The sequence below is a fragment of the Enhydra lutris genome, unplaced genomic scaffold (genome assembly GCF_002288905.1).
Source record: "Enhydra lutris kenyoni isolate GAN:26980312 unplaced genomic scaffold, ASM228890v2 scaffoldscaffold52, whole genome shotgun sequence".
In the NCBI taxonomy this organism is placed as follows: domain Eukaryota; kingdom Metazoa; phylum Chordata; class Mammalia; order Carnivora; family Mustelidae; genus Enhydra; species Enhydra lutris.
Window position 1 is genome coordinate 5494063 of NW_019154136.1, and position 72089 is coordinate 5566151.

General features: G+C 42.3%; 1 protein-coding gene and 1 long non-coding RNA gene across 5 annotated transcripts; one reads left to right on the forward strand and one right to left on the reverse strand.

The window, feature by feature from the left end:
• Positions 1-16573: 16573 nt before the first annotated feature.
• Positions 16574-21743, forward strand: LOC111157175. The gene is made up of 3 exons (XR_002641279.1): positions 16574-16715; positions 19607-19703; positions 20607-21743. It is a non-coding gene; the product is annotated as an uncharacterized LOC111157175 (long non-coding RNA).
• Positions 21744-24126: 2383 nt separating this feature from the next.
• LOC111157135 (MSL complex subunit 3) lies at positions 24127-40919 on the reverse strand. Of its 4 annotated transcripts, XM_022518383.1 has the most exons (13): positions 40769-40919; positions 39351-39433; positions 38858-38953; positions 38425-38525; positions 37566-37651; positions 36861-36983; positions 35900-36060; positions 34938-35096; positions 32986-33248; positions 32191-32300; positions 28425-28524; positions 27878-27962; positions 24127-24944 (listed from the first exon to the last, which is right to left on the reverse strand). In XM_022518383.1, exons 1-13 carry the CDS (start codon positions 40868-40870, stop codon positions 24845-24847), a joined length of 1569 nt encoding a protein of 522 aa, XP_022374091.1. In that variant the 5' UTR covers positions 40871-40919; the 3' UTR covers positions 24127-24844. The 4 variants fall into 4 exon arrangements, with proteins under 4 accessions (XP_022374091.1, XP_022374093.1, XP_022374094.1 ...); XM_022518385.1 differs by lacking the exon at positions 40769-40919 and having other exon boundaries at positions 38425-38522; positions 39351-40306; XM_022518386.1 differs by lacking the exons at positions 38858-38953; positions 40769-40919 and having other exon boundaries at positions 39351-40306.
• Between the last annotated feature and the right edge of the window lie 31170 nt (positions 40920-72089).

Here is a 72089-nt window from a genome sequence, read left to right on the forward strand (position 1 = left end):
AAACTCTGCTCAAAAGAATAAATGGAACAAGATGGGATCGGGAGGGAGACAAACCGTAAGAGACTCTTAATCTCATAAAACAAACGGAGGGTTGCGGGGGGAGGGGGGTAGGGAGAGGGTGGTGGGGTTATGGAGACATTGGGGAAGGTTATGAAGTGTGTAAACCTGGCGATTCACATTAACATAAAATGTATTATTAGCCCCAGGGGTAAATAATACATTGTATGTTAATAAAAAAAATTAAAAAAAAAAACCAACTCTGCTCAGTGTTAGACATTCTCTGCTGCTGTGACTCATTACACTTCCCTTGACCCGAAAGCTCTGGCTTCCAGGAACTTTCCCTTCTCCTATAAAACAAAAAAAGTTGAAGGAGGAATCATGTTAGAGTAGACCAGAGCAACTTCTCTACTAGGCACAATAAGTCCAGGTCCCAGGGTGCCTGGGTAGCACAGTTGATTGGGTATCTGCCTTCGGATTTGGTCACGATCCTGGGATCCTGGGATCGAGCCCCATATTGGGCTCCCTGCTCGGCAAGGAGCCTGCTTCTCCCTCTCCCTCTGCCTGCTGTTCCCCTTGCTTGTGCTTGCTCACTGTCTCTCTGTCGAAGAAATAAATAAAATCTTTAAAAAAAGTAAGTCCAGGTCCCACAATTATGTTTAGAGGCCCATGAAAATTATTTTAATTTTAATTTCTTTTAAAGTCAGAAGAGGGACACCTGGCTGGCTCAGTCAGCAGAGCATGTGACTCTTTTTTTTTTTTTTTTTTTTTTTTTATTTGACAGAGATCACAAGTAGGCAGAGAGGCAGACAGAGAGAGAGAGAGAGAGAGAGGGAAGCAGGCTCTTGGCTGAGCAGAGAGCCCGATGTGGGACTCGATCCCAGGACCCTGAGATCATGACCTGAGCCGAAGGCAGCGGCTTAACCCACTGAGCCACCCAGGCACCCGAGCATGTGACTCTTGATCTCAGGGTTGTTGAGTTCAAGCCCCACGTGGGGCATGGAGCCCACTTAAAAAAAAATTGGGGGTCGCTGGGTGGCTCAGTCAGTTAAAAGTCTGACTCTTGATTTTGGCTCAGGTCATGATGTCAGGGTGGTGAGATCCAGCCCTGTGTCAGGCTCCATGCTGGGTGTGGGGCCTACTTAAGATCCTGTCTCTCTTTCCCTCTGCCCAGCCCTCCTCAAAAAAACAAAAACAAAAGACAAAACAAAAAAAAACATTAAAATTTAAACAATTAGAAGAAAAAATATAGTAATCTATATATAATAATTAATCCAGCTTGGATTATATTGTCTTTATGTCAAAATAATGGTAAAATATAATTTTTAATATCTATGTGTATATATAAATACAATTTGTGTGTGTGTGTGTGGAGAATGGGATCATCCTCACCAGCCCCTATACTAGAAAATACAGTCTTTGGGAGACAAGCAGATCTGGTTCCAATTCCTGCTTTTCTCTTATTAACTGTATGTTACTTACATCTGTGTCTCAGTCTCTTTGTCAGCTAAATGGGACTACAGATCCCTCCAGGAGTTGTTGAAGGCTGAAATGAGCGCATGTATGAAGCTGCGGCCCAGCTCATGCTAAACTGATGGTGGCTCTCCTCCCCCACCCTCTCCACACGAGCTCCTAGCCGGATGGCATCAGCAGACATTTCAGGGGACACTTTGACAAGATTTGCACCTTCAGCTTGCCTCTAAGTATCTAAAAATCTCCTCCCCGCTTTGTTCTTCTGTGTGAGGGATTAAACAGAAATCATATCATGGTCTTAGAATTACCTGGGGCTTTTCTGTGGAAAAATCCCAATTTTGGCTGAAATAAACTAGGGTAAATGAAGAAGCCACAACCTGGACCTTGCCCTCTCTCACTTTCATCCCTAAGAATGGAGAAGTAGCCAGACCTGACAACAGAAATAGGAAACAAACAGAATGTATGGCCCGATTGACATGAAAGCTCAACTCCTGGAAAGGTGCAAATAAGTCCAGTTTTCAGAGATTGAATCGTGTTTGCCTTTCAAAAACACAAAAACTTTTACACTTACAGATGATTATTTGCTGTTGAATTAAAAAATAAGAACATAACACTAGCAAAACCATTCCAAGTTAAAAGCATACTAAAAACAAAGCAGAAGTGATGGGATGCTTTAAAGCTATGGAGATAGCATGAAGAACTGTGTCAGAAAGTGAACTACATTTCTTTGAGAAACTGTGCAGAAGGGGTGTGTGTGTGTGTGTGTGTGTGTGTGTGTGTGTGTGTAGAGAGAGAGAGAGAGAGAGAGAGAAATAAATAAGCACACATGTAACCAGTTAAAAGGAAATTAGGGTACAAGAGTGACCCAGGGGTCCACCCCCATTTGGGTCGCTTGGACTAAAACACGGTTGGGATCATGGCTTATGTGAAAAGGATGCTTCTACCCAGCCTCCCAGTGAGAGGAGCCTCAGCTGAACTCAGCTTCCCAGAGGCCCATTGAAGTTCCCATGGACTCCAAAAGCCTTGGGTCCTGGGGGGCTAGCAATTTGACATGTCCTGCAAACATCTGGCAATCAAATCTAGACTCCACAGAGCCAACCTTCAGATTACTCTACCCTTGACAGTCACTCTCATGCTCTCCTGTAAGAATGGAAATTCATGAGGGGCAGGATAATTCCACTAGAACATGGACCTCTGGTGCATATATACAGCAAAGAGTCCTGACCTGAACACTCCTTTTAGTGGAATATTAGGAGGAAGATGTGTCCATGCCTCTCATCCCTTGCCAACCCTGGTTTTATGTCTACCCTTGCCCTATAGGAAAAGGAAAAGGTCTGGGTAGCAGGGCTGTGGGCAACAGCTATTTTCTTTCTATTATTCTGACTGCTAATTTTCGACCTTACCCTTAGAGTGGAGTCAGGGAGGATAGTTACTGCCAATGAACTTGAAACCACCCAAATGGTAGCCTCTCAAAAGAAACAAATCTACTTGGTGATTTGGTCTGGAATTAACCACTGCTTCCTCGAAGATGTAATCTATGTGATGCCTACTTTAAGGGAAAGTTAATCTCACTTCCCAATTTATCATCCTAATTGTGGCCAAAAGAGAAACCAGTCCATGTCTCTTTAGTTTAGGGGATGACGGTCTCTGTTACGAGCAGTCTTTCTTAGGAAATGTCTTGTAGCCTCTTTACAAGGTTGCTTTCCTTCTAGGACTATCAGGGAAAGTTCTTCTTGTAAGAAATAATAAATCAAGCTAAATAAAATATGGCCTAAAAACAGATTTACACTTGCATTTATGAGAATGGATGGTGGCAGTAGATGAATCAAAGTCGCCTCATTTAATTCATTGTCCTAACAAGGATGGTTACCTGGCTTCCCAGCATAGAAGAAATAAAAGAAGCAAAGTAGGAGATGGACAGAGAGGCAAGGTTCAGAGATGTAGACTGTAAGGCTGCTGGTGGCGAGTGGACAGAAAGAAATGCCTGCTGGACCCAGAGGATAAAAAGAAGAGGGATCAAGAAGTATTTTTAGGGGAGTCTGGGTGGCTCAGTTGGCTGGGTGTCCTGGGACCGAGCCCCCCATCAAGCTCCTTGCTCAGCGGGAGTCTGCTTCTCCCTCTCCCTCTGCTGCTACCCGTGCTTGTGAGCTCTCTCTGTCAAATAAATAAATAAAATCTTTAAACAAAGAGATATTTTTAAAGTAGATATAAAATTTTCAGAATATTTGTGAGGTACTTTTGGACCAGACAATTTTTAAAAAGTCGAGTTTTTTCGTTTTGTGAACAGCACCACACACATAGTAGGCACATTACAAGTGTTTGTTGTATGAATACTGAACGTATAAATAATACAGATCCCTGACAGGAATGCAGAGAAATGACGATGGGACTTGGCTGTTGCCAGGAGAAATTATATTTTCCTTTTGGCAAGTAATTTAGAAAAATACATCAGGCCTTAAACATGCCCATGATTTCGTGTTTAGCAATTGTAGTTTTAGGAATCTGATCTAAAAAAAAATAGTCTTAAAGTCAGAAAAAGCCTTAGTGCAAAAATATTTCCAATGGGTAGGCTATTACCAATAACACCGTAAAAAAATCAAATTTCCAACAAAGAAGAATGGTTGTATAAACCCAGTGGAATATTGCACAACCAGTAACATGATGTTTAGGACATCTAGTAAAAATAATAAGAAAATGTTCTAAATTCTTTACATTTATCAGTTTGTCTATATACATATGCATGTGCAAGTGTATGTGTACAAAAGCACATATATGGCATGATTATAATTCAGAGTGAAAAGATTAACTATTTTTACCTATACCAACTGTACCACAGAACAAACAAACAGTTGTTGAAGGAAAGTTTCTCTTTATAGAACTATTCCAGCTCAGGGATACCTGGGTGGCTCAGTCAGTTAAGCGTCTGCCTTCAGTTCAGGTCCCAATCCCAGGGTCCTGGGTTTGAGTCCCGTGTTGGGCTCCTTGCTCAGTGGGGAACCTGCTTCTCCCTCTGCCTGCTGCTTTCCCTGCTTGTGTCCTATCTCTCTGTCTCTCTCTCTGACAAATAAATAAATAAAATCTTTACAAAAATATATTACAGTTCAGAACATGGAGGCTTAATTTGAGTTTCTGCAACTCAATAATTCAGGAGTGGCTAAGCTAGGGGTTCTGGGCTCAGGACCTCCCAGGGGGTGGAATCAAGATGCCAGCTGGGGCTGCAGCCATCTGAAGACCCGACTTCTAAGCTCACTCACGGGGCTACTGGCAGAAGCCCTCATTTCCTTTCCACACGGTCCACATGACATGGTGGCTGGCTTTGCTCAAAGTAGGTGACCCCCCCCCAAAAAAGGGGCAGGGCAGAAGCTACACTGTTTTTACGACCTCACCTCAAAAATGGCATACCACTACTTCTCCGATATTCTCTTGGTCATTCAGACCAACCCTGTTACAATGCAGAAGGACATCACATAGGGGCAGGAATGCAAGGAGGCAGGAAACACTGGGGGCTGTTCTAGAGGCTGGCTACCACAGTCACCATTCTCCAACTGCCACTGAATGAATAGATCTATACTATAATCATCAGTGGCTGCTGCCATCACGAGTGGGACAATCAGACCTAAAGTGCCACTTGATATAAGTAACAATAACAGCTATGAATTAGTCTTGCCAAAAATTTTGAACTTGAATCTGATTAAGCCTCTCGTCGTGTCTACAAGTGTAAAGAAACTAGAGGGGACAAAGAACATGTTCAATAGTACCATGCAAATGCAATTAGCAAACTCCAGCCTGTGAGCAAGTTTACAAGACCAAGAACTAATTTCTTAAAAGAATAAATTGCAAGAGGATTAAAAAAAAAGAGGGAAAAAACCTACAGATTAAAGACTGATGGACAGATCAATAATTACAATGGTCAAACATTATTTCTATTCTGATCTGAACAAATAAGTTGTGAAAAAGAAGACTAATATACAAATATAAAGGAGACACTTTAAAGTAGACAAATACAAAATGCAACACTCTGAAATAATTCATTTTCAGGGGGAAGAGAATCTTATACAGCCAGTATCTTAAGAAAACATTATAGTAAAAACATTCATTTATCCATGCAGTTGACAAATGCTTATTGAGCACCCAACATGACCAAGGCATACAGTAATTGCCCTGGACCAAAATAGAAAAGGGTATATTATGCTTAATATCCAGTGTTCAGATGTGCAGAAAGTGAAAACTGATATAAAAAGATTGAGCCTAATAATCCAAAATTTGACTTGGGCAGAAGACATCAATACATTCTCATATCTTCTTTTCATCGATTAATTTTATATCAGATTTTTTAAAATTAAAAAAAAATTTTTTAAAGTAAGCTCCATGCCCAACATGGGGCTTAAAACATGACCCCAAGATCAAGAGTCACATGCTCTACTGAGCCAGTCAGGTGCCCCTATTTTTATACCAGATGTTTTATTTTCCGATATTTAAAAAAAAATTTTTATTCATTTATTTGACAGAGAGACAGCAAGAGAGGGAACACAAGCAGGGGAAGTGGGAGAGGGAGAAGCAGACTCCCTACTGAGCAGGAAGCCCAATGCGGGACTCGATCCCAAGACTCCAGGGTCATGACCTAAGCCGAAGGCAGGCGACTAACGACTGAGCCACCCAGGCGCCCCAGTACCAGATGTTTTGAAACACTTTGCCATTTTCCAATAATGGTTAACATGCCTGCCTTAACCATTTGAGCTTTTAGTGGCAGAGTGGTCCTATCTCCCTTCTTTTGGTATGATTAGATATTCTTATTCCCATAGCACTTTTTTCATGGCAGTTTTTAGATGAAGATACGATTCACACATCATTAAATCCACCCCTTTAAATTGTACAACTCGGCAGTTTTCAGTTTATTCACAAAGTTGTGCAACTGTCACCACTATCCAATTCTAGAACAATTTCATCACCCCCATAAAGAAATCCTGTCCCCATGAGCCTTCCCTCCCCACAGTCCCCACTCTCCGTGGCCTCCTTTCCACCCTAAGCGATCATTAATCTATTTTCTACCTCTCTGGGTTTGCCTATTCTGGACATTTCATATCAACGGAATCATACAATCTTTATGGTCTTTTGTGACTGGTTGTTTTCACACAGTATGTTTTCAAGGCTCATCCACATTGTAGCATCTGTCAGTACTTCATTCCTTTTTTATGGCCAAATAATATTCCATTGTATGGATAGATTACTTTTGTTTATCTATTCTCCAGCTGATGGACATTTGTGTTGTTTCTGGGTTTTTTGGCTATTATGGATAATGAATGCTGCTATGAACATTTGTGCACAAGTTTTTGTGTGGACATACATTTCCTTTTTTTAATTTAAAAAAATTTTTTAAAAAGATTTTATTTATTCATTTGAGAGAGAGAGAGAAAGAGAGAGCGCAAGTGAGTGAGAAAAAGCAGGGGGAGCTGGAGAGGGAGAGGGAGAAGCAGGCTCCCCACTGAGCAGGGAGTCCGATGCGGTACTGGATCCCAGGACCCTGTGATCATGACCTGAGCTGAAAGCAGGTGCTTAACTGACTGAGCCACCCAGGCATCCCAGTGTGGACATACATTTTTAATTCTCCTGGGCATATACCTAGAAGTAGAATTGCTGGGTCATATGATAATTCTATGTTTAATTTTTTTGAGTACCTGCCCCACCCATCTTCTTGGTGTCTAATCCACTCCAGCTCTTATTGGATTGGTTTGCCTCCATCACATGTCCTTCCTGAACCAATCATCATGGTGGCCGAGGGTCTGTGGGGAGCTGACCAGCCAGTATATGTCCTGGGCCCAGCCTTGGAGCTGGAGCGGAAGCCACCCACTTCACATATGAGCCACAGGGACTGGGACTGAGGAAGGGGTGGTTCCCATGGGAAATGTGAGGCAGGCAGAACAAAGAAGAGACCAAAAAGCAAAAACACCTGCCACACTGGCTTTCCAAGTTCATAGAGCTAGCCCAACCCAAACCAGTCATGGATTGGGAACAAGAAATAATCTGTCATCTTTCTACCTCCACCTGGCACTTTGTACAATAGCTTGCACATAGTCAAAATCATTTTTAATACTTTCAAAATCATTTCAGAAGCAATAAATTCCATTGCAAGGAATTTGTAAAACAAGGAAATGCACAAAGAAACAAAAGACTCACTACTGTGAGCGACCTTGGCTAAAATTTCAGTGATTGTGTAAATTCTTTTTACATACATATATAAATATGTACATACATAAAATAAATATTTGTTGACCAATTCAAATATTTCAATTTGACTGGCTCTCAAGTTATACCTAATTCACTATTTCATAAAAGTCTGGTTTTCTGCCATATGGCTGACATTTAAATGCCAAACATCACTCCACTTCTTGAATTACATAGACATAAAAGCTCTTGTTACCTATTACCTGTTTATACTTTATTTTGTCCAAAAATTTTTAAAATTTATTTTAAAGATTTACTTAGTTATTTAAGTAACCTCTACACCCAACATGGGGCTTGAACTCACCACTCTGAGATCAGGAGTCGCACACTCCACCAACTGAGCCAGGCAGGTGCCCTGTTCAACATTTTCAGATGCTTCTATTCGTAAAGGTACTTTTACATGATACAGTATCTGGAATTTACTTCAGAATAATCTGAGAGCTGTAGAAGTGGGGAAAGGTATGGATAACACAGGACTGGCTCTGAATCAATAATGGTTGAAGTTGATGATCGTACCTGGGGCATCAACATTCTACTGGGTCAACATTTGTGTATGTTCAACATTTCCTGTAATAAAAAGTTTAAAAATAAACATATTGTATACATTCCTTTCATAAATTTAAGCCAATTTTTAAAAAAGACTTATTTGACACAGGGAGAGAGATCACAAGTAGGCAGAGAGGCAGGCAGAGAGAGGGAGGGGAAGCGGGCTCCCCGCTGAGCAGAGAGCCCGATGTGGGGCTCCATCCCAGGACCCTGAGATCATGACCTGAGCCGAAGGCAGACGCTTAACTGACTGAGCCACCAAGGCGCCCCAAGTCAATTTTTTTAAAATGCTGAATTTATAGTTTTCATTTTGGTTGAAAAAAATCATTACACCCTCCTTTCCTGTTATAAAACCTGAAATACATTTCATTGGACAAATTTTCTCTTTGTTTTTTGTTCAAGAGGTACTATAAAAAAGATAAATATATATATTTGTGTGTTTTACATTTTGGTTTTAGAGTACATGTGTAAAGGATCTCCCTATAGTGTCGATGGGAAAGGAAAATTACAGAATTCTGTGGCAATGCCTGAGATAAGCCACTTCCTTTAATACACTTGAGAGCTGACTCCATGTTGACAAATGGGCCACAGAAGAGCCAACTATGAAAACCGGTGCTGCAGTCAGAGGGGCCCAGGCAAGTATTGTTGGTCAAGCTGGGCATCTTGTGGCCCGTTAGGAGCAATGGGCCCATCGTGCATGTGATGGCTTTCAAGCCCACGGGAGGCAAGTCTCCAGCAAAAAGCACGTGATTGCCACTAATTACTAGGTATTATCCGTGTAATGCTGTCTTAAAAAAATCCATATTTTAAGCTAACTAAAATATGCCCAGACGCCCTTTGGTTGACTTGATCAAAATACACAACTCAGTCATCAACATGAAAACGTAATTTGCATCCCAGCACTCTCCTTGCCTATCCTGATGGCAAGCTAATTTTGTAGCGCATCACAGAAAAAGATACTAGATTTGGTTCACTTAGACAGAAAATCTGGGAAACGGGAAAATGTCCTTAGGAAAAGAATACCTTTTTTTTTTTTTTTAAGATCTTATTTATTTATGAGAGAGGGGGCAGAGGGAGAGGGAGACAGAACCTCAAGCCGACTTCCCTGCTGATCCTGAGATCGACTCGGGGCTTGATCTTACCACCCTGAGCTCAAGCCGTGAGCCAAAACCAAGTGCCCCAAAGAATGTCCTTCTTAAGATTATTGTTCACAATGAGACCTTAAAGATAAAATTATCAGTTAAGAAGGATTGAACACGCCATTGGAAGAATAATTTCTCAAAAATATATACTGTGAAGTGCCCAAGAAAAGCGTGCGCGTTTCTATGAAGAGTAAATGGTAAGTTCTAAAGTGTTCTTTTTGCACCTGCCAAAGCCCGCATCTTTATGAGGTAGCAATTTACACAGTAATCCAGAAATCAAAATGAAATAACTGTCATTTCTAAGTCTTCAAAAAACTCATTACTGGCACTTTGAAACTACTGTGCGCCTTTTGGAAAACAGAGTAAAAAGAGGATTCTGTTTCAGAGTGGACCCCGGACTGCCCTCTTAAGCCTTAAACGCCAACATCAACCAGCAGCCTCAAAAACATAGTTAATGCCTCACTTTTGGGATCTCTAAAAAAGACATTTTAACAGATGGTGGAAAAGGAAATAGGACAAGAATCAAAGGAGATGGCTCCAAAAGGAAGCTTAGAGAAACGAAGCTAACGCATGAAAACTTCGTATGCATTAAAAGAAGTGCCGGTCGGCTGGCCGGTGCATGAAACAGAATAAAGTGCGCGTCTCTCTGTGGACTGATTTTCCTTAAGGAAGCAGAAAAGAGAAACGGCTCCTCCCCGAGACCCAAGACTTCCTGCTGAGTTCTAGAAACTGGTCCCATCAAGCCAAAGGGGAGGAGCCAGGCCCTCAGGCCCAGTGCTCAGAGTTGAAGGGGAAAAAAAATCAGAAAATGAAAAGATCCTACAAAGTAGGTATGGGATGGAAAGGGCTGAAGAGGAAGGCAAACCCCACATCCAAACCAAGATGTTTGGAATGGATTCTATTCATTTTTATTTCGTGTTTGAGGCAGTTCCTGGGGACATTCAGGGTGGGTGGAGGAGCTGAGAGCTGGAACTTTCTGTGGCGGGAGTAGGTGGAGCTCAGGGATCAGCTGTTCTAGTGCTGTATACAGTTTCCGGCTATTCTAGTGCTGTATACAGTTTCCGGCTAAAGCACTTCAGCCAGTGTCCGCGTTAGCCCCCTAGCGCCGGGCGCTATTTGAATCACACATGAGCTACCTGGACAACGGTACACAAGAGGAGAAGCTAAACACAGCCCCCCACGCTCACAAAACAGACACTCAGAAGCTCAACTCTGCTGGCAGGTGGCACTTTTCCCTTTCCACTGTGCCTCAAGCCCTTTCCTCCGCAGCCTGGAGCCCTGGGGGGAGGGGGCAACTGGGGGCATGGGGGTGGCAGTGGCGACAGCTGGGCCCAGGGGGCAAGCTGGAAAATATGGCAACACAGCCACAAAAGACGGCATTTTCTTATTAGCTCTTACAGGCTGGTAGGGCCTGTCAGTCAGTACCGGCGAAAAGGAAGCCCAACAAGGGCTTTTGTGTTCTGGTGTCTCCTTTGCAGGCAGAAAATAAACCATGCTCGGGGTACCTGGCTGGCTCAGTTGGTGGAGCACGGGACTCTTGAGCTCCGTGTTATGCGTTTGAGCCCCATGTGGGGTGTAGAGATTACTAAAAAATAAAGAAACTTAAAAGAAACTTAAAACGATGCTAACCAAGGACGGACCTGCGGTATAGTTCCTGAGAGTTGTAAAGGGCAATAATGTTACTACAGTTTTGAAAAACATTTACAATACTTGCTTTTTAATACATTGCGTATTGCTTGGCTGCCCTATTTGAATTTCAAAAAAGAATACTTCTCCTTGGATTTAACGTAAGTCATACTGTAGCAAAGAAAAGAATGGTATATTTGATTTAGATAATGCATATACATAAAAATGTATGAAAAGTAGTATCTTTGGTGCTGAGGGTGGAAATCATTTTCCCTGGGATCTCTTCGACTTTTAAAGATTTTATTTATTTATTTTTAAAGTAGTCTCTACACCGAAGGTGGGGCTTGAACTCATGACCCCGAGATCAAGGGTTGCACGTTCCACCGACTGAGCCCGCCAGTGGCCCCCTCTAGTTCCTTTACATGGAATGCAAACCGATGAAAAACTCTTTGCAATTCCCACCCACATACGGACATGTGTGGATGTGAACAAAACCAAGAAACCATGACCTCATAAAGCACTAATGTGTTCTGGATAAAATACAAAATGGTGAAGGTCTACTGCAAAAAAGTGCAGAAGTCAAAAAAAATCGCTCCCTACAAAAACGGTCAGGAGCGTTTTGAAATCACAACTTGCCTTGTCTTTTGCTTCATCACAAAGAACCCAAGAACTCAAATATTCAGTGTCCTGCCAACATAAAGCTAGTAAATGTATTTTGAAGACAGCAACTATCCCACTGTTTGCCTTTTGCTTACCAAACAGGATTTCACATGATCGAATATCCTTTCTCTGAGGATACTGAGGGATTTTACAGAATCTAAAAGGCAATGGTAATCAAGTAAGGAAAAAGGATGTGCTGCCATGTATCGCTCTCAAGTTATAAACGGGTCCACACACGGTACTTAACGCTATTAGCATGGCGTGATGTTGACGCCAAAATAACACGTACAAGCTCACAGTAGGTTGATCATCATAGTAACTTTACACGGTTTCAGATAGTTTTTGTGGGTATTGTTAGAATCGGAAATCTCCTTCCTACAGGATAATTTTTAAATTCCTGTAGAATGCAGGCGAAGCACTATTTCTCTAGAAAAACGGGCAGCAAAGTACAGCCCACAGAACAAATCCTACCCACTAAGCCAGCCCTGCCTATTTTCTAATACATCTTCTGTGGCAGCTTCCACACCATAATGGCAGAGGTTGGGTTGCAAAAGAGACTGCCTGGCGCACAAAGCCTACATTATTTATTATCTGGTCGTTTACCAATCAATGCGCTAGGCATTTAATTATTTATCCTCATTGTCCCATGGCACAATAAATAGCAGATAGGTAGATTTTCAATATCGAGTATGTTGTTTTCCTGAATGTAATTGATGGGATTTACATTAGGTTTTGGTAGATTCTCCTCGAATGTGGCTGCCAAATGGTCTTCCCCTCACCATGTTGCATTCTTCTCTCTCCATCAAGACGTAGAGTTTGTCCCCCCCACCCATAGCACAGTATGACAAAAGATGCCTGGAGGCTTTTACTTTGCTTTCCATGCTCTAAGTCGCCATGTTGAAAGTCTGTCTCCTCTGCTAAAAAGAGGGGCCCTGCCAGTCCCCGACATAGCAGGTGCCCCAGCCACGGTGCCAGTCATGAGTGGAGCCATCTTGGATGTTCGCACCCCAGATGAGCTCCCAGCTGAATGCAACCACAGAAGGGCTGCCCCCTCATGGAGCAGAATTGCCTAGCTCAGCCTAGACGACCAACAAGGCAGTGAGAAGGAATTGTCTTAAACTACCAAGCTTTGTCATTATGCAGCAATAAATGAACTCAACTTAAGGTTTTGATGTCCCATTTAGTATTTCAAAACTTTAAGATATTTAAAAACAGTTCTAAAACAAGCCAACCCCATCACCTTCTTTTATAACTTAACAGCAAGAAACACCATTCTGTTCAGATGGCAGTGGGAGCAGGCTAGATGAGAAACGCTTCTACTAAACTATAGGTAAGACGTAAGACATAGAGAATTGTTTAAGAAAGAGCAAAATCATCTGGCAACAGCACAAGACACAAAATACAATCATACTCTAAATCCTGGAAAGATCTTTTAAAATCTACCAACTCAGTGTCGGGGTTTCAGAATCTCATCTTTGAAGAAAGCATTTTTCCCCCATCCTGCTTATCTTATTAGAACACAGGTCAGGTGGGGCGCCTGGGTGGCTCAGTGGTTAAAGCCTCTGCCTTTGGCTCAGGTCATGATCCCAGGGACCTGGGATCGAGCCCCGCATCGGGCTGTCTGCTCAGCAGGGAGCCTGCCTCCTCCTCCTTCTCTCTCTCTCTGCCTGCCTCTCGCCTACTTGTGATCTGTCAAATAAACAAATAAAAATCTTTAAAAAAAAAAAAAAAGAACACAGGTCAGGAGAAAGAAAGGCTTCACGGAAACACAAAACATAGTTGTTGAATCCCTGTCTGCTGATGAGAGGTGATTTTGATTGACTAGTGATAAAAGGATTCACGTGGATCACAACTCCGGGGGGTGGGGGAAGCTGGTTAAGGAGAGGAAGGCAGGGGCACCTGGGTGGCTCAGTGGGTTAAGCCTCTGCCTCTGGCTCAGGTCGTGATCTCAGGGTTGTGGGATCGAGCCCCGCATCAGGCTCCCTGCTCAGCAGGGAATCTGCTCCCCCCCCCCCCACCGCCTGCCTCTCTGCCTACTTGTGATCTCTCTCTCTCTGTCAAATAAATAAATATAATCTTTAAAAAAAAAGAGAGGAAGGCAGTGAGAGAAGAGAAGACATAGATACGGACACGAAAACAAAAGTCCCCTTGGCGTCACAGAGACCTGGAGCAGGGGATTAGATTCCCCATGGAGTGTGGAAAAGGGGCTCAGGCAAATTGAATTTAAATCTTAGAGGGAAGAGTGGCGTCCCTAGAAATATGTGTGCCTCAAAGAAGAGACGAGAAGGAAAAAATCTCCAACATGGTTATGGCAAGCAGCTATGGTGGTGGGACGGGGATGATTTTTCCCCTCCTTTTAAGTCTACGGCCATACCACCCTGAACGCGCCCGATCTCGTCCCCCTCCTTTTAATTGTGCTTTGATGTGTCAGTGCCTTTTAGTTTTTAACTCGGTGTTATTTTAGAGGCCGGACACGGTAGTATTCTGGTTTTAAAAGAAATGGAGGTGGGTTGTTTGAATAATAACCCTAACATTTTTAGAAAATGATTTTTTAAAGACTAAGTAATTAGAAGAAAATAAAAGTAAACATATTAGAAAACAAGAATGTATCACTATAAATCCAAGAGCAAATTTCTTAAAAAGGCATAGCAAAGATGACCTTTGACAAATACAATCCATTAAAAAGAAAATGCCTCCTAAAGGCCTTCTGAGTGTTGAAATGGACCTTAACAGCCACTGAAAAGTAACTCTGAGAATGTACAAACTGGGCAGCCTCAGCTGTCCTGTATCTGGAAGTCCAGACCAGGTGTGGCCAACTTGATCTGTAAAGGGACCTGATAACACGTAGATTTTCAGCTTTGTGGGCCCTACAGGCTCTGCGGTGACCACTCAATTTCTACAGGCCTGTGGGAAGCACTGAATTTAAAAATTAAATGCAAAATTCTGGAAAAGACAATGGAGAGTTCATTAACAATCATGGGAGAGAGCTTTCTAGAAGTATTTTCACACATAGCCAGTGAGAGCGTGGATCCCAGTAACTCGTCTGCAAAGGGAACGCGTTGATGCACGGGGACACCTGTGCAGGAGGGAGCGCTTGCTGCCAGGCTGCTGCTGGGGCCAGGGCTGTAGCCGGGGGCCTACTGAGGCAGGGGCACCTCCCAGGACGCTTCTTCTGGAAGGGCTGAGGGGAACTGTGGGCTGCCATAGCGTCCGGGACGGAAGGGCGAGCCAGTCCGGAGGCAGTCGGGCCTCCTCTGCTCTCCAGTGCTGCCTCCCCCGGCAGAAGGGGGGGTGGGGAGACGCTTGCTTTGCCTCAGCGGAGCCTCACGTTCTCAGGAAAAGAGCACAGCCTAGAGCGGTGGATTGGAGCTGCCAGATGATCAATGAAAAACTGGCAACACCTGAAACCTCTTTATAAAATTCCCCTCAAGTGCACAAAATACACAGGCTATTTCCGAAACCCGAGCCTTGAGTCCAAAAATCTTCAAGAACAGAACTAAAAAACTGGCATCAGAGAGGTCAAGTCTAAAAACCTGCATGTTAACAGGCCAAGACATGAGGTGGTCAACATACCATGGCAGGATCAAGGTCGGGTCAAACAATATTGTCAAACAACGAGATGCTCCTTTTATTATTTTATTACTACTTTTATGTCAGCTCCATGGCTTACGTGGGCTTGGACTCACAAACCCGAGATCAAGAGTCGCGTGCTCTACCGACTGAGCCGGCTGGGCATCCCTAGATGTTCTTTTTAGTGATTTCTGAGGGGTGCCTGGGTGGCTCAGTTGGTGGGGCCTCTGCCTTTGTTTCAGGTAATGATCCCAGGATTATGGGATCAAGTCCCACATGGCGCTCCCCGCTCAGCGGGGAGTGTGCTTCTTCCTCCTTTCCCCTCCACAAATAAATAGATGAATAAATACCTTTGGAGTGATTTCTGGGAGCATGCAGGAGATAATTTAATTACTTTTATCTTATTGCTCATTTTAATCGTGATTTTGTGATCAGCCTGGCTTGGAAGTTTGAGGACAAGGATGTAGTTTTTCTACAGTTTTATTTCTCATTTTTCTATACAAAATGCCTGATAGAGTACCACTTCTGCTAATCAGCGATTCTTATTGGCAGTTATAAAAATTTTAAACTAAGAGCAGCTGCATTACAGAGCACCTATAATGGAACGTGACAGAAATCGAAAGACCTCAGGCAGCTCTCAGATATGGTTGCACATGGAAAGCAATAGGGTGGCACTGACATCATCTTCTATGATCAGCTGGTGCAGACTGAACCCAAAGGACAAAGGGCACACACGATTTGTTGAGAAGAACATTTATTATGAGAACGGGCTTCTTGTGTACTAATTCATTTTTGACAGGGGATGTGTAAAATCTAAGAACGTTCCACTATTTACTGCTTAAACAAGAATGATTTTCTCTCATTTACAGAGACAATATTGTTTGACCCGACCTTGATCCTGCCATGGTATGTTGACCACCTCATGTCTTGGCCTGTTAACATGCAGGTCTAAAAAGACTTGACCTCTCAATTGAGAAAACCCAAAAGACAACTGGTTTGCCTTATTGAATAATGAACCTGAGACCCCTCAAAAATGATCTCATGTGGTACACTTGCCCCACTCAATGAAATGATGACCAATCGACTCCTTTCCACAGTGTCATTAATAGTTGCCCCAGAAATCAATCAGTGAACAAAGCAGCAGGCCATCACCTCCTATCCTGCTTTTTACCACTGTGAAGTTATTTATTTCTAATTTTTATGAGACCACCAAATCATCCCCAATACTGCAGAAAAACACAGGGCAAGGCGAGAGTGGGCGATGTGAGATGAGGTAACATGGAGAATGTTGCAGAGACTTCAAGTTTTCATCCAATTTTTCTTCTTTTCAGCTCCCAGTGTTATAAGTGTCCCACAAGACAACAGTCCTGAAACCGAACACCCAGGAAATCTTATAAAGCCAGATCCCCGTCCAACAGGGTTAACTCCAGACTCCAGAAAATGTGAAAAAGCATGTGTCTGACCACCCAGCAATTCTGGGTACGTGACCTACAGAGAGACTGGAATTTGAACACAAGGACCGAAGTACAAGTGCTGTTCTGTGCAGCACTGTTAGTAAAAGGGGAACTTGGAAGCAATCTGACTATCCAACAATGGTAATTAAAACCGGGTATTATATCCATGTGGTAGTCTTACACAGCAGGTAACAAGATTAAACTAAATGTGTGTATGTGTAAAAACACAAACTGATGTGTGTGTATCCATATACACACACATATGTACACACACGTTTCTGTTGCACATGCATGTGTATGGGTAAATATGCATCTCTATGTATGTCAGGAACACGATGAAGAATACGAGAGCAAGAAACTCCATGTGCACAATATGAGGCCACACCACACTCGGCTCAGGGTATTATCCCCTCTGGGAGAAGGGCTGGGGATTGAGAACCAGGTTAACGATAAAGGCAATTTCAGCCAGATTCAAAATGTTTTCTTCCTTTCTAAAGCAATGGCTGTAAACAATTTGCAACTACGTGGATGGAACTAGAGGGTATTATGCTGAGCGAAATAAGTCGATCAGAGAAAGACAATTATCATATGATCTCCCTGATATGAGGAATTTGAGAGGCAGGGTGGGGGCTCGTGCGGAGAAGGGAGGGAAAAAAAGTGAAACAAGATGGGACCGGGGAGGGAGACAAACCGTAAGAGACTCTTAATCTCAGGAAACAAAGTGAGGGCTGCTGCAGCGGGGAGGGGAAGGACAGGGTGGCTGGGTGATGGACATTGGGGAGGGTATGTGCTATAGTGAGTGCTGTGAATTGTGTAAGACCGATGATTCACAGACCTGTACCCCTGGGGCAAATAGTACATTATTTGTTAATAAAAAAAATGTAAAAAAAACAAAAAAGCCAAAACCAAAAAACAACGGCTGGAAACAAATCTTACCAAATAACCATAGTTAATTTTATGATAAAACCATATTTTATATTCTCTTTGGTTCCTGCAAACTAAATTTCTTACAAAATAAAACCCACATAGTGTTAGCTACAAAATCCCAAGGATTTGTCACCATCTCTACCCATTTTCTTCCTTATTACCTGAACAGTGGCAGGAGCCCGTACATGGTCCCTTGCTTAGCTGATGGCTTCTGAACAGACCAGAATTTCAGCAATTTCAGCTAAGGCAATGAAGTTTGAGCTGTGCCATGGAACACGATGCAAAACAGAAACACCACAAAGACGTATTGTGATGTTAGCTGTTGCTGCATAACAAACCACCCAAAACCACAGTGGCTTAAAACAATAAGCCTTCATTATTGATCAACAACATATGCGTCAACTGGGTGGCTCTAACCTAGGCCAAGTTCGGCAGATTTTGGTTCACTTGAAGTCTGAACTCAGTGGAAGTGGAGAAAAGGAAACTCGGGCTTGTAGGTAGGCTGGGGGTTGGCTGGTCTGAAATGGTTTCTTCCACATGTGGGGCAGTTGGCTGGTAGGTGGTTGGGTGATGAGAATAACTAGGTAACACGTCTCTTATTACCCAGCAGGTTAGCCTGGGGTTGGTTCACATCTCAGCAAGGTTCCAAGGGAGAGAAGGGAAGTGAAGCACTTCTGCCCTATTTTCTTGGCTAAATCAAGTCCCAAAGCCAGACTAATGTGGGTTTCATACTAAGCAGAGCAGTTCCCTTGCTGCGATCTATTGAAAGTCAGCCCTCAGCACAAGAAAAATGAAAGCCAGCCCAAAATCAAGGAGAAGGAAAATGGATCCTAACTCTCGATAAGAGAAACTAAAAATTCACATTTGAACTTGATGTAATGAGCACTGGGTGTTATATGCAACTGATAAATCACTAAATTCTACTCCTGAAACTAATAATACAGTATATGTTAACTAAATTGAATTTAAATTAAAAAAACTTCAAAAAAATACACAATTGAAAGATTAGAGACAGGAACATGGGTGTGTGTGTGTGGGTGTGTGTGTGTGTGTGTGTTTAAAGATTTAGAAGCATTTTGTGTGTAAAGATTTAGAAACATTTTTCAATCCTTCTACCACATCATGGCTTCTTAGGGACCACCAAATTAACAAAAGGGTTCAATGCCATGATTGGTTAAACTTTATGTGCTACAGAATATAAACGCTAAGATGAATAATCACTTATCAAAAGAAATTCTTACTAGGTTGCCCTCCATTTTTGGTTTTCAGACTTTTTTTTTTTTTAAAGATTTTATTTATTTATTGGACAGACAGAGATCACAAGTAGGCAGAGAGACAGGCAGAGAGAGAGGGGGAAGCAGGCTCCCCGCGGAGCAGAGAAGCCCGACGCGGGGCTTGATCCCAGGACCCTGGGATCATGACCTGAGCTGAAGGCAGAGGCTTTAACCCACTGAGCCACCCAGGTGCCCCTGGTTTTCAGACTTTTATGTACTACCCAAACACACTTAAATAGGCTTCCTCCTCTAACACTTATAGGTGTGTTTCTATACAGCTCACAAATCATCTCACCCAAAATCATTTTCTGGTTAATAATAAACAACTAATAGGTGCTGACGACCTGAAATTGTCTCCGAAGTCACCTTTACAATGGTGAAGATTGAGCAGTACATAGAATCAGCAGGCTAGTATAATTTACCTTGTGCCAAAGCAGATCTCCAAAATGATTTATTAAATCATTCCCCCGAAAGTTGTAAATCTGAGTGAGAAAAGGACAAATCAATAGAAAAACAAAGTCGAACCCTATGATTTTTCATGACCTTCTGGAAGGATAAAGACTGATGTTGTAAAGAAATTCCAAAACATGAAAACTTGTAAAATGACCTGACTATGGTTTGCATTATTCTTAATTCATGCTGTTTTTATAGTCACTAACTTCTGTTTATTAACTTTCTTTCCTTCTATACTTATTCCTTATGCCCTGCCGTGCAGACTTTGAAAGTCAAGGAGGTTTGAAGATCCGTCAGCCCTGTACTTGCTCACGAAGAAAATTGTATGAAGGCACAGCACTGTGTTTTCTGAACTTCAGGTGAAGTCTGAACTCCGCGGAAGTGGAGAAAAGGAAACTCGGCCTGCCTTGGCCAATGGTGCATTAAAGAAGCCATATGTTAAAGGGTGCCTAGGTGGCTCAGTTGGATAAGCGTCTGCCTTCAGCTCAGGTCATGATTCCGAGAGGGGTCCTGGGATGGAGCCCCATGTCTGGCTCCCTGCTCAGCAGGGATCCTGCCGCTCCACCCCACTTCTGCTCTCTTGCTATCTCTGTTGCGGTATTGGATCAAATAGCTTTTCAGGTCTCAAAAGTGCGTTTTCATGGTGTATATTTCTTGAGTTGTAGTTACATCCAATCCCTGGGTCTCCCTGTTTCAATTAAGTTATAATTCACATACTGTAAAATTCACCTTTTAAAAGCATACAATTCAGTGGTTTTTAGGAAAATCACAGGGTGGCACGTGATCACTAATTCCAGAATATTCCATCAGCCCAAGGAGACCTCAGGCCTCTTAGCAGTCAGTTCCAATTCCCTCCTCTCCTCGTCCTCTAATGACCATTAACCTATTGTCTGTCCCTATGGTTTATCTATTATGGACATTTCATAGAAATGGAATCACAGACTATATGGCCTCTTGTATCTGGCTTCTCCTGGAACTCTTGATGAGTTTAAGAAGATATCAACCTGATGTCCTCATCTCTTGGGGTGCCCTTGCTCTTATCGCACCTGTAGAGGCCAGTCTCAGCCTGACAACCCATCTCCACTAAAGGTTAAAAGTACAAAACTATTTCCTCAAGCACTAAGTGAATGGTCACCATTTTGGCAGAGTTACCTTATAGAACTGAAGGGGAAGAGGCTTAGTGCATGTCACCCAGCAAAAGCACCCCAATCCTTTTCCATTTCTAAAGCAGACCTTTTGTTGTTTTTCTCTTTCCTCCTCAGCAATCTCCACTCTCCCCTGAGTGCTCAGCGGACCGTCTACCACCACGTGAACACTTGCTCATTCACCCTCTGATACTAACTGTAGTCCTTCGGCAACATGTATATAATCTTGAGAAGATGGTCTGTGCTAGGGTCCCAATAGATGCTCCAGTCAACGTGCAGAGAGAAGAGCTGACTAAGCACCTCACCCCAGGCCTAGTGGACACTCACAGGGAACGTATATTCTGCTCATCCATCAGAGGAAAAGCTAAGGCAAAGAAATGGTCATTTACAACTTCACTTTGAGCTTAGATGTATTCCACAGAATAGGGAGGCAGAAAGTAGCATTCTCTTTTTACTGGACTAGGTAAAAACAACACAACTCAATTAACTTAAATACGCACTGACAATCTGTCCCAGATGAGCATCGGGAAGAATCTGGCACAAGAATAAGACAAACAGAATTAGAACAAATAGGTGTCTCTCCAATTGTGTTCCTTAAAAAAAGATTTAATTGGTTTATTGAGGAATCTTATCTCATTGTGAAGTAAACACGATTTCCCCAAATTACTGCTTTTAATTTTAATCTGTTGAGACTCCCTTCTCCAATGGATATCAAGTCCCTTAACATTATCTTGGCAGGTTTTTCAACTAGCAAAAAGTTAATAATCGAACTTACCTAAGCTGACATCCATACATCAATTAGCAGTACAACTATCCCTTCTCTCTTAGACAATAGAAAGCTTAACTTTGGAAAATGCTGCCGTTCATGATTACATTATACTTTTTATAGTTAAGAAGCAGTTAAAATAACACAATTCCTTAATATAGAACTTAAGGAAGACTCAGTCTTAAGTGCATTCCCCACCAAGGATCATACCTTATTCATCCTTACGTTTCCAATACCTAGCACAGGTTTTGCTGTGCTAAACCACAGTAGGTGGTTGCCAATACATGCTCAGATAAACTTACTGTTGACAAGCTAAATATTAAGGAGCAGAGGCCACTGAGTTATTAAAACAATAGAAAAACAGGGTAACTGCACTTCCTCAAATTACAGAGTTATTTGACAGACATTATTACAGTTAATAAAATCTAATGACAGATGTCAGCTTTTATAAATTGAGAGTTTAAAAAAGATTCTTTTACGTAGGCTCCACACCCAACATGGGCTTGAACTCACGACTCTTGAGATCAAGAGTCACAGGCTCTATTGACTGAGCTAGCCTGGCGCCTCAGGAAATTTTTCTTTTTGCTTTTTTTGTGTACACTGTACTATGGAATGATTTATAAATCTACTTCTGTTCAGACAAGTGTTTTTTGTTGTTGTTGTTCTTGAATGTTCTTTTCAAAGTCCTAGTACAAGGACCTGCTATACAAGTTATTGAGATATTATTTTCAATATACCTTTAAATGACTTAAAAGGGAAACATTAACATGATAAATATACTTAACTGCAAGGTTTGGCACTTTAGGACTAAAGTAACAATTTAAAAATTGACAAGAGTGGGGCACCTGGGTGACTTAGTGGGTTAAAGCCTCTGCCTTCAGCTCAGGTCATGATCCCAGGGTTCTCAGCAGGGAGCCTGCTTCTACCTCTCTCTCTGCCTACTTGTGATCTCTTTCTGTCAAATAAATAAATCTTTTAAAAAAACTGACAAGAGGAAGATAGCGTATCATTTTTAGGAGAATGGCCTAGACATTTAAATCATATTTTTAACTGATTTATTATTTGAAAATTAATGATATGTAATAAAGGGACACTTGAAGGTCTCTTAATCAACCTAAGCTGTAAATGATTAGCTTAAAGGAAGTTATGATTAGGAAATGCCTTAGGAAGAAAACTTTTCATTATTAGAAAATGAATGAAGGGGTGCCTGGGTGGCTCATCGTTAAAGCGTCTGCCTTGGCTCAGGCCATAATCCCAGAGTCCTGGGATCGAGCCCCAGGTTGGGCTCCCTGCTCTGTGGAAAGCCCGCCTCTCCCTCTCCCACTCCCCCAGCTTGTGTTTCCTCTCTCACTGTCAAATAAATAAATAAAATCTTTAAAAAAAAAAGGAAATGAATGAATTATGGCTGTCTCTAGAAGACAGCCTTTTTCTGGGGAAAAAGAAACACTGGCGGGGTCTACACAGTGTACCTGGGGTAGAGACAGCGGAAGCAAAGGGGCTTTCCCTGTGTGCTCTTTTGTACCTTTTGGATCTTAAGTGACAAGAATGTATTATCTTTTAAGATACATTTAGATTTAAAGGAAGGGAATGAAAATCTATATGTAGAGACCTGGAGAGATACACAAGATCATGATTAAATGATAAACAGCTGCTAAAAAAAAGAAAATGAATGAATTGTAAACTTAAGGTATGCAACTGTATAAATGTTCCCAGAGATAGTTGGTATCCATTTCACTGGAGACTTTAAACAAGGAGATTCTCATAAGGGAAATTTTTTTCTTCTTTTCTTTTCCAGGCCATGAATAATTACTGATTAGACTTTTTCAGCAATTCAGAGCACACTGCCGGTGCACCAGATTTAATTAAAGAGGCACTGCATGAACCAAATGGAGATGAAACATAGTATGAACTCAGTGCTATACCTGATGAGACACCAAAAACCTGAGTCTTACTTAGCTACTAACCACGCTAAGATGATGTCTACTCTGATTTACAGGCTTTCAATCTCACTGGTCAATACATGCAGAAGTCTCTTTGATGGAACCACTGAACCATTTTAGATTTAAAAAAAAAATCCCCTGTGGCCTTTGTCATTCATGACCAATAGTCTTCGGAAGTTAAGGTCAACTGAACTGAGCTACAAAAGAAGGCAGGCGCTATGGTCAAGTCTTGTATGGTACTGGGATCCCTTTAACTGAGTTACAACTTTCTTAAAAATCTAGGCCACTTTCCTAAAAATTATGTTTTCCTCCTCTTGTCAATTTTTAAAATGTTATTTCCCTAAACTGCTATACCTTGCAGTTAAGGATCATATTCATTATGTTAATGTTTGCCTTTTAAGCATTGAGGCGGGAAGGGGGCACAGGAGATATTAAAACGAGGATTAGAAGGGTGACCGCAGGGGCACCTTGGTGGCTCAGTCGTTGGGCAGCTGCCTTTGGCTTGGGTCATGATCCCGGGGTCCTGGGATCAGCCCCGCATCGGGCTCCCTGCTTAGCGGGAGGCCTGCTTCTCCCTCTCTCATTCCCCCTGCTTCTGTTCCCTCTCTCGCTGTCTCTGTCAAATAAATAAATAAAATCTTAAAAAAAAAAAGGCTGACTGCAGAGACCCTCAGCTGGTAATGGTGTACAAGGATAAATGTGTTGGCCCCAGACCACCTCAGAGAGCAGCAGCAGGATAGCAAAAAACTGCACTGACTCCCAGTAGCCGCCTTATGGTCAAGCCACCAAGTGGGGCAAAATCAAAGAGGGATAGAAAACAAAAGGCCTTAGCAAAAAAGGCACAAAAGTGTAACAAAATAAAACAAAGAGTTATGAGTCAAGAGATTACCTCACTGTTCCTTTGCAACAAAGAAAGAGGACAAGGCCAGAGTGAAAACTGGTTCTTTGCAACAAGATGGGCAACACTTTATTTAGATCACCAAAAATAAGGTTTTACAGAAAGGGAACCATAACATTACACAACAAAGTATAGCTGTAAAATCTCAAACAAGAGAGGCAACACTTTATTTAGATCACCAAAAATAAGATTTTGGAGAAAAGGAGCTGTAACAAGCAAATGTGTGACTGCAAATTTTCTTTTGCCTTCGGTATCAATTCCCTCTAAAATATTTTGGTACTACGTTGTGATTTCCAAGCGAAACTAAAATTTGTTGGACCGAGTTTTTGAGCCTCATCACAAGAATGAAAACAGTTTGGAAAACAATTTCGCTTAATGCTAACAAATAACTAAAAAATGTGGTCATCGCTCACGAATTAACTCCAACAGCTACTGAAACAGCCTGACCTATACATTCTCTCATTAACGCTTCACAGTGACCACAGCTGCTCTTTTTCTGCTGTCACAGATGACATGAACGGTGGCAAGGGTCTCATGCTGGAGGCTGGTCAGGCACCTAGGAAATAAACCTTAACAGAAATAACTATAGTATGTAAGCAACTCAAACAAATGGGCCCACCTCTGCCAGCGCCCCTAGGGGTGGGTGTCATGCCAGCTCTGTAAAGAAGGTCCACCTTCTCCCTAGATCTTCACTGGGATCCTAGAGCACAAAGCTAGACAGAGAAGTTGTTCTTCTAGAACCATCAAAACTTTAATAAATTGCCCTGGGGTTCTTGGTGCTATAGTGTGCCTCACAGGCAGCAACATAGGCAGACTCTGGAAAGAAGTCATCATGGTATTCTGCCAAAAACCTGGGAAAAGAAGAAAATGGCCCTGATGATCTTTAACAGTGAGGACTGAATACCAGCAAGCAAAATTTTAACTTGCGACCATCCTAACATTTCAGACATTTTTGGTATTCCGAAGGAAGAAAATGAATAAAATCTTGATTTCTATATACTCATCACTTTCATTGCACATATCTGGCTCCTCTATCAATTACCATTTCATTAGGATCCTTTCACTATCAAGTGTACAAAGAGAAATAGAACTGAAACTCCACTAGGTGGCAGCCTTCATTATACAAACATTGAAAAAAAAAAGGGGGGGGGAGGCTCTGACGACTACTCCATTTTCCTGTTATAAAAACAAACTATACTGGGACGCCTGGGTGGCTCGGTCGTTAAGTGTCTGTCTTTGGCTCAGGTCATGATCCCCGGCTCCCACACTGGGCTCCCTGCTAGGGTGGAAAGCCTGCTTCTCCCTCTCCCTCTGCTTGCCATACCCCCTGCTTGTGCACACTTTCTGTCAAATAAAGTCTTAAAAAAATTAAAATAAACTATAAAAAACCATAAACTCAGGGCGCCTGGGTGGCTCAGTGAGTTAAGCATCTGCCTTCGGCTCAGGTCATGATCCCAGGGTCCTGGGATGCAGTCCTACAGTGGCTTCCTGCTCAGCGGGGAGCCTCCTTCTCCTGCCCTTCCCCCTGCCCGTGCTCACTCTCTCAAATAAATAAAATCTTTTTTTTTTTTAAGATTTTATTTATTTATTTGACAGAGATCACAAGTAGGCAGAGAAGCAGGCAGAGAGAGATAGGAGGAAGCAGACTCTCTGCTGAGCAGAGAGCCCGATGCGGGGCTCGATCCCAGGACCCTGGGATCATGACCTGAGCCGAAGGCAGAGGCTTTAACCCACTGAGCCACCCAGGCGCCCCTCAAATAAATAAAATCTTTAAAAAAAAAAGCGCTATAAACTCAACAAATGTCACCTGAGAAATTTCCAATACTTCCTATAGGCTAAGCTAAACCGAAATTGAGCAGTATAAATAGTAAAGGGTATCTGGGTCCTAATTCGCCATCCAAAGGTGTTAGAGTTTCAGCGTACTTCATAAACAAGGCTGACTTAGCGTCTGACCATGGACGTTACAGTGAGGCCAGTTATTCAAAAGTTCACATTCTGCAGACACTATTTTGTGTCTGAAGTGTCAAGGATTTCACCACACGGGGCTTAAACATTCTCACATGGGCCATATTAACTGCGAAGCTAATTAGTTTCATGCTTGTTTCTCCAGCCTCTTTCCACCTGTCTAAATTTCTAAAAATGTAAGGATAAACCTAGTATCTTCTTTAGTAAAAACTGAGTCAAAATTCACGAGATAGCTAACTCTTCTTTGGATTGTGCCATTTTTAAGGTGCTCATTGAGTCTACCGAGCATTCTGGATACGTTTTCAAAACCAATTAGAATATTTGCAAATCTTTCTACATTAATTCTTAAAACATTAATTTCTATTTTGTTTTGGGCATGACAAAATCAGCAGGCTTTCCTATGCTAACTTGCAGCTATTCTTCATGTTTTCTTGGCACTATTTGATTTTGGCCTACACAATCTTTTTTTTTTTTTTTTTAAAGATTTTATTTATTTATTTGACAGACAGAGATCACAAGTAGGCAGAGAGGCAGGCACAGAGAGAGGGGGAAGCAGGCTCCCTGCTGAGCAGAGAGCCCGATGCGGGGCTCGATCCGAGGACCCTGGGATCATGACCTGAGCCGAAGGCAGAGGCTTTAACCCACTGAGCCACCCAGGCGCCCCCGTCCTACACAATCTTTATGCCAAATAGAATTGGGTGTTTGAGGGGGAGGCTGGAAGGGAAGAGTATATTTTTCATAATTGTTTCTAATAACGTGTTATAAACTCTAATTTCACTCACAGACACTTTACCCAAAATGTCTACATAAAAATACCCTTTAAAACTCCAATACCCGGGGCACCTGGGTGGCTCAGTGGGTTAAAGCCTCTGCCTTCAGCTCAGGTCATGATCTCAGGGTCCTGGGATCGAGCCCCACATGGGCTCTCTGCTCAGCACGGGAGCCTGCTTCCCTTCCTCTCTCTCTGCCTGCCTCTGGATGAATGGAATCTTTAAAAAAAAAAAAAAAAAACTCCTATACCCTTTAAAAACTCCAAAAACCCATTTCTCTGGCTGGAATACTTTCCACACCAATAAATCCTATTCGTTTAGCTCTTGCAGGTTGGAGCTGACTACAAAAAGAAGGTACCCCCTTACAGAGAAGGAAGAAATCAGATCAGGTAGATACATGAGCTGGGTAAGGGGGTGTGATGAGTAGCCTTGAACATGAAGTAGAGGAACTGGTCAGTAGACATCTGGATGGGACAGAGCTGGGCCACAGGCACAAGTGAGTCTGGGGCCCACAGCATGGTACAAGGAGTGGGGGGCAGAGCCTCAGAGCAAATGATCCTAAGATACAATGACTGGCTCTGTCAGATGCAGAGAACAATACCTTTCTGTACGCTGACAAACCGTCAGCATGTATCGCTCATTTATCTTAACTCTAAGCACAAAATCCAATCTGTAAATGCTAATATTTAGGTTAGTTTATGTATATGCAACAAAGAAACACCTAATGCTTAAGGTACTTCTAAATGAAAAATGTAAAACTAAATTATCAATCTCAAACACTTCTACTATAAAAAATTAATTTTCTATTCAGTTACCCAAATGCATTCTTCTAGTGACACAAAAAATTTTACCTTTATACAATAAATTACAGAAGACGAAAATAGCCAAAAAACCCTGATGTCATGATTACAGTTGGAATCAATCATTCTTAGCTACTACTGCTACTGTTTAAAATACCACAAAGCTAGTTTCCACATCTATTATGGAGAAGTTCAGAAAAGTCATATATAAGGCAGCAGAGTGAGTATTCACAAAAAAATTTAAAATACCTAAGAAAGAGATCAAAGTGCTTCAGTAAAGCCTTCAGATTCTTCTCAGAAAAGGACATCTTTCCAAGGATTTCTGGAAGTTTCACTGCATTAAAAATAAAACCAAAACCATTTACAATGGCAGACTCTGGTAATGAGCAGGACACACTGAGGGTCCTTGCTTATCCTATTCAAACTGAAATTAACATCTACATTATCAAACAAAACCAAAACCTCTCACTGAACACAGTGGTACACATGGTACAAATACAATTTTTATGAAATTTAAGATTGAGTCAGTGCCTTTTTAAAAAAAAATTTTTCAATGATTTTTCTTAAGACCCTCAATTACCACGAGATGTACATAAACTAACAAGGGTGTTAAAACCAAAGTGGAGGGGTGCCTGGCTGGCTCAGCTGGAAAAGTGTGACTTCTGACCTCAGGGTTGTAAATTTGAGCCTCACACTGGGTGTAGAGATTACTAAAAAAAAAAGATTAAAAAACCCCTAAAGTGGAAGGGAGCGGGGGCGGTGGAGGAAGAAGAAAGCAGGGACCAGGATTTCTTACCAAACAATCGTAGCAAGTGTTGTGCCCCATAAATGTAAGATGGTGGAGGGGGCTGGTCGCCTGGGGGGTAGCTGTCAGGTACAAGTTTCCAGGAGAGGACCTGAGAAAAGATATAGTGACAAATTGTTCAATGCATGCTTAACACTGTCACCAAGAGATCTCAAAATTTAGAATCCCAGCGGAAATACACTTGCTTTGAGGTTCTCATCTCGAATTGAGTGTCAAATTCTCACTCCCAAGCTTCGTGGCCTCCTAGCAACTTAGGAGTTGCTTCACAGCTGGACCCAGAAGAGGGCAGTAAACAGTAATGACAAACCACTGTGGAATTCTGAACGCCACTCCTCTTTCCCATGAAGTCCTTTTAAAAAGGGACATGATCTCAGAATATAGCAGTATAATGCATTATGTTGAAAAGGATCAAACTACAAAACAACGAAATTCAATATGATACTTAGAAAAAATACACAATATGATGTGTGTAATTATTACGTAAATACACAGAAGACCTACCAGGAAGTGTATACCAAAAAGTTAAATGTCCATTTCTTACTGGTGAAATTATGATTTAGGAAGTTTGGGAGGATAAGGTATGCATCTTCCATATTGATTATATATCAGCATATATCTAATAGTTCCCTACAACTTTTTCAAAACATTCTTGCCTCTTATATCACATGAGGATCCACCTTCCTTGGCAACATGGAGATACCTCTCATCACCTTAAGAAGTCAAAACGATAAATTGCACGTAGAGGAAAATATAGAAAATATACAGCTCTATGTCAAAATAATAGAAAGCTTATAAAAATAAAGTGTGGGGCGCCTGGGGGGCAGAGTCATTAAGCATCTGCCTTCAGCTCAGGTCATGATCCCAGGGTCCTGGGATTGAGCCCAGCGTCGGGCCCCTTGCTCTGCGGGAAGCCTGCTTTTCCCTCTCCCACTCTCGCTGTCTCTCTCTGTCAAATTAATAAAATCTTAAAAAAATAAAGTGTGTGTATAGGGGGAGAGGAGACCTAAAGTAAGATTAAGGAAATATCTGATTTCCCAATTCTCGCTAACTATGACCTATAAATTAGCTATAACTGTTTTGGTCATTTTTGTCCCTTTTCCTTTATTGGAAATCATGCCATATTAGAGAATGTAGTAGCAAAAACTAACCCAAACATGTTTTGAGTAATATTACCATTGTTTTAAGATTCCCTAATCTCCTGATATATTTGATTCACTTTGGAAACTAATCCGAACCACTGGATCAAGTGAAAGCAGACTTCAACCCTGGTAACCAATTTCCTTTCCTTTTTTCTAAATTTCAGAGCTATGGGTGGACTTTGGGCTTTTGTTAAAGTTAAGAGCTGTATTTAGAAGCTCTCTGATGAGTCTCCACAGAGATATTTCAGCACATTACAGGACTATTTTACCGAGTTGCTGCTTTGCCTTTTGGGATCTGTCAAGTTTAATCTGGAAATAGAGTAGGGCCAAAGAAATCCTCTGTAAGACAAGGCAGAAGGATGCCAAAACCACCCCAGAAAGGCTGATGTACTAAATTGAGTACAAGTGTACACAATGAAACTGTAGAAGTGAGTCTCACCATGGTTCTGTATGGCTCCACGCTGCAAGTCTGGGCTTCAGCCCTGGCCTCACCCGCCCCACCCATCTGGGGTGTAGACCACTGAAGGGAGGGATTTGGTTTCAGCATCTTTATTCCATGCACAGCACCTCAGCCTGTGGCGCGCACAACAGAAGCTTGGCAACTGTTCTGACAGTGATGCTTGAAGTTAACGTAGGGGAAACAGCAATCATTGGAACATGAGACGTGTGTGCAAATGCCAGTTATGGGGCTACTCAGCAGGCCAGCCTACCTCACTCATTCCACTCTGCATTGCGATACAGTGTATCACCTTCTATTTATCAAAGATAAATTTCATGGGGAAAAACAGGTTTCTAGCAGAGCGATTCTCACCTGGGGTATACAGACAACTGCCTGTGAATTGTAAATGTGTACATCCAGACTCTACCCCAACGCACTAGGTCAGTGACAGTCTCAGATGATCTGGATGCAGAGCTTTTACCAAAACACACTGAGACAGAGGCACTCAGGAAGGTGGCAGTTTCTTAAGATGTCATGAGTCGCTGCTGAGAGCCTGTCTTACTAGAACTCCTGCTCTACTGGAGCTTGCAGCTGTCCTTGTAACCACTAGATGGTGGGCTCTCGCTGCCAACCTGAGTGGGAATGGCCTTGCCTGAATATTCATGAGCCTCTTAAAAGAAAAAGGGCTCCCCTTAAAAACACTTGCAGGGCCTTGTCTGAAAAACAGGACGTTAGGGACTGCTATAATAGGAATTTCCTAACTTTCCCTCAGTGTCACTGTAAAACAAATTAAGTTTTCCAGCTTTTCTATCGGGGGTCAACCAATTAAGGCCTTCTGCCAAATCCAGCCTAACTCCCTTGTGCTAAAAATGACTGTTGTATTTTTAAGTGGTTAATAAAATCACATGAATAAATATTTCATGACATGAAAATCACATTAAAGTCAATTACTAGTGTGCATGAATACATTTTGGGGGGCATAGAGCCACACTCATTCACTTATGAGTAACTCTCACACTACAGCAGAGTTGGATAATCTCCAAAGAGACTATATGGTACACGACCCTGAAAATATTTGCAATCTGACTCTTTACAGAAAAAGTTTGCCAATCCTCATCTTTAAATGTTCTCTCTCCCTAGTAAAGTTATCTCCCCTATGCACAGAAACAGGGAAATCCTACCTCCTAGGTGAGATTCACAGAGTATCCCAGTAGACCAAGACATTTCTTAAACCCCCAGTACACTCACTACCTACACATCAGTTAACTAGCCTTAAAAACAGAATTTTTAAGGTTTTTTTTAAAGATTTTATTTATTTATTTGACAGAGAGACACAGTGAGAGAAGGAACACAAGCAGTGGGAGAGGGAGAAGCATGAGAGAGGGAGAAGCAGGCTCTCCGCTGAGCAGGGAGCCCGATGCGGGGCTTGATTCCAGGACCCTGGGATCATGACCTGAGCCAAAGCAGACGCTTAACCACTGAGCCACCCAGGCGCCCCCAAAACTGAATTTTTAAATGAAAAGTTTCCCCACTTGTAAAACGGAAACCTGGTGGCAAGGTTGTTCTAAAGAATGTGAGGCGATTTAGGTCAAGTGGCTGGCACAATGCTAACATATAGCACACCCTCAAAGGGATGGATACTGGTACAACTATTAACAAAGAATTTTATATTTTTAAATAGTTGGAAAAACCCAAAAGAAGAACCGTATTCCACAACATGAAAATTATGATATTCAAATTTCGGTGTCCATAAATCAAGCCTTATTGGAACACAGCATGCCCATTCGTTTACAGAGTGCTTTTGGAATTGGGGAGTCTTGAAGGAGACTGTGTGGTCCACAAGGCCTAAAATATTTACTCTCTGGATCTCTGCAGAACAAGTGTGCCAACGCCTGTTCCATAAAATGAAAATACTCATATATTTCAATACTTGTGCTTACTTAAAAGATGACCATAAGCGCAGGGCTGGAATCCTAGGATTTTCTCATTTTAGAAACCCAAACCAGTATTAAACGTCATCGTATGAAGCACTGTGTTGCTATCCACAGCAAGAGCAACACAGCGTTTCTAAGGAAACCTGATTTCCACCCACAGGATTTAAGCCCCAAGGAGGCTTAAGGTCCTTTAAGGTCCTTTAAGGAGGACTCACTGCAGATGACCAGCAACAGTAATGCTTTACCTCGTTTATTTCATTAGTTCTTCTGCCTTCAAAGCCAGCAAACACGGCACTCCCTTCCTTGCTGGGGGTCAGAGGAACCGGTGAGGATGATCTGCTATGCACAGGTGTCTCTTCAGAAGGAAAAAATGTTAATTATTCACTTGTGAATCATACAGCAACTGAAGAGTAATAACTCTGCTACTGTTTTAACAGTCATCCGGCAGTCTAAAACAGTGCAGAAGTTATTAATCTTTAACAGTAAGACTTTCCCATCATCAAAGACAGTACCTGGATTCTTGAGGGGGAAAAACAGGAAACAAGTATTGACATATGCTATGACACGCTGAACTTAGAAAACATTATGCTAACTGAGAGAAGCCACAGACAGAAGGTCACTTACTGTGTAATTCCACTCACAGGAATTGATGCCTAGAAGAGGCAAATCCATAGAGATAGAAAGTAACTAACTAGTGGTTGCCTAGCAGGATAGATTAGGGCTGGGAGGAGGGAACGCAGAGCTACTGCTACAAGACCCACGAGACAGCTAAACCAGCAGGGCCAAGCATCCAACTGCAGAGCCGAAGGCGTGGGACTCCTCTCTCCAGGCCATAGGGAAAATGCCTCGTGAGTCTTGGTCAGAGCCAAACTCCCGAGTGGATTTCCCACAGCTGAGTGGGTGAATCTGGGTGTGACTGTGCACTCATCCCCATTCTTCTCCCAGCCTCCCCTGTCGGCTGGGCTCCCGTTAGGAGAGCAGTGACTGGCACACACCAAGCCCAAAGTGAAAGGCTTTCCCACACCTGAAAGTGGACCTACTCTTCTCCAGGTGCAGGAACAGCTTTGGCATGCTGGAGGGTGTGTCCTGCTGCCGGCGCTTGGGCTGAGGCGAGGCGCTGCTCTCAGACAGCCTGTCGCAGTTGGCAGAGTGGCGCGTGGACCGCCTCAGAGACTGCAAGGCTTCCGGTTCAGCTTTGCGCCGTTTGGGGGTAGCTGGCTCCCCTGTGGTGGGCTGACTCTCCGTGGACTGCGGTGTGGATGGATTCAACAAAGGTGGGCTTGGAGAGAGCTCCTCTTGGTTCCTACGGAAGAACAGGAGAAAGCATCACACACACCTGGTCCCAGAATCCCTGCAAAACCTGACGTTCTTAATGTCCTCCTTCAGGCGGAGCAGAAAACACTCTGGACTGCACTCTAGGAGACTTAAAACTTTTACTTTCACATGTGGCAAAACAAGTGTTTCCTTAAAGAGTAACCATACGTACTCGATCATTTAAATCCTCTTGATAACTCTGCAAGGCATGCTGGCATGAAAGGCTGTGATGCCCCTTTTGTATGTCTTTTAGCGATGGTTCTCAATGGGGAGTCGCTGTGCCCTGCCCGGGACAACAGCACTATCTGGAGACAGTGCTGCTTCGCTTGTCACAACTGGCAAAACACTCCTGGCATCTAGTGGGTAGAGGCCAGGACTGCTGCCCGACAACCTACAGCGCCCAGGACGCCCCACCACAAAGAATGATCTCACCCAAAACAGCAACAGGGCTGAGGTTGAGAAACCCTGGTCAAGAGAATAGGATTACTGTTGTAGCTCCATGTGTGGGTAACATAGAGGTCTGTGCAATCACTGTGTCCTAATTCCTAAAGTAAAATAACATTGTGTCAACTATACTTCAGTAAAAGCTTTTTTTTTTTTTTTTAAATAGAGTAAGAATATCATGTTATCTCACCACAGTGTAACTACTCACAAGACTAGAATGGAGAAGCCACAAGCATCCGCCAAGCTTGTGGAACACACAGTCCACCCTGGACACTGGCAACCTTGAGATTGGGAGTAGGGCATGGGAACATCCACACAGGTCCCCAGCGAGTTGCACATGCCTCTCGCATAGGTTGAAACCAATGGGAGAGGCAGGCAGGCAGGCTAAGAGATGATCATGAGGCAGAGAGAGAACCAGGAGCAAGGAGGCATGAAGGGAAGGGACAAGGGGGTGGTGGGGAAAGGTGGCCAAAGCAGAGCATGGCGTGTGACAAGTGGGAAGTTGTTAGTACCCCCCTTGGGGAGCAGAGTTAGCAGGGGCAGTTGGTAGACAACAGCAGAGCGTAAAGTAGGCAGGAAGAGATGAAGAAGTGGAAATCATGAGAACAGGCCATTCTCACCAAGAGAGGCACAGGAAGACAGGGAAGCAGCTTATACAGGTGAGGGTACAGACTTCAGGTGGGGAATTTCCACCCCTTCCCCCAACCAAACAATAGGGATTTGGGCATGCTTGGTGACTTAGGGAAGAAAGTAGTGATGCAGCAGAGCAGGAAAGGAACTAACCTTTAGTTGAAGGCAAAAGGTGGCCAGCCCTTTGTAAACTTTCTCATTTAATAACTACCCAAGGAGGCAGCTATTCTTTCCATTGTGCAGAGGCAAAGGAAAGAGCCTCAGAAGGAATCTCCTCAAGCCACACAATCAGTAAGCGAAGGAGCTAAATTCAAACCCACTTCTGCCTTTCTCGGTCTGCGCCTTCTTCACCCCATTTGTCTTTGGAAAGACAGGTTAGCTGCTCAAAATTGAACCAAGTTCTCGCACTGGAACCTTCGCTTGGTTCAATCTTTCAGAGCCATCTGAAAGTGAATGATGACTTAGCTTTACCCAGGGAAAAACCCTACTTCTCAATCTCCTCCTCCAAACCTGTCGGCCCCACAGCATTACGTGGAAATCTTCAAAGACAGAGTCAACGTGGTTGCTGACATCTGACAGTCAAACTTCAGACTATCTAACTTACCTGTTACTGTTTGTGGCACTTTCCTTAATTGGAAGGAAAAACTTGGATGAAGTCACCTTTTTATACTGAACTTGTTCATACGGATAGAGTAGAAGCAGTGGCAGCGTGTAATCAAATGTTATTCTTACTCCATCCACCATCTCCTTACAAAGGTCAACACTAGGAGAGTAAGAAGAGATTAGAGATGCAGTAAATACTTTCCAAAGGGTCATAATGAAGTTGCATGTTTTTAATCAGGCAGAGTTTTAAACTTAAACACCATCTATTACACCTACACATTTAAAAAATACAGTGAGTTTGTAGATGTTGCCACCAAAAAATTAAATGAAAATGTTGATCTATAAAGTGAAAAGAGTACACCAGGAATTTTAACTTACTGCACTGAACACAAATGTATACATTCAGTACCACACAAGGAGTCCAAGCAGCCTGTGTCGCAGAACACAGACTACTGGACCACAATGACTGGGAGTGGAAGGGGGCAGACCTAATGAACCACTCCTAATACTTATTGCAAATCAAACAACCTGCCTGTCTGCCTCTAATCCAGCTGCTAACATGCACAAGGCAGGCTATGAAAACGATTATCCCGGCTAAATAAGAACCTATTTGTAAACAAGCTTTGATAAAATTTTATTTGCCTATTCTGGTGCTTCTCAAGGACAAAGAGTTATCTCCCTGTATCATATCACTGAAAAAAACTGGTCTTGGTGTTGAGGCAGTGCAAACTCAGTATATCCAGCCAAACCAGATATCTAAATAGTTACTGAACATTTCGTAAAAGGAACAATATTTTGGTGTTAAATTTCTTACTTAATGAATTATTAGGTTAATCGAGTGATACATTCAATGAATTCCAAGTTACAGAAATAGAATGTCACCTGTTCTAAATGGAAGTCACTTCCCTAATACACAAAGAGAGAGCCATTGAGACACCAATCCCCACCTCCCTCACTACTCACTTCTTTTCTGCTGGGATGTAATGCACATTCATATTGGCATGTGGCATAGCATGATGGTGACGAGGCCTCTCATTGGCTGAAAAGGCTGCATTGATAGCAAAATGTTTCACGTAGGATTCCAAAATAGTTATGATGTTGGTCTGGCATGGAAGTTTCACTAACTGTTAATAAAAATACAGACATGTGATGCGTGCATCTCATTGTATAAACCACATGTGCCAAGAAACAGTGCTCTTGTCTATATACATTTTTTAACTCGAAAATAAAGCCAATTCTGCTTGAGAATGTTTTAAATAAATATGCTTTGAAGGTCTATGATTGCTTCTACTAATCGTTATCCCCATGAAGACTACAGTATAAATTTTAAAAATAAATGTGACCCGTGATTCACATCTTAATGATCAACTGCAGCTACCTGGGAAGACTATGTCCACTGTCGGCCTCTGTGACAGATCAATTCTGTCTTAACCTCTTCTTAAAACATTTGAGAGCGCATCTGTGCGCGTGCATAAGGTGGGAGGGGGCAGGAAAGAACGAAGGGAGAGGGAATGAGAGAATCTAAAGCAGACTCCCCACTTAGTGCAGAACCCACTATGGGTCTTGACCTCGGGACCCCGAGATCAAGACCTGAGCTGAAACCCAAGAGTTGGACGCTTAACCAACTGAGCCACCCAGGTGCCCCTTGTCTTAACCTCCTGGATGAAGCCCAGGCATGAGGAATTTGACAAAGCTCCCTAGAGGATTCTAATGGACAGCCAAAGCCGGGAACGACTGTGCATGCTTTAATTCAATCAGCAACAGAAGAGTACTGTCAGAGAACTTTAAAACCTAACTCACTATAAAACTTAAAATATGAATATCATTCTTACAAGGTTCTTAATTATTTGAGTCTGTAACTGCAAAATATGGCAGAATGAATGTTCTATTACAAATCCAGGTTTTATGTATTCTCCCTGCATACCCGTTTCCTCCTGTTGATATAGTAACAATCATCCTCAAGCTTCTTTTTTAGAACTTCAGGGATTTCTATAGTTATTGTTCTTTCTTCCATTTCCCTTTTTGTGTGCAGCTCTGGTTCTTCCTTCTGCAATATCACGATTTCATTTTTAACTAGTTGTCACAGTAACAGAGTCTATATCCAAAGGAAGACTAACACAGAGAGCCTACTATGAAACAAACCCCATTAATCCTCGACATTCATACCAGGATGCCCTATGTCCTACAGAAAAGTACATTAAAGGCCAAAAGTTAATGTATTTTAGGGCACGAACCATGTTGCCGATGCTAATTTTCTTTCCCCCCCTTTTAAGTTTGCCAGTGAGATTTATGTTAACTTTGAAGGCAGGCAGAAGATGCCAAACTCTGATACACAACATTTAAAAACTAAACACGACTATAAAAACAAAGTTCATGGCCGCAATAGAAAGAACGAATTAACTATGATTTGTGAAAACATTTTACAGGTAAAAACAGCTACCAAGAGGTTCATACTGTGACTATAAATATAAATAAAGGTTATTTTCCCTTAAAGATCAAGTAGAGGTTTACAGTATCTGGTTAAAACAATGCATTTTTACAAAATGATCTGCAACTGAAGAACTTTATCACATATTTTTACCACTAAATATGTACCAAAACCAGCATTTTTACAGTAGAAACTTTATACCACTTCTGTCTTTTCTTCAATATCACTTTCTTCACTTATTTCTTCATCCTTTTCTTCACTACTGTCAGCAGAGGAACTGCTTATTGCTAGAAAAACAAAAATTATCAGGCATAATGGCACCATATACTTCCCTAACCTTTACAATTATAATTCTTTTTTTTAAAAAGATTTTATTTATTTATTTGACAGAGAGAGACACAGTGAGAGAGGGAACACAAGCAGGGGGAGTGGGAGAGGGATAAGCAGGCTTCTCGCCTAGCAGGGAGCCCAATGCAGGGCTCGATCCCAGGACTCTGGGATCATGACCTGAGCCAAAAGCAGATGCTTAATGACTGAGCCACCCAGGCGCCCCTACAATTATAGTTCTTTAAGGTGAAGCATGTGTCCTACTATTGGCAATAATTAACTGTAGTCCTGCACATATTTTAAATGCCGAACATAAAAACTGTACCTTTCAGATAGAAATTTATTTTGAGAAATATAACACCAATTTCAATGAGGGCAAAACCCACCCAAGTTAATGATCTGAAAGTGTTTAGTCACCTAGGATTCTATGGTTCTCTGTTGCATTCATAACTGGGGACAAGGCTCAGGAAGTGCCAAGAAGGAAACATGGGGGGTTAGTACAAATAAAGACCCTGGCTGAAAAGGCAGCAGTCATGAGCAAGACTGATGAAGTATTATGGACTAACTGACCACTGCTTTAATTGTTAAGAACAAAAGGGGCACATGTTATATGTGGTGAGCTTAAAATGTTTCCTTGTCTGTAACTACAACGACTCCTACCCCTCAATCCTGTGGTATAAAAGGACTAGGTAAAAGTTCTTTTAGCTGGAGAAAATGAAGTCAAACCACTCACAGTTTTCATCATTTTCATCTTTTTCTTCAACAGGGAGGCTTTTTAAGACAGAGTCAACACCGGGCAACCTGCAGCGCTTCTTCTTTCTTCCTGTGCTTCTCCTGAGGAAAATAAATGCAACCAAAATAAAGTTTGATGCTGACTGATAATGGGTATTGAAGTACAAACAAGATATAACAACGATTCTTAAGAACCTAAAAATCATTAAATCCCAGAACATAAATGTTAATCTCCACTTCAGAAGATTATACAGTAACCTCTGTGAAAACACAGAATTTAGAATGTAAGAGCAATTCTTCATGAGCACACTTTAAATATATAAAGTTATTAATAAGTCATGTTTGCCATATTTTTACTTTAATATTTTAAAGGTTCTAAACACAAAGAGAAAACACACTGAATAACAATTATGTCACAATTTTTGTGTTCTTACAGGCGAGCTACAGCTTTTCTTGCCAATTTACGCTGTAATCTCCGATTTTCATCGGTGTCACGAAGGACATGATCTTCAGCTGCCCATCTATCCCAGCTAATCAAACAAAAAAAGGAAAAGCATGTAAAATTCAGTATTTTAGGTTGATATGAAACAAATGCTACAAGCACCTCACAGAAGCAGAAGTGTCCCAGAAGTACTTATGTCTTAGAAAACTATTTAAACATTTTAAAATCACAAAAAAGATGCAAATAAATTGAAAAAGAAACTCATGCAGACACAGAAAGAACTAGGGTTTTTAGAATTACCCACAGAGAATCCAAATATAATTGACTTAAAAGTAATCCTTCTTCAGAATACGCAAGGTTTGATAAAAAAGCAGAAACAGGAAGTGAAGCTTTTCTACAAGTGTTTCTAAAACTTAAATAAGTTTGCAATGTTCTTGTGCGGCAAAGATGATCAATTTTCAATCTCGTTAAACAAGTACACTCACCTTCTGTTCCAACCATTAAAATGGATCAGATATTCTGGGATCTTTCTGCCTTTTTCGTCTTTCCCAACAATAACATCGACAATCTGAAACCAGGAAATATTGTCCGCAAATGACAGAACATAGAGAATATTGGAAGCTAGATCAGGAAAACTAGATCACAAATCTCTTTTTAAAAGAAAAGAAAGCGTTCTCTCCTTTTTTAGACTGAAAGCTGGGTTGAAACATTTTCCCTTTCAATTCCATTTTTTCCCCCTGAGTGGATGCCTCAAAATAGGAAACATCCCTCCAACCAGCCCGCGATTGGTCTCAGATATTGAGACTGGGTTCAGCTTATTGAAGCCCATTGGCCGACCGATTTGTCACTAACGAGAGAGTCCAGGCCAGACAAGAGCGCTGAGGCCCTAAGATCTCTGGGAGTTGTAGTATCCCCAGCTTAGCCGCGTCCAGGGTCGGGACGTTTGGCAAATTATGCCATCTCTCCGAGGTGTCCCTAGAGGGAACAACTGGGGCAAATGAGGCGTGTGACCCCTACGGAGGCTCAAGGCGGGACGGGAGGTGGGATAGCAAGTAGCCGGAGACTTCGGGGGCGGAGCCCGAAAACACAACTCGCAAAAGCTAGAGGCTTCGGGAAGTCCCCTTAAGGCCAGAGTCGCCCTGAAGCACCTGGGGCCCGAAGCCAGCCCCCAAACCCAAACTGCGGTGCCCACTCCCACTCATCATCGAGGCCCCAGGAGCTGCGGTTGTGGCTCAGTGCCCCCGTCCCTCCCCCCCGTCCCCGAAACTTAGATGGACAGGCACAGGGCGCGACTCGGAGACTGAAAACCTAAATGCTGCAAGACCCCGAGTGACGAAAGCACCAGGTCAACACTGCCCTCGGGTGGGGAGTCGCGGCCTACGGGGGGGACGGGCCCAGACACGATTGGTGCTCCAGAGCAATGACGTCGTGAATCGACGGCCAGTGCTATGGCGCTACGGTTTAGGACCTGGCTCGGTCAGTCAGGGAGTCGCACAGCAGCCCAGGCAACGATGGGCCGCGCAGAATGGTGAAAGATTTAACAAGAAGCTGAAGGCCGCCGGCAAGCGACCTCCTCGACGGTAGCCCTCGCTGGCGTCGCGTACGCAAACCGGCGTCGCAGCCCCAGCCTCGCGACACTGCACGCGCGAGGTTTCCGATGGCGCGTGCGCAGCCCAGCGCCGGGCGGAAGCGGAAGCTCCCGGGCCCCGACTCCCCAGCGCCGCGCCCCGAGAGCGCCCCCTGCTGCACGCACGGCGCCTCGCAAGCCGAGGAGCCGCCGGCATGGAGCGCCGGGCCCCGCCACTTCCCCTGCTCCGCGCCGCCGTCCGCACCCGCACCCGCACCCGCCACCCGTCCCGGGGTCCCCGGCCCGCGCCTCCTCCCTGTCCGTCCGCGGCGGCACCTTGGCATCGTACAGCACTCGCGCCTTGGTGGGGTCAGGCTCGAAGCACAGCACTTTCTCCCCTGAGTGGAATTTAAATTTCATGCCCTCGCTCGCGCTCATTTGCTCATCGTGGCGGAGGGCGAGGCTCCGGGGCGGGCGGAGCGCGCGCGATGGGGGAGGGGGGGTGGGGGCGGGGAGGTGGCGCGCAGCGGCGGGGGTGGGGGGAGGGAGCGGGGAATGGCGGAGGCTGCGGCCGCTCCGCCCTCAGTCCCGCCTCGGCCCGCCCCGCGCGGTGGCCAGACCTGGGAGTCGCGGGGCGGGCGCGCTCCCGCCGGGGCGCGTGTCCGCGAGTCCTGCTGGGCTCCGCAAAGACAGGCAGGGAATGCTGCCCGTGGCCGCGGTCTTCCGGCAGGACGGCCCCTCCCGCGGTCGTGGGAAAGGTGGCCGGCGCGGGCTGGGCCCGCGGGGTCATCGGGCCGGGCGCGCGCTCTCCGGCCCGGGCTGGGGGGCACCCAGGAGAGGGTCTGTCCGGGGGTGGGCAGTGGCGGCGGGGAGGCCAGGCGGCGGCCACCCTCTAGCAACCACCGGCCGCGCCGCGCGGGCCACCTTAGCAGAGCTGCGCGCCGCCGAGGGTGGCTCCGCGAGGAGGACGTCCGGCTGAAGGCGGGTCTAGGTGGGCGAAGGGTGGTGGGGGAGCGAAGAAAGCCCTGGCGCATACCTGGGCCGGGACCAGCAGGTGACAGGCCTGGAGCCATCCAGTGACGGCGGGTGAGCATTGGGAGTGAGGCTGTGAGGTCCTTAACCAAGTCATTAACATCTTAAGTCTTGGCATGGTTTTCAAACCCCGCACTCACGAGTTGCTCCGTCAAGGTCTGCTGCAATATGTTGAAAATTCCCCCAAGGGGGAAAGTACTGTGAAGTTGGTACCAGGAGGTACCTGCACCAACGAGGTGCTCAGGAGATCTTGATGAACAAGTGACAAGTGCTGGGAGACCAAGGCCAAACCTCCAGAGACAGGAAAGAAGGTGCCGAATTTTTTGCTTTGTTCTGAGGGATGGAAAGCGTTTGGGTAGTGTAGTGACTGGATTAAGATCGGCCTAGAGCACCTTGGCGGCTCTGAAGTCGTGCTCTATTCTTGCAGCCAGAAATTTGCGCTTGCGCTCCCTTTCACTGGGTTTCTTGCTATACATCCTTCACATTTCAGCTTGGACATTGCCAGGAGAAAAACCCTCAGGCTTCCCCACCTGAATCACATACCCCTCCAATATTCCCTCCAGCCTTCTACCTACCTGTTTCTTACATTTACGGTATGCTGCAGTAGAATGGGCTGTTCGTTTCCAAAGTGCTCTCCATAAGATGCTCCGTTCCTTGAAGTTGGGAGGGCAGAGCTGCGGGGAATCTCATCCAGTTCACGGCATAGTCCTGGCACACAATAAATGTTCAGTGAATGAATGAACAGATAACAGATTTATGAAATAGAATCCCCAAAACTCAGTGACCAGTTGGACTTGACAGGGGAAAGGGAAGGAGAAATGTTGAGAGACGTCCAGATTTTCTGGCATAATGAGTTGGGTGAGCAATAGATCCATTGGGCAAAATAAGGGCCATGAGAGGGACAGGTTGGGGGAAGATGGACAGATAGTGAGCTGTGTCTTTGATAATAATACAGTGGTGAAACCGGAACTGGAGCTGTGATCCTTCTGCAGGTTGTGGCTTATGAGGAATGAGCTGTTGATGGTGATGTTCCCCATAAATAGCAGGGGGAGCTCTAAGGCACAAGGAATTGCCTGTCATGGCTAAACCACATCAGAATATTAGCATTTTTATTTTTCTTGTTGGAGAATGGAGATTTCCTTTCCAGACTCTAACCTTGCAGGGCAAGACTTTTAGATGCTTTCTTTTGTTTCTCTTCATTTCCACCCCTTCTTATGTGCTTGAGCCACACCTTTTCCTCTGTTGCCCCTAAACAGTCCAAGAATGCAAAAGCCTCCAGTGACAGCACCCCTTGCTGGCCTCCTCTGGATTGGGAACCACTAGAGAGGCCTCCATCTTTAATGTGGGCCGAGCATCCCTTTCCCTCTTATGTGCAAAGGTAGAGAACATAGAGGGCTCTGTGATCCAGTGCCACACTTGTCACTTCTCGTTTGTGACCTTGGACAAGTGATTAGTCTCTCTGTGATGCAGTTTCTTCACATTTAAAGATAATAGTGGCTCCAACCTCCTCAGGTTGTTTTAGGAATAAATCTACTCAGTGTACATGTGTTTGTGTAGTGCCTGGCACATAATAAGTGGTGAGTACATGCTTGCCATTAATATTAGGCGTCCCTTGGTCATTTCTCCTTGACCTCATTCATTCACTGAAAAAAAAAAAAAAATATATATATATATATATATATATATATATTTAAGTAATCTCTATGCCCAACACGGGGGCTTGAACTCACAACCCTGAGATCAGGAGTCACCTGCTCTACCCACTAGGCCAGCCAGGCACCCTGTTCTACAGATTTTTATTGAGCCTCCAGTGTTCTGGATGCTAGACACACAAGCTAGAACAGAATACAAGTATTACCCTTGGCCTTAAAGAAGAGACATTTCAGGAGGGGCCCAGCAGTGAGCATCATGCATGCTGTCAGAGGGAGCAGACAGGTGCTTACATCTCCCCAGGAGGAGGGAGAGTGTCAGAAAAGGCTCCAGAGAGGAAGTCTCTCCTGTTAAATAATAAACTGAAGCATATTAAACATCTTTAAGAATGTGAGCAGATATCAACTGCAGTCACGTAAACGCCAATGGGAAGTGCTGAGGAGTACTTACTTCAGGGTCAGGGGCCCAGAGGGGGGTTTTTTTTTTTTTTTTTTTTTTTTTAAAGAAAAGGCAGAAATAAAGAGGTTCTCGATAGGCTATCATGTAAAGACTGGTTGGCTGTTTGTGACTGGTTACCCTTAGTGTTTTATGTCATGACCTTGAGGCATTTACAGGCTTAGGTTTTAGGCTGCCAAAGCATTAGAGCTACCTCAGTCTAATAGCCTCCTTGTTAAATTAATTTAACAATTCCTCCATTTTGGTCCTCTTCTTCTACATGAGAGAATGACCAAAACGTTGGTATGAGCGTCACTCTCAGTCATCATGAGAGTTAAGTTGCAGCCGTCTCACTGTGACCCGCATAGGTGATGCTGTCAGATCCGTGGAAGAAATGTTTCTGCTGTTCATCTCGTCCATCTTGTTTCTGTTTCTCCAAGCCCAGTGGGACCATCTGATGTGCTGCTGATGGCTGTGAACATGCGCTTAAGACTTTCGAGGTGCGCCTGGGGGCTCAGTGGGTTAGGCCTCTGCCTTCGGCTTGGGTTTTGATCTCAGCGTCCTGGGATCGAGCCCCGCATCAGGCTCTCTGCCCAGTGGGGAGCCTGTTTCCCTCTCTCTCTGCCTGCCTCTCTGCCTGCTTGTGATCTCTCTGTCAAATAAATAAATAAAATCTTTAAAAAAAAAAAGACTTCCGAGTGAACATACCGTATAAGGGGAATTACAATGACAACTATGAGGAGGATAATATGGAGAGACTTCGCCAGGGCTCCCATGAGACGAGCCAATGGGTCTCAGATAAGTCAAAGAGGGGACATCAGCCTGTTTTAGCCAAGCGACTGGTTTGTTAATTTATTGTATTTGCTGTGAGACCAGAGTGTTGGTCCAGGTACTGCAGGAAGTATTTGCTGTGGCGCCGGCTCCTCCTTTTTCAGCCCGTAGGTCACCTAAAGCGGTTCTCTTACCTGAAACCATCTTAGCAAGAACATCTGGAGACTTAATTGTGTAGCTATGGCCTGAGCAGTAGTTCAGCAATAGTTGCCCTGGCGAAGGAGTGTTATTTTCCTGTGCGTTATGAGAGAGAAGAGGCAAGTGGTGGAAAGGCAGAAGGAATAAAGAAGAAGGAGAAGAAGAAGGAATAAAGGTTCAGATTGGAGATCTTGATCCATGATCTTGGGGAAGCTGTCCGCCTCAAGATGCCATCTGCTTCTGAGGAGGAACCTCCCTAGTCAACTTGAATTTTAGATCTCCAGCTGGCATGCCGTTCCAAGAGTCTGGAGGAGCCCTTTTTCATGGGGAGAAGTGGACCCAAGTTCAAGTCCCTGAAGTTTGTGGTCTTGGCAGTGAGAAGGACCGGTTATGGGTTCTTCCAGGGAGGTTCAAGAGCAGCTTTTGTTCTTGGTGATTCCAAGTCAGAAAGGTGGGAGAAAATTAGAAACGTTAGCCCGGAGAGTTGTAGCCAGACACTTGAGGAAACTAGAATTCCGGATCTAGTTCAGGTAATAGATACATAGTAGTTTCCTCCTTCCTTTTTTTTTTTGTATCCATTTTTTATTTACACTGTAGTTAGTTAACATACAGTGTAATATTGGTTTCAGGAGTATACAGTAGTTTCCTTTCATCCTTATTATTTCTAAGTAGGTTTTTTTTTTAAAGTTTTATTTATTCAGGGAATCTCAATGCCCCCTCGTGGGGCTTGAACTCATGACCCTGAGAGCAGAGTCACATGTTTCTCTGACTGAGTCAGCCAGGCCCCCCTCCTAAGTAGTTTAAATTACATATGTTGATTAGAATTCTTAACCAGGAGAGTCCTTTATTTCTAGTGAAAACTGAGAAGTAAGCAACATCGACTGTTGGTTACACTAACATTCTATGGATTGGGAAATTTATAAATATATTTCACAATTTCTAGAAGTATATTCTTCCTCAGTAAAATTTTTGATGTGTTACAAAAGATGTCTACTAATCTATCCAAATATCTTTAGTTCCTCTGCAAAAGAAAGCCAAAAGTGGATAAAGCTGTGTTCAGTAATGTTTTAGTTATTTTCTCCTATTTGGAATGATTGAGATACTCAATGAATAACCATCATTTAATTTATCTCAGTATAACTAGGGTTTCAAGTTCTCAAAAAAATTTGGGAAACTGTATTTAAGTAGACATACCATAGAGAATATTTATTATTGAAAATATATAAACTTCTACTGACACTTATTTACTTGTTAACATTTATGTTTAGATTACTCATGAAAATTTCATGAGACATTAAACAGCTAACTGTTCTTGCTGATATATCCTATAACAGAGATAACATATGTTAGCTTATTTGTCTTCTAGTAAACCTAGGTAAATTCAAGTATTTTGTTTTAATGCCGGTAATTCTAAAGATATGCCTGTTTTAATTAAACCAACACGTTTAAACTAGATTTTATCTACTGAAGATTATCCTACATGATGTGAACTTGAAAAACATTTGGGTTAGTTTCTATTTCTGAGAATTTGTTTGATTTATATGAATACTTGTTTGTCTTTAAGCCTATTAAGTAGAAGTTTTTACAAATTAATTTTGGAAATATCATCTGGAGGTAGAAAAATACCACACATATATAACAGACAGACACACATACAAGACACAGAGATCTTATAGCTTTCCATGTTAAAATTTTAGCCATGGGACAGGTATGATAATGCAAAACTCGTTAGTTTAAAAAAGAATGGTTGGGGGCACCTGGGTGGCTCAGTCGTTAAGTGTCTGCCTTTAGCTCAGGTCATGATCCCAGAGTCCTGGGATCGAGCCCCTCATTGGGCTCCCTGCTCTGAGGGAAGCCTGCTTCTTCCTCTCGCACTTCCTCTGCTTGTGTTCCCTCTCTTGCTGTGTCTTCCTCTGTCAAATAAATAAACAAAATCTTTAAAAAAAATGGTTGTATCTAAATTGTGTTAATGGCAGAGTAAGTTAGGGTTACCTGCTCAGATGGCTAAAGCTTTTACTAATATTTGTGGAAAAAATTTTAAGATTTTTCATTTAGCCTAATTTCCAAATAGCTTTTTGTTTTTCTTGTAAGAATTATCTTCCTGAAGTTTGCACTTCAAGAGATGGCTCTGGGTTCCTAGAGAAAGCCAGATAGAACGTTTGCATCTCAAAGCCACAGAGAAAGGCTGTTTCTCCAAGAAGAGCTTTTGTTTCCTAAATCCAGATCTTTTACAGTATCTGTGAGCCTTTTGGGATGAATAGGGCAGAGTTTGGGATTGGTAAAAAGGATAGGTAGGCTTTGAATTGTTTTTAGAGCCGCATTTCCATTCTTGAAAAGACTCAATTGTAAGGTAATTTTTAATTCCTCAAAGAATTGGGTTGCAGTCTGAACGATTTCTAGCCACTGACCCAGCCATCCAACTACATTATCCTCCATTTGCTTCTTTGTATCAGGGAGAAGATCTGCAATTAAGATGGTTATCAAAAGATTTATATGTTCTAGATTTAGACCTGGGTTCCTTTAATTTTTTTTTTTAAATTTAAATTCGAGTTATTTAACATATAGTGTAGTATTGGTTTCTGGAGTAGAATTTAGTGATTCATCACTTACATGTAACACCCACTGCTCATCCCAACCGCTGCCTGCCTTAATGTCCATCATCCATTTAGTGCATGTCCTCATCCTCCTTCCCTCCAGCAACCCCAGTTAGTTCTCCATAGTTAAGAGTCTCTTATGGTCTGTCTCCTAGAGCTGGGTTTCTTTAAAACATTTTATTTTATTTTAAAGATTTACTTTAGAGAGAGAGTGTGGGGGGAGGAGGGAGGGGCAAAGGGAGAGGGAGACAGACTCTCAAGCAGACTCCTTCCTGAACACGGAGACCATCGGGGGCTGGATCTTATGACCCTGAGATCAGAACCTCAGCCAAAACAAGAGTTGGATACTTAACCAACTGTGCCAGCAGGTTCCCTGTCTTTAGAACATTTTAGTAAATCCTTCCACAGTGGCTTCAGAATGCTTTTCTTTCCTTTTAGCTTAAGGGAGAAGTCCTAAAAAAAAAATAGTTTTTATCAGGCTCTCAATATCAGGTTCCAATCTGGCCAATTATGACCATAGTGATGCTTTAAAAACTCCTTTGTTAGTATCTTGTCAGGTTTCAGCGGACACAAACAGTCAATATTCCTGGTAGTATTCAACAATCCCATAGAGCCAAGAGGGTTTCTCAAGAGGTGCAAAAGTTATTACCTTCCCAAGATCCAGAGCCACTCCCTAAGATCACCAATAGAAAGAAGACTTGGACAATTCCCCTGAGAGCTGGAATTACTGGGTAATTTTTCTTCCCCTACGGTTTCTGGTGGCCAGGTTAAGACCTGTCGGGACCGGACCCCCCCACCCCGCTCACTCTGGAGTGTGAAGGCATCGTGGGAAAGATGCCTTTGCAGAAACTAGCAAAGGGTAACAATTCTTATCAAATACTATCAGGTCCCACAGTTAGTAGGACTCTAGCCACAAATGGAATGCAATCCACATTTCTGCCCAGGCTTATCTAGCCATGAATGGGGGCACAACACACATTTCTGTTCAGCTATCTTTTTGGGGTCCCCTGGTCTGATGGTTGCCAAGCCAAGTTCTTAGGATGCAAAATGAGACAAAAAAGAAGGCCATCGCTGTCCTTAGGAGAGAAAGGACAGTTAACCAATTTTTTTTTAAGCCGATCCGAATTTGGAAAGGAAGGGAAAATGTGAAATTCACCTTCTCTCCACCAGGCCACAGAGGTCTGGGAGGACTGACTTTGGTAGGACTTGTTACCCTTTGCTGGCCTCTGCCAGTTTTCCCAGGATGCCTTCTGCCCGCTCCAGAGTGAGCCGGGGTGTCCCATGTCCCAGCTGGTCTTATCCTGGCCCCCAAAAACTGTACAGGAGGAAAAATAATTTTCTGTCCACCCTTTGTCGTCAGTAGACACTGAGTGACTGAGGGCCGAGACCCCTCTTTCTCTGGGGCACGTCGTAAATGGATAAGGTTACCTAAGATGGTTAAAAGTTCCTCACCGTGGCCGTACTCGATTAATACTTGTGCAGACTTAAGACAAAATCGTATTCACCTGAGGCCCCACGCAGGCCCCGGTCCACTTTGTAAGTCGGCCCCAGGCCAGCCGCGGACCAGTTTCTAAGGCGGAACCAGTTGGTCCCGGACCCGGTCTGGTTTTTAAGTCGGACACAGCCCCCAGTGCAGCTGCTTTCGGGACCCTGTCAGGAGAAAGAAATGCTCAAGTGACGTGAGGAAGCTCAGAACGCAGAGAGCGGCCGGGAAAGCTGCGGAGCGAGAAGGCAGATCTGAGAGGGACCCGCCCGCCATCCCCACACACAGGGAGAAAGCAGCGAGTTCAAGGGGCTCCGCAGGTACTCGTGCTTGTGGCTCCGTGTCCCTGGGGGCTGTTGGGGGTCTCCCCCGGTTCCCTGTTCTGAGATGAGAACTGTTAAACGCTAAGCTGGGGCACATTAAAAATGTTAAGTTTCTTTGAGCGGAAATCAGTTTAAACGTGGAAGCACGGAACCGGAAGTGGGTGGGCGGGCTCCGCCTACAGGCTCTCAGGCCCGCGATTTCCTAGAGGAAAGGCGGATGCGGACTAAGGGAATGATTGTCACTTCAGGTGCCCTTGGTTCTTTGTGTTGGTTATTGTTAGTGTGTCGATTTCATAACCTTGAGGCATTTACAGGCAGGTTTTGGTTTGCTTATGTAGGCTGCCATGACATTATAACCAACTCCGTCTAAAAGGCTTTTATGTTTTAAATAAAATCTTAAAAAAAAAAAAGGCTTTTATGTTTAACAACCGGGAGCTAACGTTTATAAGGTATTTCCTTCATTTTCCGGTTTTTGTAGGGGTTACAGATCAACCCCTACACATCTTTTAAGTTTGTCATTATAGGTCACCTAGTGGGTGGCCGGCCTTCAGAGACGCCTTCTGTCAGCTATAGCAAGGTGTGTCTACACCGCGGATGTAGTGAGGTGCTCACCTCCGGCCTTAGCTGTTGCCTGCCCCATGGCTGCTGGCAGAGCCCCAAAGCCCATGCGGGGGTGAAACTTGATTAGGCTAATGCAGTAGGGCTAGCTTCTAAGTATACTCTTGGAACAGCTGGGGAACTTTTAAAACCTACTGTTGCTGAGAATTGGAATTTTGTTTCTGTAGCTCTGAGGATTGATTCCTCTGTGGGTAACATTGGAAACCTTTCCTCTTGCAGTGATTGGTTTCAGCATGGCCATGTGATACACTCCTTACATAGTGAGGGAAACTTCTGCCTGTGTGTCGGGGGGTGGGGAGTGCTTCTGGCAAAGAAGATTCCCCTACCCCAAGAAGAGATCACTGTGACATAAACTCTCCTCTTCCTCACTGGGCTTTATTCTCTTCGTGGAGATGTGGCAAGTGCTGCAACCATCCCTGATACCTTGACAATAACGGCAAAGAGCTGGGGGTGGGCTCACCCACCTGGGTCCTGGATACTTTATTGAGCCTCTGACTCACTGGATTAACCAACCCTGCCGCCTAACTCCAATCTTCTTGCTGTGTGGTCTAATAAAGCCCGGTGCAGCCCAAACCATCCTGGTCACACCTCTTCTACATTTGTAGCGAGTTCTTGGCACCAGCATGATTTATACTGCTACTTTTGGTGGTATTGGTGAGATGGACCTCCCACAGTGAGAATGCATTTTGCATTTTTACCTGGACAAGAAGGCATGCATGCTGGTGCATTTGGAATAGTACTTCACATGTATTCAGGATTAAATAGGCTTTGGGGATGAACAGTAAACCTGGTGACCATTTATGATACGGTTTCAATTAGAAGCTCTGTGTTACAAACAAACCTTAAGTGAATTTCTGGAATAACCCATTTATAAATTAGGAACAGCTAGACACTTTAGAAAAAACTTTAGTCTTGAGTAATATGCAGACCCTGCATTCTACGAATGTGGCTTGTGGTTAATGAAAATTCTGATGCAAAGTTGTAGTGACCCTTTTACAGAAGTTGCAGTGCTTTTTTTTTTTTTTTTAAGATCTTATTTTTAAATAATCTATACACCCAACGTGGGACTCACCCACCACGCTGAGATCAGGAGTCATGCACTCTTCTCACTGAGCCAGCCAGGTGCCCCCCAAAGTTGCAACTTAAGTGACTCAGTGCTTCTTAATCCTTAATCTGTGTTAGTGTTTCTTAAGTGGGGATGACTTTTGCTTTCTGGTTCCTACCTCTGCTTTTTCAAATGATAAACAGATAAAGTTCAAGGTGAAAGCAAGCTTCCTACATTTTAGTTCCATAACGAAGAAAGGGTTCTGGAACAATACCAGCAATGGCCTCCAGCTGAAGACCATCACGGACACACTCGTTCAGCTTGAGTGGAACAAGGTGGGTCTATTGCAAGCTGCAGCTGGGGAGAAGTACCTTGGGGAGCTGCGGGGCCTCTCAGTGAGGGGGTTAGAAAGGACTTATTAGTGAGCTGGACTTGTGTTAGGTAATTTGGGAAGGAGGTAAGGAACTGGGGGCTTTGGATTGGATGCTGCTAAGAAGAGGGGATTTTTTATGATTGGGTAGCTGAGTACTTCTTGCCAAGGAGGACACTAGAATGAGATGAAGAAGCAGCAGTCATTCATTTGCTGGGAGGACTATTTAATATTTTGTGGTTTGGACTGTATTCGTGTTTTCTCTGTGTTCAGGCGGGTTTATAGAGTGGGTCACTTGGTGACCACAGTCTCTAAAATGTGCTTGTCTGATATTCTGTGACATTGTTTATGGTCACTAGGAGAATAGCAAGGACCAGCGGTGAAGGCCTGGCCAGCTTCTGGATGTCAGAGCCTACGTTTTTTCCCTCTCGATAGTTCAGACTTATTGTTTGTGTTGTGCTAGGCACTGTGCTAAGTACTTTACATATTCAAATTGAACCATCCCTCCCTTATGAGGTGGCATCATCATTGTCCTTATTTAATAGATGTAGGAACTGGCACCTGCAGCGCTAACCAGTTTGTCCAAGGTTGGGGTGTAAGTTCAGACTGATGCCAGAGACCACAGTGTCTTAACCGCTCCTCTCCTCAAAACCATAAGGCTGTGCCTGGGCATTAAGACTCAAGTTAGGGCCGCTTTATAAATAGCAAAGCTATTAATATATGTGGTGCCTAGCTTGAACTAGAAGCCAAGCACGCATCGGAAACAAATTATAACGGCGCACCTATACTATGAAGCCCTTTGAAATTATGTTGTAGAAAGATACTTACTGGCATACAAAAGCTGTTAATGATACAGGAACAACCAAAAGCGTTAGAAAACGGAATCTGGATTTCTGCTCACCTGAGGAACTTTTTAAACCTGAAGTTTAGACCCACTGAGTCAAAATACTGATGGTGGGGCTCCAGCATCTGTATTCCCTGGCATTTGAACTCTTCTTGCACAGGCTAAATGTAGCATTTCGAGGGGTAAGCTGAGGCTTACTTGTCAGAGTTACTCGTCAGACTTTCCTGTTGTATGAGCAAGAACATTGATAGTTCCCAGGAATGCAGAACTGTGGGACACGGCTATTTAACACTCTTTCTGGACATTTTACTTAGCGAGGGTTGGCTGGTGCTCTTGAAGAACCAAATAATAATAGCAACTCTTCATGAACTTACACGGCTCCACGCCAGCATTTTCATTCATCTTTTTATTTATTGCCACAAATAGTCCTCCAGTGTAGCTATTATTACCTCCACTTAAAGCAAGAAAACTAAGACACAGGGACAGTGAGGGACTTGTCCAAGGAGGCATGTCAATAATCTTGTCACTCTGAGTCCAGTTCCCATGTCCTGCTACTTTCTCAGTTTACTTGTTAACATCCCAGCAAGTTTTACAAGCTTTGAAAAAGGCATGCAAAAGTCTAAAGAGGTTTCGAATGTCTGTCTTTATACTACTATGTAATCTTTGCTTTCTGCACCTGTGATATATCAAATTAGCGCCAGCACAGGGAATATCATTTGCATGACAAAAAGACACTGAGCTTACAGTCATAGAATCATTTCAGTCTTCATGATACTGAGAGTCAGATCAGCTACAATAACCAGATTAAAAGTCTCCTTAGAATTGGAATTCCAGAGATATTTACAGAAAAGAGTTTTACACAAGGTCCAAAATAATCAAATCAGTTTTTTTTAAAAATTTTACTTACATAATAGAGTCCAAATGCCAAGGCCTCTGGAATATTAACGCCTAAAGTTTGGTGCAGTAATTTTAAAGGGAGCACTGAATGTCTTATTCATGTCAGATTTGCTTTACTTAAGACTCAGATGACATTTCTAAGTAAAATGACTATATCCCTGGCTAATCTTACATGCAAATGACTATGTATTTTGAATAATAAAACTACTTTAATTGTATATTTTGAATTATTGGTGAATCTTGACTGAGGAACAAATTCACATAAACTGTACATTTTGCTGTTAAACATATTCTGAAATGGATTAGTTTCTTGATGATTTAAGCATTCACATTTCAGTTAATGAATCTTGCAAACAGTGTTGTTTGGTTTTATCGTGTTTGAAAAATGGCTTTTTGGTCCCTATAATTTTTTGTTTTTGAAGAAGGACTGATAAAGAGAACTGAGCTACAGTAAATGCTTATTATTAGCTTTCAGTTCTCCCAGGAATCATGGCTAGAGGTATACTTCCTTCCTCTTTACTTAAATCTGTCATTAATGTTTATGTCATGATGATGTTGATTTTAAAAAACAGAAGCTCGTGAAAAGAATACCATGAGTATGTGATTAATGGATCATGAAAAAGATTAGCTCAATCACCAAATTAAAAGTTACTGGTTTAGAGTTTTCTTTTTTCTTTTTTTTTTTTTTAAAGATTTTATTTATTTATTTGACAGAGATCACAAGCAGGCAGAGAGGCAGGCAGAGCGAGAGGAAAGGAAGCAGGCTCCCCACTGAGCAGAGAGCCCGATTCAGGGCTCGATCCCTGGACCCTGGGATCATGACCTGAGCCAAAGGCAGAGGCTTTAACCTACTGAGCCACCCAGGCACCCCTAGATATTTCTTATACTCGTATTGCATGTAGTAAAATCTAGACTAAAGATGGCGAATTTGAGGCACATCTGGGTGGCTCAGTCAGTTAAGCGTCTGCCTTCTGCTTAGGTGGTTCTGGGATCAAGTCCTGCATCAGGATCCTTGCTCAGTGGGGGGCCTGCTTTCCCTCTGCCCGCCGCTCCCCCTGCTTGTGCTCTCTCTCTCTCTCTCTCTCTTTCTGTCTTTGACAAATAAATAAATAAATCTTAAAAAAGTAAAGATGGCAAATTTGGTTCAAAAGTAACTGAAAATGATTTTTTTTTTTAATTTTTAAAGATTTTATTTATTTATTTGTCAGAGAGAGAGAGGGAGAGAGAGCGAGCACAGGCAGACAGAATGGCAGGCAGAGGCAGAGGGAGAAGCAGGCTCCCTGACGAGCAAGGAGCCCGATGTGGGACTCAATCCCAGGACGCTGGGATCATGACCTGAGCCGAAGGCAGCTGCTTAACCAACTGAGCCACCCAGGCGTCCCACTGAAAATGATTTTTATATCCTAATTTTTTGGAGATTAATATTTACTACAAATATAATATTTTAGGGATGTTCAGCGACATACAGGCTTCTGTCCCCAGTCTTATTCTGTCTACATACACAATACTCCCCAGTGAGAATTAGCATTCACAAGGATGATTCCGAGGTATTGTCACAGGTTTTTTTCATGCCATCCAAAATATAAGATTTTGGGCATCGCCATTGTATGGGTTGTATGGTAATGATTTTATTTGGTAGACCTCAGAAAAATTTGCCATGTTCTTTATTGTGATAGTAGCTCTCTCCCTCTGGCTCAGGCCTGACCCAATGAAATATCTCTTCTCTCCACCAAACAGAATTATTCCTTGTTCTTGTTACTTGGACATGGAGTAAAAGCAGCTTGAGTGGAAAGGAAGCAGACAAACTCTGACTGGGGTGACATCTTTCCCACCCCACAGAGAGGATGATGTATAATAACAATGTTGAAACTCATAAAGAGAAACAGAAACAAGTTGAAATCCCAGTAGGTAAGGTGTGTTGGTGGTGGTCTTCCCTGATTTCTCAGATTCTGCACCTTTTTCTTAGATTCAGTCAGTGAGCTACCTAAGCTATCAAAGGCAATACGTTCTCTTTTCTTAAGCTGCTTGCAGATGGGCTTTTGTCACTTTCAACCAAGAGTTCTAAAGAATGTAGTCAATGTACTGAGTGCCTGCTCATATGGCCACTATTTTCCATGTAGCAAAAGCAGGAAAGTGAGCCAAGTTATTTTAGACACACTTTAAAAAAAGAAGATCTGTTTATTTTTGAGAGAGAGAGAGAGTGTGGGTGTGGGGAAGGGAGGGACAGAGGGAGAGAGGGAGAGAGAATCTCAAGCAGACTCCCACTGAGCATGGTGTCTGATGTGGGGTTCCTTCCCTCTACCCCTGGATCAGGGTCTGAGCCGAAATCAAGAGTCAGTCACCCAATTGACTGAACCACCCAGGCTCCCAGACACACTTTTCTTTTTTCCTTTTCTTCTTCTTCTTCTTTTTTTTTTCTCATCAAGTGCCCTTTTAAATGCTCATCATCCGCTTATCCCATCCCCCCACCCACCTCCCCTCCAGCAACCCTCAGTTTTTTTCCTGTAGTGCCCCTAGACACACTTTTTAACAAGGTCTGAAATATACGGGATTATAGCTCTGTGCAGTGACGGTATTGTAGCCAATGAGCTTTATCCAAGGTGCAGTTATTGCTAATTGAAAACTTTCCCCAGCATCCTGCTGTGGTAACTAGAAATATAAAAGATTGTACTAGAGGTGGTATTAGAGTGGTACATGGCTCTCCACAAGCCTTATACCAAACTTAATTTTTCATTGTCTTGGCATGCAACTAAAATTTAATAATGAAAAATAAATATTAGGTATAATGATAAATCATATCCCAGGTCTGCACATGGTTTTCTGAGAGTGGTACAAGCCTGGCTTGTGCATATCGTCTCACAAATGTTTGTTGCAGTAAGAGGCTAGAGAGGTTGGAGAAAGATGAGTTCTCATATAGGAAGAGGAAGTTTGCAAAAGAGGCCGAAATGTTAAATTCTTCTGCTTTTCTTTACTCAACACTTGGTTTCCATTGAAGGAAAATGGTGAATCTAATTCTCAGTCACCCTTCCTGGGTTGTAATTAAACTTGGGGAGGTTACACAGACAAGATATGATTTCCTTAGGGGTTAGCATGTAGCTAAAGGAGGTTGGGTTCTAATTAACATAAGAGATGGTGAGACCTGCAACCCTGATTCATTATGGTGGTACTTCCCCAGAGTCTCATTTCCACCCCACCAGTGGGGCCATCTGTAACCTGCAAAATCATGAATCCCACTGCTTTGTCTCTACTCCACTCTATCCCAGTGTCAGACTCCTGTCTCTAAGCTACCTGCTTGTCTTGTACCATGGAATACTCAAAGTATCTCAATGCAGCGAGTCCAAAATGAAACTCCTCACCTCTCTTCCTAAACTTCCTGCTGTGTCTCTGTGAGTTTCAGTAGCTAAAGCATTATGCACTATTGTTCGAGGCATATATCTGGATACCACCTGTTACTTTTCTGACTCAGTTGGAGCATTCAATCAGTTCTTCCTAAGTAGCTCTTAAGATTTGTAGTCATCCCTGATACCCCCTTTCTCTCTGCCCTCTCAGTAATCCTGCCACAAGTCCTAGCACCTAAATACCTGTCCAACTCATTTATCTTTTACTCTGTCTCTGCTGCTGCTATTGTGTGATGAGCCACTGTCCCCTCTCTCCTGGATCAGCATGGTAACCTCCTAACTGGATGCCTCGCTTCCAGTCTGGACTCTGTACAATCTTTTCACCGTGGTACAGCGGGATGGGCTGTTTAATATGTAGATGTGCCATGATACTCCACTGCTTTCGATCTTTCAGGGGCTTCCCTTTGCTCTTAGAAAGAAGGTGTGGTGTGGTCTAGATGGGCATTTCTCATGGCACTCTCCTCCTCCCCTTTTTTATGTTATCTATGCTGATCTTGTCTCTGTTCCCTTAACATCCTATCCAGAATGTTCTTTCATCCCCCTCACTTCTTTTTATTGTAATATAATTAACATACAGTATTATATTTTAGGTATACAGTGTAATGATTCCACATTCTGTACGTTACTTGATAAGGAATTAATATCCAGAATATATAAGGAACTTACACAGCTCAACACTGGGGGAAAGAATCCAGTTAAACATGGCCCTCTTTGTGTCAAATAAATAAAATCTTAAAAGATAACAAAATGGGCAGAGTACTTCTTTTCCAGAGAAGACCTCTAGGTGGCCAACAGACACGTGAAGAGATGCTCAACATCACTCAGCATCAGGGACATGCAAATCAAAACCACAATGAGATTATCGCCTCACACCTGTCAGAATGGCTAAAATCAACGCGCAAGAGACAAGCATTAGTGAGGCTGTGGAGAGAAAGGAACCTTTGCGCACTGCTGGTGGGAATGCAAACTGGTGCAGCCGCTATGGAAAACAGTGTGGCGATTTCTCCCAAAATTAGAACTACCCTATGATCCAGTGATTCCATTACCGAGTATTTGCCCAAAGAAAATGAAAATCATAATTCTTTCATCCCTTTGCCAAGTTGCCAGATTAGTCTTCCCAGACCTCAGAATTAGGCTCAGGTGCTTTTATGTCCACTGCTTTATTCCTTTTATCTTAGCACTCATCTCAGATTATCATTATACCTTCATTTGTATAGTTATTTGTCTCTCACTAAATTTTAACTCCTGTGAGATCCAGGTCTATGTTTTCTTTTACAGTGTATTCCCCAGAGCCTTACATTTTTCCTTAACATAATTCATATTACATATTCACTTGACATAATGGTGATTCAGTATAATTCAGTATATTTGAAACAGGACAGTTCATGCTTTACACCATGTGTATTATGCATTAAGTTGGCTTTGGGCGCCAGAGAGTAAACCTAACCGCCATTTATAATATAGTTTGATTTTTAAGCTATTGTTTAAGAACAACCAAACTGTAAATGAATTTCTGAGACCTCCCACTAAAACGTTAGAAACTCTTAAATTAGAGCTATTTAATATACATATTATTAACTTTTGTCATAGTAATATAACAATGTGCAGACAGTATTACCAGAAAGTGTTTAGAAGTTAATGGATATTTAGGAGCACCTGGTGGCTCAGTTGGTTAAGCCTCTACTCAGGTCATGAGCCCAGGGTCCTGGGATTGAGCCCCATGTTGGGCTGTCTGCTCAGCGGGGAGCCTGCTTCTGCCTCTCCCTCTGCCTGCCAATCTGCCTGCTTGTGCTCTCTCTGTCAAATAAAAAAATTAATAAAATCTTGAGAAAAAACAAGTTAATCGATATTTAGATGAAGGTCTTATACGTCATTTTATAAATGCCTCTTCTTTATGTTAGAGCTACTCAGGAGAGCAGAGACTATATCGATTTTTACTTATCAGTACCTTGTGACTAATACAACATCTGTGACATAGGAAAAACTCAGTAAATTTTTGTGGAATGAATGAATGATGCTGTTTAGTTTGCTTACTTTTAGCCCTTTACTCCTGATGCAATATTTCTACTTCTATTCCCCCTTTACTTAACTAACTTATATTTCTCTCTCTCTCTCTTTTTTAAAGATTTTATTTATTTATTTATTTATTTGACAGAGATTACAGGTAGGCAGAGAGGCAGGCAGAGAGAGAGAGGAAGGGAAGCAGGCTCCCTGCCTAGCAGAGAACCCGGTGCGGGGCTCAATCCCAGGACCCTGGGATCATGACCCGAGCCGAAGGCAGAAGCTTTAACCCACTGAGCCACCCAGGCGCCCCTGTATTTCTCTTTTAAGCTTCAGTGCAGGCATCACCTTTGCAAAGTCTTCGCAGATGCTGACTGCCCCTCTGTGTGTGATCACGTGCGTGTGTATGTCAGTGAACTTCCCATGCTATATGATCAGTGTCTGGGTTTCAGTCTCTTCCTGTGTAATCAGACCTCTTTGAGGAGAACTCTATATCTCTAGAGCCTTGCACAGTCCCAGGTGTACCATAATTTCTCAAAAAATTTCTTATTAAGTGAAATAAGTAGTTAATTGATGAATGTTCGGCCTTCAAAGGTCCTGGAGCCTAGCATCATTCTTGGTACATTGTAATTGCTCTAAAATTGCTTCTTAAATGAAAGAAATGAATCAGTGGATCTTCAGCCTTCAAAATTTATCTTGATCTCAATTTAAATTAAAAAAAATGTAGATAAGAGGAGCACCTACCTGGGTGGTTCAGTCAGTTAAACATTCTACTCTTGATTTCAGCTCAGATCATGGTCTCAGGGTCTTGAGATCGAGCCCAGTGTTGGGCTCCACACTCAGAAGGGAGTCTGCTTGGGATTCTCTCCTTCTCCCTCTGGCCCTCCCCTTTTCCCCACTTTGGGGAAAAAAAAAAGGTGGATAAGTGACCTGAATATCTTTGATGTAAATCCAGATCTATGTATTTTTATTTTTATTTTATTTCTCAAAATGCAATAAAAAGATAATAGCCAAACAAAAAAATAGAGACAGATCCCTTTATAGATTTTAGTGAAAGCAACATAGCTACCCCAAATGGAAATCATATGCCAGAAATTTATCAAGTATTGACCTTTAAAAAAAAGAAACACAAAGGAGCCTGGGTGACTCAGTCAGTTAAACATCCAACTCTTGATTTCAGCTCAGGTCATGATCTCAGGGTTGAGAGATCGAGCCCCACATTGTGCGAGCCCCACATCAGGCTCCTTGCTGAGCATGGAGCCTGCTTAAGATTCGCTTCCTCCCTCTGTCTCTGCCCCTTCCCATTTGCTCACTCTCTCAAAATCAGTCAGTCAAAATAAAAAATTTTGGAAACCCACGGTTACATTTTATATAAAAAAAGAGATTCTTAAATGCAGCAAACTACACATATAATGAATATTAAAGATCTAGGGATAAAAAGTCATTGTTGAAAAAAAAGTCACTGTAGAACATTGCACTTAGCAGTGAATTATGGAAAGCTTTTCCCCTGAGATTGGGGAATGAGACAAGGATGCCCACTGTACCTCAGTCCTATTCAATACTGAGGTCCTAACCAGAGCAAGAAGGAAACTAAATGTGAAGGGCAAATGATTCAAGGGCAGGAAGTGAAATTATCATTATTCTCAAATGACATCATTGTCTATGTAAAAAAAAAAAATCCAAAGCTCTATCTGTAGGTAAACTATAAGAATTAATAAGTATATTTAGTAAGGTTGTTGCATAGAGATAGTTGTATTTCTGTATGCCAGCAGTAAACAAGTAGAAAATGAAATTTAAAATACCATTTATAGTAGCATCAAAAATGTCAGATACCTAGAATAAATTTGATAAAAGGTACAAAAAGTGCACCATTGCTGAGAGAAATTAAAAAGACCTAAGTAAATGGAGGAATAGCTCATGTTTATGGATTGGGAGAGTCCATGTTGTAATGATAGTAGTTCTCCCCAAACTGACCTACAGATTCATTAATAAAGTGCAATCCTGGCAGTTTTTAACAATTGACCAGGAGATTCTAAATTTTGTATGGAAATACAAAGGTCCAGCAATTGTCAAGAACACTTTGAAGAGGGGTGCCTGGGTGGCTTAGTGGGTTAAGCCTCTGCCTTTGGCTCAGGTCATGATCTCAGGGTCCTGGGATCGAGCCCCGCATCGGGCTCTCTGCTCAGCAGGGAGCCTGCTTTCCCCTCTCTCTCTGCCTGCTTCTCTGCCTACTTGTGATCTCTCTGTCAAATAAATAAATAAAATCTTAAAAAAAAAAAAAGAATACTTTGAAGAACAAGAACAAACCGAGAGGACTTAAAAGATATCACCAGATATCATGACGTATTATAAGCTGTAGCATTTAAGATACTGTGGTATTAGCACAAGAATAGAAAGACAAATTGAACAGAAGAGAGTCCAGAAATAGACACACACATTTTACTTGAATTGTGAACAAGGGGTTGTTTCAGTGTGGTTGGGCAAGGAGGGTCTTTTTAATAAGTGATGCTGAGTCAACTCCATGTCCATATGAAAAAGGTATCTTGACCTGCTAACCCAACCATATGCAAAAATCAATCTCAGATGGATTGTAGCTGTATATGTGAATGGTAAAAACAATAAAACATTTAGAATAAAGCATAAGAGAATGTCTTCATAATTTTGGAGGTATCAAATTATTGGTGCCTAAAAGCACTAATTAAAAAGAAACTGTACTCATTGAAATTAAGAACTTCTGTTCATCAAAGGGCAGCATAAAAATAGTGAAAAAGTAAGTCGGAAGTTACAGTGTGGGAGAGGATATTTGAAAAGTGTTGGACTTCAGCAGGGAGATGCACATTGTGAAGATATCATTTCATGCACACCAAAATGCCTTAAATGGAAAAAAAACCCAATAATACCAAGTTTTGGCAAGGCCGTGAAACAACTGGAGCTCTCATACCCTGCGGATGGGAGTATGCATTGAAACAACTCTTTTTGAAAATTGTTTGGGAGTCTTTACTAAAGTGGAACATAAAATACCCCATGACCCAGCTGTTGTATTCTAGCTAGGTGCCCTGCAGAAAGGTGTGGGTAAGTTTATCAAAAGGTAAGTACAAAAATGCTCATGCGAGCATTTTGCAATAGTTCCAAGGCTGTCCACTGTCCAAATGGCCATCAACTGTAGACTGGGTACATAAATTATAACATATAAATACAACAGAACACAATATATCAGAACAAACGCAGATGAATCTCTTAATATTATTGAATGGAAGAAGCCACGTAGTAGGCAGTAAATACTTAGTTATTCTATTTACATAAAGTTAAAAAACCGGCAAAAATAATACATAATATTAAGAATTGAGATAGTGTATGCCCTTGTGAGAAGGAACAAACGAGGATACTCTGGGTGCCGGTAATGTCCTATTTTGTGATGTGGCCACTGGTAACCTTTGTGAAAATGTACTGACCTGTGTAATTATGATTTGTGTACATTTCTGTGCATATATGTCAATTAAAAAAATTACTAGGGTACCTGGTGGCTCAGTCATTTAAGCACCTGCCTTCAGCTCAGGTTATGATCTCAGGGTCCTGGGATGAGCCCCTCCTCGGGCTCTCTGCTCAGCAAGGAAGGAGTCTGCTTCTCTCTCTGCTCCTCCCCCACTTTGTGCTCCCTCCCTCCCTCTCTCTCAAATAAATAAATAAAATCTTAAAAAAAAATACCTAAAGAATTTGCTTACGTGAGAGGAAGAAGATGTCAGAGAAGAATTTTTACAGAATGCTTAGGAATTAGTAAGTAAAAGATTAATGACCTAAAAGAAAAATAGCCAACAATAAATAGGCAGTCACCATGGGAGAAAGTTATAATGACAGAAGCATTTGAAAACATGTATAACCTCTTCAGTGTTTAGGGAAATAGGTCTTCAAACAACAATACCAATTTCATGTTCTCAAATTGGCAAACATGTAAAGGCTAGATAATGCAAAGTTCTGGTAAAGATACTAGTTGGGGAAAATTCTTATATGCTGTTAGTGGGAGTGCAAATGAGCAAACCCAGTTTGGAGAACAATTTGGCCAGAGATGGTAAAGTTGAAGATGCACTATCCTTTGATTCACCAATTCCATTTTTAGGAAGATATCTAGAAAAATTCTTAACCTTATCTAACAGGAGACTAGTAAGAATGTTCTTTGTAGTATTGCTTATTGCAAAAAATTATGAAAATGATCTAAATATAGGACAGATGGAGATTGGATGAAATATGTGTCATGTTTGTACAATAGAACACTATACAGCAAATAAAATAACAACCATTGTATTAAAGCTGTGAAACACAATTTTTTTTAAAAGATTTTATTTATTTATTTGAGGGAGAATGAGTGAGAGAGAGCATGAGAGAGGAGAAGGTCAGAGGGAGAAGCAGACTCCCCAAGGAGCTGGGAGCCCGATGTGGGACTCGATCCTGGAAGTCTGGGATCATGACCTGAGCTGAAGGCAGTTGCTCAACCAACTGAGCCACCCAGGCGCCCTGAAACATAATTTTTTAAAAAGATTTTGTTTATTTGACAGAGATCACAAGTGGGCAGAGAGGGGGAAGCAGGTTCCCCACTGAGCAGAGAGATCAATGAGGAACTCCATCCCAGGACCCTGAGATCATGACCTGAGCTGAAGGCAGAGGCTTAACCCACTGAGTCACCCAGGTGCCCCTGTGAAACATAATTTTAAAAACATGCAAAACAGGAGTGCCTGGGTGGCTCAGTTAAGCCTCTGCCTTTGGCTTAGGTCATGATCTGGGAGTCCTGGGATTGAGCCCTTCCTCGGACTCCTTGCTTAGTGGGGATTCTGCTTTTCCCCTTTCCTCTAGCCCTCCCTCTGCTTGTGTTCTCTCTCTCTCTCAGATAAATAAAATTAAAATCTTTTCAAAAACACACAAAGCAGTAGTGTCTATGATCTATGCTATCTGTATAAAAATGCACAGAAACAGGGGCACGTGGGTGGCTCAGTGGTTTAAAGCCTCTGCCTTCGGCTCAGGTCATGATCCCAGGGTCCTGGGATCGAGCCCTGAATCGGGCTCTCTGCTCCACGGGGAGCCTGCTTCCCTCTCTCTCTCTATGCCTGCCTCTCCGCCTACTTGTAATTTCTGTCTGTCAAATAAATAAGTAAAATATTTTTAAAAAAATAAATAAAAATGCACAGAAACAATAAACAATGATCATGATGATTGCCCATAAGAAGGAAGACAAACAGGAGGAGGAAAGAGGTACACGTTGGGGAGGGGGTGTTCCACTTGCATAATAGTAGAACTAATTATTTTTTACTTAAAAATAACTGAGACAGGATACAAGGTAAATAATTGATAAAGCTGTGTAGTAAGTATGCAGATATTATGTTCTTTAACTTTCTTTGTAATCTTTTACAATAAAAAAGATTTAACAGGAATAAAAATTGAAATGCCATGCTGTTTTTCACAAAAGTAGAACCCCCTCAAAGAGAGCTACTTAGGCGTGTGTGCTCATGACACTTCACTGGATATATCTTACTGATGAATATTTTGTTCCTGCACTCAAAAATGCATCCAAAAGCATAGGGAGTTGTCTTTAAACAATAATAGCTAACAGTTACATAATGCTTCCTTTGTCATGCCCTTCCTTTCCTGCCCCCTCCCTGTGGCTTTCTTTCTCCATCTCCGCCCCCCTTCCTTTTCTCTTTCAGACTTCTTTTTTAATTGCAAAGTGTTAAGTTCATACAAACACTGCATACAACCTAAACATATAGCTTACAAATTATTGTAAAGTGAATGCTTTGTAAATGCCCCGAACTTCAGGTGAGGAACACAGCCTGGTCAGCCCCCTGGGTTGCCTCTGCTGGATTCTGTTGTAAGAGGCACAGAGAGGCAGCGCACAAATGTGCACTCACATTTCAATTTCCACATGTGTCAGTTAAGAGATTCCTATCTGATTCTTAACTCCTAGGGTTGCTGAGAAGCTTAAATGAGAACGTATTAGAAAGTACTTAGAAGAGTGTGCCTGGCAAGTAGAATTGTTTGTGTTCCTCTGGTCCTATTTCTCCTCCTCCCCCACCCTCCCGCCTGTCAAATGTAATCCCCAGAGCTCGACAGGAACACCGTTTTCAGGACTTTCCTTTTCACGAGGAACGTATGGGCAGGAAAACTCATGAAAGATGTGTGAAACGGGATGTGTATTTCCTGCTCTAATACTGAAATGAACACACAGAAGTTTACAGTGGGCACAATTCTGAAATTGAGAGTCCTAAAGAGACATGTACCCTTTTTACCCAGTGGTACTTTTACATCAAGGAGAAAAGTTTATGTCGTAGTAAATCTGTAATGTGAATTTTGCAGTTTAAGAGGTGTGTCCCAGCAGGAGAAACACAGTGGCTGAGAAGCAACAAGAGTAGTGAAGAGATGATTGTGCATTGTGGTCATGTTGATCATTAAGTCATCCAAAAAGTTTTTTTTTTTTTTTTAAGATTTTCTTTATTTGAGAGAGAGCACAAGCAGGGGGAGTAGTGTTGGGTCCCCCAATAACGGGTCCATGGTCAAAGGAGCGAGACTGATGCAAAGCGAAGGTCAAGCAAAGCTTTATTTCGCACGAAGCATCGAGAATCAAACCAACCGGTCCGGGCCACCCCTTATGGAGAGGGTGACCCCTCCCTGCCTCACAGACTAACTTTTATAGAGCAAAGGCCATGTGGTTGAGCCTGGCCACACACAGGTGGCCAATGAGATCGCAACACACAGAGAAAGCTGCACAGTCATGCTAGGTCACACACGGGTGGCCAATTGAATTAAAATTCACCCCACAGTAGCTATTTGAACTAGCCTATCACCTTGGTCAGAATTGGCGCCCAAAGGGCAGGGCCCACACTCCTTGGTAGCTAGGGAGACAGTATGCGCACTTTACTGATTGGAAGTCTCCACTTGACCAGACTTATCCCTTCATCCAGCCATTATCTCCACCTGACCTGACCCACCCTTGTATTTGGGCTTTGTTACCTGGGACTGGTTTCCCGGACATGCTTTTAAGTAAGTTCCCCCTGGGGGGGGCAGGGTCAGTTTAAGTTTTACTGCATAAACAACAAAATGGCTGTTCAACCGAGGTGGAGCCGCTCTGGCTGAATAGGCCCTTACAGTAGCAGGCATAGGGAGAAGCAGACTCCCTGCTGAGCAGGGAGCCCAATGCGGGGCTCCATCCTAGGACCCCAGGATCATGACCTGAGCCAAAGACCGACGGTTAACATACTGAGCCACCTAGGCGTCCCCCCAAAGGTAGTCTGCCCTAAGACAGTCCGAGGAGGTAACAACTCCAGTGCTTGTTCCTGGCCTCAGGAGACCAGGGATTTGCCTCACGGACAAATTTACAACCTCAGCAAAGAAAAAAAATGTAACGATAAAGCAGGTACAGAGCACTAAAGTTGCAACGAGAAGCAAGCAGTTTCATGTGTGAAGGTCAGGGAAGGGTTTTCTGTGGGGCGGAGGGAGATACTGTGTTGAAAGACAAGGAAGAACTTGAAAGGAAACATTGGTTGTAGAGCTACATGGGAAAAGCGTGTGCAGAGGTTTGGATGTGAGCGAAGCCTGCTTTCCTTGGAGTCTGCTCATTAGGGAGCTTTGGGAGTTGCTTCATGCCCAGGGTAGCCTTTTTGACCACAGCTGACAACAGAAAAATGTGGTCAATTATGTCATATCAGCTCACTGCGTTTCCTAAATCCTCACGTTGGATTGTGGCTGATCTAAATCACCTATCTTATAAACATCTTTGGGTTTTCTTACTGAGATGGATGATTAATTGTGATAATTTTGCCATTCACTATATTGAATCTTTTGTACCACTTTTTGTTTACATCCCAAAGGAAAAAATACAAATAATACTGGATTCATCTTATAAACAGAAAGCTCCTAGATTCCCTATAAAGACTGTGTCTCTGCCCAAATAGGTTTGTGTTATCAAACTTCCCTTTTTTGGAAATCTTTAAAAATTTTCATCCAACAGTGTTTAAAAAAGTTTTTAGGATTATCATCAACTGATGTTGTAAAATAGCACTTGGGACAAGTCATGCATTCTTTACTCACTGTTTAAACTCTGTCATTTCAACTAGACCTACATATTAATTCACTTTATTAGTTTAATAACATTTTCCAGGCGATTTTTTTTAATGAGAACTGGTTATTTTGCAGATTGGTCTCTTACAGACTTGAGACCAACAGACCTTCAAAAAGGAGCATGAAAATAATAGAGTGTATAGTATTGTGACTTTTAAGTTCTTTCATAACTGAGGAATGAAATATATGGAATGAAATATATATTACATATATGGTTTTTCAGCTAATATATAATTTAAACCTTATGCTGTCTGCACCACTGAATATCCATATCAGTGCTGTTTTTTTTTAATTTTTTAAGAAAGATTTTATTTTAAGGTAATCTCTACACCCAACATGGTACTTGTGAACCCACAACCCCAGGATCAAGAGTTGCACACTGCACTGACGAAGCCAGCCAGCCACCCCTTTATCAATATTGTTTTTAATTACTTAATTCATTTATTTATTGAGAGCATGCCAGTGGGGGTTGGATGTGGGAGAGGGAGAGAGAATCTTAAGCAGGCTCCATGCTGAGTGTGGAGCATGATGTGGGGCTTAGTCTTACGACCCCAAGATCATGACCTGAGCTGAAATCAAGAGTTGGACACTTAACCGACTGAGCCCCCTGGGTGCCCTCATCAACATTGTTTATATGAGATTTCAAGTCCAAGAGACAAAAAATATGGTTAACAAATTACTCTGAGCTATCTATTTAGTCTGGAAGACAAATTAAAGTAGCAGGCTTTAACATGAATTTAGTGGAAGAAAGAAAAAAAATCTCACAACCCATGACACCATTTCCTCCTAATGACCCTTTTTTTAGTCTTGAGAACACTTTAATCCTTTGAATCTCATTTTCCATGTGCAAAGTAAAAGTAGCCATCCACATAACGCTACAAATTAGTAGTGATCATCAACCTCTTAAAGACTTTATGAAGACAGTAGTAAAGGACTAGGATTGTAGTTTGGAAATAAGAGGCCAGATCTTACTGGATAACCCAGCTATGTCCTAGGAAGTTATGTTAGTGGGGTGTGTTCTAAAGCTCAACGGAATGACTGCTTTGCCTAAGTGACTTCATTTCACTTAGGAAGAAATATACAGACTTTTAGTAATAGCCGTTTATTAGTGTGTATGCACTAGCAGTATGTAGGGGTCAATCTTTAGAGTCCATCTGAATTGACTCAGCATTTCAACAAGCAATAGAACTTCGGAAAAAAGGATACTTGTGTCTCTTTGAATCCAATGACCTCTTGGTGTTCTTCAGAGGGATGGAGTGTGCATTCCATTAAAATTTCTTTCACCAAGACCTCTGATGACCTTGTTCCTATACCACGTGACAGTTCCGTTTTTCAATTTTGCTCTTATTGGTCCTCTCACAGTATTTGGCCCAGTTGATGACTCTTGTTTTCCTTAAATGCTCTACTGCCTTTGCTTTTGTGTCACCATTCTTGCCTGTTCTCCAAGCTTTCTGGCACTCCTCAGGTTTCTGTCTCTGCTTTTCTTCCTTTGTCTGTTGGTGTTCCTTAGGGTTTTCTTCCATGCCGCCTTTTCTTTTTACCCTACCCCTTTCAAATTTCTTTCTTCCATAAACTCTGTGTGTGTGTGTATGTGTGTGTGTGTGTGTGTGTGTGTGTGTGTGTGTAATATATTTAGTTGGAAAAAATCCCAAGGGTACAAAGGTGATGAATGAAGACTACTTGGCTTTCTACTCCTAGCCACCTGAGTTCTCTTTCTAGGGGAACCTCCATTATGGATTTCTTATGTGTCTTTACAGAGTCATTCTATGCATATACAGACACACAAACATGATGCTGTATAGTGCTATATGCAGTATTATTGTGTGTTGTGCTTTTAAAAAATTTATTGAGATATAATTGACATAGTTGAGGTGTACAGCATACCGATGCAACATTGTGTAAATTATGAAATGGTCACCACGATAAATCTAGTTAGCATCTGTCACAAAGTTAATACAATATTATTGACTGTATTTCCCATGTCCTACCTTACATCCCCATGACTTATTTATTATATGACTATAAGATTGTACTTTTTAATCCCCTTAACCTATTCCCATTCCCCAACCCCTCTGGCAACCACACGAATCTGTTCCCTGTATCTATGAGGTTGAATTTTGTTTTTTTAGGTTCCATATATAAGTTAAATCATACACTATTTGTCTTTCTCTGACTTATTTCACTTAGTATAATACCCTTAAGGTCCATACATGCTGTTGCAAATGGCAAGATCTCATTCTTTTTATGGCTGATTAATATTACATTGTGTATATATGCCACATCTTCTTTATTCATCTCTCAATGGACACAGGTGGTTTCCATATTGTGGCTATTGTAAATAAGGCTGTAGTGAATGTAGGGGTGCATGTATCTTTCCGGATTAGTGTTTTTGCTTTCTTCAGATACCCAGTAGTGGAATTGCTAGATCATACGGTGGTCCCATTTCGATTTTTTGGGGACACTCCATACTGTTTTTGATGGTGGCTGTGCTAACTTGCATTCCCACCAACAGTGCATTAGGGTTCCTTTTTGTCTACATTTTCTCCAATGCTTTTTATTTCTTGTCTTCTTGAGTCTAGCCATTCTGACAGGTGTAAGGTGATTCTCACTGTGGTTTTGTTTTGTTTTAAAATTTTCCTCTCATTTCTTTTTTAAGATTTTTAAAATTTATTTTTGCAAGAGAAAGAAAGAGCACACGCGCGAGAGAGACAGAGAATGCATGCACAAGCAGGGAGAGGGGCAGAAGGAGAAGCACACTGTCCTCTGAGTGGGGAACCTGACGAGGAACTCAATTCCAGGACCCTGGGATCATGACCTGAGCCAAAGGCAGATGCTTAACTTTAGACTGAGCCACCCAGGTGCCCTCATTTCTTTTTTTTTTAAGTGTATTTATTTATTCTTTTAAAATAATCTCTACACCCAACGTGGGGCTTGAACTCACAATCCTGAGATCAAGAGTAGCATGTTCTTCTGACTGAGCCAGCCAGGTGCCCCTCTCATTGTGGTTTTGATTTGCAATTTCCCTGATGATTTGTGATGTTGAGCATTATTTTATGTGCCTGTTGGTCATCTGTATGTTTTTCTTGTAAAAATAATATTCGAGGGACGCCTGGGTGGCTCAGTTGGTTGAGCGGCTGCCTTCAGCTCAGGTCATGATCCCAGAGTCCTGGGATCGAGTCCCACATCGGGATCCTTGCTCGGCAGGGAGCCTGCTTCTCCCTCTGCCTCTGCCTGCCACTCTATCTGCTTGTGCTCACTCTCGCTCTCTCTCTCTCTCTCTCTCTGACAAATAAATAAATAAAATCTTTAAAAAAAAAATAATATTCGAATCCTCTGCCCATTTTTTCAAATCAGATTTTTTTGGTTGTTATTGAGTTGTATGTGTTCAACATGAATATTTTGGATATTAACTCCTTATCTCTTACATGATTTGCAAATATCTTCTCTCATTCAGTAGCTTCCCTTTTCGATTTGTTGATGGTTTCTTTTGCTGTGCAGTTGTACAGTTTGATATGGTCCCATTTATTTTTGCTTCCATTTTCCTTGCCTTGGGTGTCACATCCAAAAGAACATTAGTAAGGCTGATGTCAAGGAGCTTACCACCTATTTTTTTCTAGGAGTTTTATGGTTTCAGTTCTTACATTCAACTCTGTAATCCATTTTGAATTACTTTTTGTAGTTGATGTAATATAGTGGTTCAGTTTTCCCACCACCACTTTTTTTTTTTTTAAGATTTTATTATTTGAGAGAGTGAGAGAGAGAACATGAGCCAGGGGAAGGAGCAGAGGGAGAAGTGGACCCCCCACTGAACAGGGAGTCTGACACGAGGATCAATCCCCGGACCCTGGGATCATGATCTGAACTGAAGGGAGATGCTTAAACGACTGAACCACCCACCACCACTTATTGAAGAGACTGCTCTTTACCCATTGAATATTCTTTTTTTAAAAAGTAGGCTCCATGCCCAAGGTGGGGCTTGAACTCACAATCCTGAGATCAAGAGTTGCATGCTCTACTGACTGAGCCAGCCAGGCACCCTCCCCATTACATATTCTTTTTTTTTTTAAAGATTTTATTTATTTATTTGACAGAGAGGTCACAAGTAGGCAGAGAGGCAGGCAGAGACAAAGAGGGGAAGCAGGCTCCCTGCTGAGCAGAGAGCCCGATGCAGGCCTCAGTCCCAGGACCCTGAGATCATGACCTGAGCCGAAGGCAGAAGCTTAACCCACTGAGCCACCAGGGCCCCCCCATTACATATTCTTGCCACCTTTGTAGTAAATTAATCGACCAGATATGTGTGGATTTATTACTGGGCTCTCTGTTATGTTCCATAGATCCATGTGTCTGCTTTTTATGCCAATATCATGCTGTTTTGATTACTATAGCTTTGTAGTATGTTTGAAATTAGGGAGCGTGATACCTCCAGGTTTGTTCTTTCTCAAGATTGTTTTGGCTATTCGGGGTCTTTTGTGGTTCCATACAGATTTTAAAGTTGTTTTAGCTCTGTGAAAAATATCATCGGAATTTTGATAGGGTTGCATGGAATCTGTAGATTGCTTTGGCTAGTATGGACATTTTAACAGTATTCTTCCAGACCATGAACACAGAATATCTTTTCATTTATTTGCGTTTTCTTCAGTTTCTTTCATCAGTGTCTTATAGTTTTTGGCATATAGGTCTTTTACCTAATTTACTTCTAAGTATTTTATTCTTTTTGATGCAATTATAATTGGGATTGTTTTCTCAGTTTCTCTTTCTGATAGTTTATTAGTGTATAGAAATGCAACAGGTTTTTGTGTGTTAATTTTGTATCCTGCAACTTTACTGACCTCTTTATTCTAACAGTTTTTTGGTGGAGTTCTTTAGGGTTTTCCATATATATTATATCATCTGCAAATAGTGACAGATTTACTTCTTCCTTTCCAAGTCGTAGGCTTTTTATTTCTATCTTTTGGCTAATTGCTGTGGCTAGGACATCCAGTACTATGTTGAACAAAAGTGGGGATAGTAGGCATCCTTGATCTTCGAGGAAAAGCTTTCAGCCTTTCACCATTGAGTATGATATTAGCTGTAGGTTTTTCATATGGCCTTCATTATGTTGAGGTATGTTCCCTCTGTACCCATTTTGTTGAGAATTTTTATCATAAATGTATGTTAAATTTTGTCAAATACTTTTTCTGCATCTATTGAGATCACCATATGATTTTTATCTTTTATTAATGCGGTATGTCATGTTGATTGATTTTGTAGATGTTGAACCATCCTTGCATCCCTGGAATAAATACCACTTGATCATAGTGTATGAGATTTTTAATGTAATGTTGAATTAGGTTCTCTAATATTTTGTTGAGAATTTTTACATCTATGTTCATCAGGGATATTAACTTATAATTTTCTTTTTTTGTGATACTCTTTTCCAGTTTTGATATCAGAGTAATGCTGGCCTCATAAAATGAGTTTGGAAGCTTTCCCTGCTTTTCAGTTTTTCAGAAGAGTTTGAGAAAGATTAGCCATAATGCTTGTTTAAATGTCTCATAGAATTCTCCGGTGAAACCATCTGGTTCTGGGCTTTTCTGTGTTGGGAGATTTTTGATTACTGATTTAATTTCCTTATTAGTAATTGGCCTATTCATATCTTCTATTTCTTCATCATTCAGTCTTGGAAGATTATAAATTTATAGGAATGTACTCATTTCTTCTAGGTTGTCCCGTTTGTTGGTGTACAATTGCTCATGGTAGTCTCCTATGATCCTTTGTACTTCTGTGGTATCAGTTGTAAGTTTTCTTTCATTTCTGATTCTATATATTTGAGTCCTCTTTTTTTTCTTGTATCTAGTTAAAGGTTTGTCAGTTTCTCTCTGTTCAAAAAACAAGCTCTTAGTTTCACTGACCTTT

What these genes read in the sequence shown, in the direction of transcription:
- LOC111157135 (XM_022518383.1), bottom strand. Translation starts at nt 40,870, where the DNA reads ATGAGCGCGAGCGAGGGCATGAAATTTAAATTCCACTCAGGGGAGAAA. An exon ending in AGAAAAGCTGTAGCTCGCCT is followed by an intron (nt 38,526 to 38,857) that starts GTAAGAACACAA and finishes TATTTTCCTCAG; the next exon opens with GAGAAGCACAGGAAGAAAGA. An exon ending in GAACTAATGAAATAAACGAG is followed by an intron (nt 28,525 to 32,190) that starts GTAAAGCATTAC and finishes ATCTTTTCTCAG; the next exon opens with GTCCTCTCCTGGAAACTTGT.